General features: G+C 40.8%; 2 protein-coding genes across 3 annotated transcripts; both read left to right on the top strand.

Annotated features, from left to right (window-relative positions):
• The first annotated feature begins 285 nt into the window (after positions 1–285).
• On the top strand, positions 286–12,279 carry rpf2 (ribosome production factor 2 homolog). The gene is made up of 10 exons (XM_028605489.1): positions 286–511; positions 3,510–3,642; positions 5,038–5,075; positions 6,239–6,278; positions 6,383–6,464; positions 8,386–8,462; positions 9,787–9,886; positions 10,005–10,107; positions 11,061–11,205; positions 11,913–12,279. Exons 1-10 carry the CDS (start codon positions 489–491, stop codon positions 12,096–12,098), a joined length of 927 nt encoding a protein of 308 aa, XP_028461290.1. The 5' UTR covers positions 286–488; the 3' UTR covers positions 12,099–12,279.
• Positions 12,280–14,597: 2,318 nt separating this feature from the next.
• On the top strand, positions 14,598–65,821 carry slc16a10 (solute carrier family 16 member 10). 2 transcript variants are annotated; one of them, XM_028605199.1, is made up of 7 exons: positions 14,598–14,671; positions 17,891–18,211; positions 51,102–51,246; positions 53,890–54,319; positions 59,074–59,217; positions 59,692–59,920; positions 64,494–65,821. In XM_028605199.1, exons 1-7 carry the CDS (start codon positions 14,602–14,604, stop codon positions 64,727–64,729), a joined length of 1,575 nt encoding a protein of 524 aa, XP_028461000.1. In that variant the 5' UTR covers positions 14,598–14,601; the 3' UTR covers positions 64,730–65,821. The 2 variants fall into 2 exon arrangements, with proteins under 2 accessions (XP_028461000.1, XP_028461001.1); XM_028605200.1 differs by lacking the exon at positions 14,598–14,671 and having other exon boundaries at positions 17,690–18,211.
• Positions 65,822–72,089: the final 6,268 nt, after the last annotated feature.

The following is a 72,089-nucleotide window of genomic DNA, read 5'->3' as shown; positions in this document are numbered from 1 at the left end:
CACGGAGCTCAAACGCGACACATCTGCCGCAGCATGTCCACAGCAGAGCGCATCCATAAACCTGAAGCTGCGCATCTTTTTACAGCGAGAGTGGACACTAAGCGACGTCCACTTTCATATTTGTCAGTCAACTTTTCAAAATACATTTGGGGTTACACTCAAAACATTCGGGGCTGAAGCCCCGGCAAAATGTGTGATGCTGAAGGAGACGGAGCTGAGCTCCAGCAGGGTGTGTTGTGGACCTGAGGAGCGGGACTAACCTCTGCTAGTATCTGTACTTCTACTTGAGTAATGAATGGGAATACTTGTGATACCTCTGGAAGTGGAGTTTTGACACCAGATGGCGGTAATTCATTTGAAGCAGGAAATCAACCCCAGTTCCACCAGAGAGGAAGTCGTCCACCAATGTTGTCTTCCGCCGCCTTCATTCACGTGGAGGAAGAAGAACCGCTCGTGTAGCTGACGGGGACACGAGGAAAGACTCAAAAATGACGCACTTAGACGGAATAATGTAAGTTTGACCACGCGTTCCTGAGAACTCTCTGTGTTTAAGCGTCTGTATGTTGTTGACTGCTCGAGAAACTGACTTTATTAAGACCGCTAACGTTAGCCGAGCATGGCGTCTGTCAGCTAACATTAGCTAGCTAACAAGTTGTATTTTTCGCATTGACATATATAAATGGTTTTACGTTACGTTATCTCGGTGTTTCCCGTCAATTCAAATCGCTATCGCTATCGTTATCTAACGTTACACATGATGTAAATGAAGTGTCAGTCACAGCATGTAACTGGTGGCATAAGTACAGTGCTAAGCATAAATGAATACACCCATGCTGAAGTTGACTAAAAAGAGGAATAAAAAAAAATATTCATTTGGAAATTGATCTTAATGCCTTAATTAAAAAAATGAGGAAAAATCCAACCTTTAAGGACACCAATTTTCTTTGTGAATGAATAATGTATCGTGAAGAAATAAATACAGGGGGTAAAAGTAAGTACACCGCTATGTTAAATTCCCATAGAGGCAGGCAGATTTTTATTTTTAAAGGCCAGTTATTTCATGGATCCAGGATACTATGCATCCTGATAAAGTTCCCTTGGCCTTTGGAATTAAAATACCCCCACATCATCACTTATCCTTCACCATACCTAGAGATTGGCATGGGGTAATTTCCTTAAAATAATCTCTCAGTGTAAATCAAACCAGCTCTTAGGCTAACTGAAATAAAACCATGCCAATCTCTAGGTATGGTGAAGGGTATGTGATATGTATTTTAAGGAAGAACCTTTATCTATTTACAATACATTATTAATTCACAAAGAAAATTGGTGTCCTTAAAGGCTGGATTTTTCCTCATTTTTTTAATTAAGGCATTAAGATCAATCTCCAAAAGATGATTTTTGTATTCCTCTTTTTAGTCAACTTTAGCATGGGTTTATTCACTTATGCTTAGCACTGTAGGTTAGGACACAAACTGTTAGCAAAATGTCCCTCTGGCAGGAGGCTGCGGTCCATCACGACCAAAACCACCCACCACAAGAACAGTTTATATCCGACTGCAGTGGGTCTCATCAACAAGGCCCGGGACCCCCACTGACAGACTGGCAGACTCTTACCCCCCATCTTCAGTCACTACATGTTATATTAACACACATCCTGGACTGTTATCCCTGACCATTGCACATACTATACATACTGTGAACTTTTGCACATCCCCCTGATCAATATTTTTGCACAACCTGCACTGAACCGTTCTTGTATGCACCAAGGTTAATTCCTGCAAGTGAAAACTTGCTTTGGTAATAAATATGATTCTGATTCAGATGCACCAACAAGGAGAGAACACTGAGGTTATTTATTCAGAGTTTCGTGGGGGGAGCTAGTCTTACATTGCACCAAAACGATGGTCAGACTGGCATACCAGGGGAAAAATGGAGTACAGCAATGTTCTCACAACAAAGGCTCACAACTAAACTTTCAAAGCCCAATTCTCTGTGATAGAAAAATACAGGTCCTAGATAGATGAAGGCTCTAAATAAGTTTCAAGCAACTACAACAACTGCTACACTATGGAAGGAGCTGTCACGCTTGTAAAATTGTAATCTGATTACTGCTGAACTGCATAACCATAGGAGTAGGCCTGCACGATTCGGGGAAAAATATGAATCACAATTTTTTTAGCTTAGAATTGATATCACAATTCTCTGCCACGATTTTTTTTTTTCACGAAGTGTAATGTTTATTGCACACATGAACCATGACAAAACCAAACAAATTGGCAGTACCAACCTGCACATTTTGAACTAAGTATGGCCCTGATACAGGCTCTATCTGATCTCCTTGAACATGTCTTTACATAATTAAAACATGTCAATGTCTAATGCTTTCTATAAATTAATTGAAGGAGGGAAAAATAAAATCGAAGTCATTTAAAAATAAAATCGCAAATGGGTGAATCGAGATCGTGATTTTATAACGATTAATCGTGCCGGCCTACATAGCCATAACCAAACCATAGCCCATTTATTTCAGTGATGGGTTTCACTCTTGTATTGCAAGATTACATGTTTAGCATACAGGTGAAGACGGTTTGTGCCAATTTTATTAGCCAACAAAGGGTTGATATAGATAATATAAATTACTATGGTAGGCGAGCAAAAGAGGGAGCATCATGGGAGTCTTGTTTCCTTTTGTCAGGCTCATGTTAGTCTAGATAGGTATGAAATGAACAATTATTTAAAATATCTCTCAGTTTCAGATTTGCTGAATGAACTCATTGTTTCTTTAGTTTATATCGTAAGATATTTGTATCCCATTACTGATGCCTAAAGTAATGTTAATATGGCCCATTTAGCTTAATCAGCAGTCAGTATTATGAAATGTAAATGAATCATCTGAAACATTAACATTTTTGAAGCTAAAATATTTATCATTATGAAAGACTACTAATGATCACAATTAGGATACCTTTTTTTTTCTCAAAGTGGTTAGTCAATATATTAGCCAGTCCTTTCAACAATGTTGCACAGAATGAACTTTTATATTTAATTTGTTATATTTAGTTTACTGGGCAAAGGATAGAAATCAATTGTTGGATTAAAGGTGCAGTAGGTAAGCCTCATAAAACTAACTTTCTGACATATTTGCTGAAACTGACCCTATGTTCCAGTAGAACTACATAAAGCAGGTCATTTAAAAAAATAAATCTGGCTCCTCTGGCACCACCTACAGCCTGTAGTGTGATTGTAAAAATCCACCGGGGAGGGGAGGGGGGGCTTAGAAACCGTTTTGGGCTTTAGCAGAAAGGGGGGGACAGAGAACTCTTTTGGCCAAGTCCTGGATCTTCGCAATCCTACCTATGGCGCCTGTGTTTTTCGCCACTGTTGCTTTCATCATAGCTCAGCACGGACAGGCTGTAAAGCTGCCGAGATTGTCAATTTGTATACAATGACCCACGGTAACTTCAGCAGAATAAACAGATCAACTAATTATTTGTGTCTATCCTCAGAAAACCCAAGACAAAGCGCTCCAAGCGCTTCTTAGAGAACAGAGCGCCCAAGCTGGCCGAGGATGTGAAGACGGCCATGATTATGAAAGGGGGCAACACCAATCAAACCGTCACCCAGGCCCTCAAGGACATAGTAAGTAGCCTGATGATGCACTCTGTAAGAAAGACCTTCAAGCCATGACTTATTTTACACAGATGCATGGGCTGTTATAAAGCTTTACTAGTCATATTTATCACTCTCCAGATGTTGAGATAATTGTACACATGGCAACATCACACTGCATTCTTCTGTTACAGTTCTTTTAGTAGCTTATTATCAACTTATTATCAAAGAAAAAATTGTTATTTGAGGAAACAAAAAGGAGTGCTGCGTGCGTGACACTGTGTGCACTGCAGTCTCCAAATTGTAACTAGGGATTGACCGATATGGATTTTTTTTTGTGCCGATACCGGGTTTTTTTGGTTAGTTTTTTCCATCAGCCTTAGCCGATCACCGATACGGGCTGCCGATTTTCTCGAGCTGATATTTGGAGCAGATACTGCTTTTGCTCCCTCAATTTACTCATAAAAATGTAAACTCTGCCACACTGGATTTGTTTTCAGAATCTGCTCTGCAATTTCTTTAAAAATAATAAACAAAAACACAGATCAGTGTCACTTCTGCAATCCTTTTACAATCATATCACCCAAATTATGTGTGCAGTGTGCATCACCTTACCGGGGATTTCCACCAGATGCGGAACGGCTCCGAAACGGCGGCGGAGTCATTAGGTTTCCATTAAAGTCAGTGTGTGCATTTCCACTGGTTGCATAACGGCTGCGTTCTGACTCCGTCCCAGCTCCGGCGGTCCGCAGCAGATACGTAGAGCTTCTATTTTTGCCGGACGCCGGAGAGCTCCGCAACAATTCAGCACACGGCAGATAGCGCGGGACAGGAAGTCGAGCACAGAAACAAAATAAATATCCGGTTAATTTTCTAAATAAAATACACCGTGCTCATGGCAGATCATATTTCCCTGCACTACAGCTTGAAAACACAGCACAGAGCTGTTTCCCCTCTACTCCTCTGGATGGAAACTAACTATTCTACGTGAATTCGCGAACTTGTGGGTCCTCGTGACTACAGCTGTCAGTCATGGCCGCAGCCAAATCCGGACCTGGTGGGTATTGACGGACGGCGGAGCACGCAGCCGGCACGCAGCGGAGCCGATACGCATGCTGTGGAAATGAGGAGTTATTTCCTTCTTTGCTCTGGTCATAATCACTACGGACACTAGAAGATGCTGCCTTACAACAAACCTCAATGTGGGTTTTCCAGTAGAAAATACATGGAGAATATGATTTACATTGCATTACTTTTGAGGACCGCCTGTTTTAATGAGAGCAGGGGGTAACTTTCTGGGTTTTTACCCCAGATTATCAGAGGGCTACAGAGGATTGCAACCATATTTGGCATTGAGTTTAAATGAAAACTGCTGACTCACTAGCAGAATTATGAATTCAAACAAGAAATCTTTTCTTTCTGCAGTACTCCCTGAAGAAGCCCAATGCTGTGCTGTACAAGAAGTAAGTGGATACATATCTAACTTAGTTTTGTTTTCCATTTCAAATAATCTCCCAGTTAACCCTTGTGTTGTCTTCGGGTCAAATTTGACCTGTTTTTCAAAATGTCTAGATCACAAATATGAGTCTTCTTTTAACTACCTAATTTTAGTTACCCCAAAATAACATGGATGATTCCACACAAGTACAACAAAAGATAGGATCTCTACTTTCATTGACTTTTGGGTGTTTTATAAAAATATTTTGAAGAAAAAAAAACGTTTCAAAACCAGACTGAACGTTGACATATACACTTTTTGGGGGGAGAGTAGTTAATAGAACTGTTTAGAAGTGGACTGTTCCTAAAACTACGTTCCTGTAACTACTTGGTTGGAAAGAGGCAGTCTCACCGGTGTTGCTATGGTAATCAGCTGAAGATCGCACCTACACTGAGGGGATACCGTGTAGAGCCAGACCGATACAGGATTCTTAAGGCCAATATCGATACAAATATTTGGTGATTTAAAAATCCGATTTTTAAAAAAAATATCCACAAATGTGTAACAAAACCTAAACAGATTTCCCTAACATTAGTTATTTATGAGTCCTCACTAAAATAATATGATAATGCAGTTTAAAAATAAACTTTTTGTTTTATTGTCACAAAAGAACAGAGGAACATCAGTTGAACTGAATTGAAGTTTGGATAAATTAAATGTATAAAAAATAAGTCCATTGAACAAAAACACACAAAAAAGAAAATTAGTGTTGCCAACAGGGAGATTGTAGAGCGCCCTCTGGTGGACAAACTATGCAACACCAACATTCAGAATATGGTTGATTGTGTTTGGTCCGTTTTTATTTTAAATACCGGTATTCATTTATCGGCCATTATAAATGCTGATACCGATAGATGGGAAAATGCCTAATATCGGCCCGCTGATGTAGCGGCCGGGCTCTAATACCGTGTGCAGTGGAAAGCAAAAAGATAAAGGTGCTGGTACCAAAGGTGAGTTGAGTCAAACCCTGTAGTGGAAATGAGGCACCCGGTCCTTTTTTTGAGATAGAACCAGTAGGAATATTAACACTGTCTGATGAAAAGCCAGGGACTCTGTTAAACCATACATAATCCAGCAGAACCATTCCTGACCCTAACCCTATAAAACCCTTTTTTATTTGCTTTTCAGGAAGAACATAACACGGCCATTTGAAGACTCCACATCACTGGTAAGTGTACAAGACGCAGGGTACACCTCAAATGCTTCAATACTATTTGTATATCTGTTAACATGTTATCAGTGTCATTACTTATCCTATTATCTCTTAATCAGGAATTCTTCTCCAAGAAGACAGACTGCTCTCTGTTTCTGTTTGGCTCCCACAACAAGAAACGGCCCAACAACCTCGTATTTGGTAAATTCTCTTTTCTGTCGCTGTATCACTCAATCAGTTTAAAGGTCCCATGGCATAAAAATTTTACTTTATGAGGTTTTTTTAACATTAATATGCATTCCCCCAGCCTGCCTATGATCCCCCAGTGGCTAGAAATGGTGATAGGTGTAAACCGAGCCCTGGGTATCCTGCTCTGCCTTTGAGAAAATGAAAGCTCAGATGGACCAATCTGAAATCTTCTCTTTATGAGGTCATAAGGAGCAAGGTTACCTCCCCTTTCTCTGCTTTGCCTGCCCAGAGAATTTGGCCCACCCATGAGAGAGAGAGAGAGAGACATCATGGCTTTCAAACGAGCAAAGTGGAAGTTGGTCAAGGCCACCCCCCCTCCCCTCTCCTCCTCAATAGCTATAGCTATATAAAAGAGACTTCAGATACAGTATTAGGGGACCACTAAGGTCTATATAAAAGAGACTTCAGATACAGTATTAGGGGATCATTAAGGTCTATATAAAAGAGACTTCAGATACAGTATTAGGGGATCATTAAGGTCTATATAAAAGCATCCAAACGGCCTGTCATGGGACCTTTTAAAACACACATTGAGACCCCAGTTATGTAATTTCTATATCCTAATTAAATGTACACTAGCTCATTTCTTTTACCCACAATTCTACGCATGTGCTGTATTTTCAGCTGCCAAGTGTGTCACTTTTATATATTTATGTAGTAATGAAGAATCCTCACCAGCTGATTGTAAGGGTTCCAGTCAGCTCCCATGTTGCCCAGCGTCGGACTACTCCAGACCTGCCAACCTGTACGCATTTTGCGTAGTAGATACGCATTTTGACATCAAACACGGTGATACGATTTGTCACTTTAAACTACGCAAAAATCAGGTGACTGCTTTGAGTTCACTCGTTGACGTGCAGTAGCCGTCTCAGTCTAACATTTGATGATAGTAGGCAGCTAAAACTTATGGCTAAAACAGCGCAGCATCCACGAGCATGCTGGAAAAAAAACTAAAGAGTTCGACCAATCACACCGTCGGGTCTCTTCCTCTAATGTCAAGCGGGGATATCAGCTACTGATAGTAAAACAAAAGCATCAGATGATCGGATTTGATGTAGAAAGGTGAAATTGTGAAACAAATTAATTTACGTAGCCTACCTGTCAACTTTGGAGAAATATTATTTATTTATGTTATTATTAATAAAGTCTTGGATTTCGTTACAAAGGTCTTGCGGTTAAACTGAGCGGAGGATGTGCGCAATGTGTTGGTGTCTGTCGGACTTTGTCTGGCCGCTCGGTGTGTGTCTTATAACAAACAGAGCGAGCAGCCGGCGGACTCTAACATCTGTTGATCCGTGCAGGACTGGAAGACTTACTCACATCATGTATTGCAGTAAAAGTAGAAAAAACAGTGTTGTAGAGTTACAAATTACTTGTCAGTTACAAGTCCTGCATTCAACATCTTCCCTATGTAATAGTACAAAAGTATTATCAAAATATACTAGTGCCAAAAGTAAAAGTGCCAAAAGTAAAAGTGCTCATTATGCAGTGTAATATATTTTATTTTATTGGATTATATAATGATCCAATTAATTGTATTAAATATGACCAATAATTTAAATAAAATGTTTTATTTAATTCAAGTAGCCTACTTGAACATAATTATTTTCTAGGGTTTAAAATGTAGACAGGTTTGACATTTAATGGCCCATTTATTCCGCGTGTTCGTGAACCAGAACGTCGACAATAAATCAGTAAGTTGCTACTCAAAAAGGTTTTTCAAGGTTGGCAGGTCTGCTACTCCCACCATTATCGAAATAATAATAATAATAATCTGTTAGTGCGTAATGTATGGAAATATGTAATATTAGAGATGGAAAAACCGGCCAAGTGACCGGCCAAGTGATGTGTGTTTCCCTTTGTGTGTTTGCAGGTCGTCTGTTTGACTTTCACGTGCTGGATATGATTGAAGTTGGAATTGAGAAGTACGTCTCTCTGAGTGATATCAAGGTAACGGTTGCAGCCAACGTTGGCGTTTTTTTTCTGTAAAGGGTGAAATGGATTTTCCGTCTTGTAGTCATGAAGGGTCAGTACAAAATGTATCACATGTCATGCTATGGTTACCTGCAGTTTGATATATGGGTGATTCCTGTTTTGGATAAAATGTCCATGTCTCAATGATTTCCATACTCTTATTATTGTCTAAAGATCTAGAACCAATAGAGATGCACCGATTGACCGGCTGGTGACCGTAATTGGCCGATGTTGACGTGATCGGCCATGACCGGCGCCCGGCCGGCCAGTCTGACATGTCGATTTTATACCAGTCAAATCATGGATGTATTAAGAGAACTGGATACAGCGTTTGGCACAATGCCCCGTTCATTCCATTGAGTGCTCATGATTGTGTTGTCGTAGCAACATGCACGTTCATGAGCTTCTCTCTCGTGTCTCTTAAAAGTATAGTTTGTTCTCTTAATACATCCATGGTATACGTGGCGAGCTCATGAGCTGTTTTCATACAGAAGTTTAGTTTGCTAAATATATCAATTTTTTTTTAGTTTGATATTGGATGTGGAAAGAAGGAAATGGTTCTTCCATAACATTGCACTTTAGATGTGTGTGAATTTCCCACAACAGGAATAATTTATATAGTTCTATTTTATAGCGATCGATTATCTGTTCAAAAAATGTTCCAAACAGGAAATAGTTTCAGCACGGCTCTCCTCATCAAAGTTTTTTTTTTTTGCTTGTGCACTGTTAAAACCAAGGGGATTGGTTACGTTCTTTATGCTAAGCTAGGCTAACCATGTCTTGCCTTGAGACATAATGGTAATATTGTTTGTCTCCTCTCACTCCCAGGAAGAAGGCAAATAAGAATACTTCCCAAAACTATTCAAGCTTTTGTTTTGATGTGATATTATACAGAATGGTGTGTGTGTGTGTGTGTGTACACAAGCACATTTAATGACCATAGTAAACCAAATAAAGTTATTACAGCTTTATAAACCACACAGAATGTGGTAAACCAGGAAATCCATAACGCTGATAACACAAGATCAGACACTTAAACCAACATATCAGACTGAACTGTAGTATCACCATGACAACCAAACCGGCCTGACCAGGTGGTCAGTCTGAGCTTGAACGTGCAGCTCTGTTTGCTTCAGACAGGAGAATAAAAGGGACTTTTGTCAAAAGTTTTTGTCTACATTTTCTCCCTGTTGTCGTCGTTGCATACCACACTTTTTTTTTTTTTTTTTTCTGTCCGCTGTTACCTAGGATTGAAAGGAAACTGGTAATGGAACCTGGTTTTTGTATCTTTCTGTTGCAGAACAGCAAATGTCCCGAGGGCACCAAACCGATGCTGGTGTTTGCAGGGGAGGCTTTTGATTCGGACATTGAATACAAACGTCTCAAGAGTCTGCTCATAGGTATACACTTGTTATTACACTCTGTGAATGTGTCTCTAAGATTTCATTTAGGTGGACATGGTGTGTTTTTTGTTCCATTATTAAATGGCCTTGTCCACTTCTTTGACCCACCTTTCAGACTTCTTCAGAGGTCCCACTGTGTCAGCGGTGCGCCTGGCGGGTTTAGAACACGTTCTACACTTCACGGCCGTGGAAGGGAAAATCTACATGCGCAGCTACAGGTAAATTCAATTTCAATTCATATTTATAACTAGCATTATTACACAGGGAAACCTGGCAACCCAAAGATTGAAAGAAAAAAAAATGGCTTAAACCCTAGAGGGTTAAACAAAGTTTGCATCTAAGAAACGTTTGCATTAAAGAAACACACAGACTTATTGGGACTTTAGCTTACTCACCGAATCCCCCAGAGTAAGAGAAGTCCATACATACCCTTCTCATCTCTCAATCTGTCCTAACTCTGTCTGACACCCCCACCGCTAGCCTAGCTTAGCACAGATCCTGGAGGTAACCGGCTCCATCTAGCCTAGCTTAGCACAGATCCTGGAGGTAACTGGCTCCATCTAGCCTAGCTTAGCACAGATCCTGGAGGTAACCGGCTCCATCTAGCCTAGCTTAGCACAGATCCTGGAGGTAACCGGCTCCATCTAGCCTAGCTTAGAGAGAATCCTTCTGAGAATCTAGTTCCCAGTATGTATATGATTAGAAGATGGCTGTGTGTCATGTGACCTTGTTATTTGTACACGCTGTGACTACAAATCACAACATGGAAATAGGAACATGTTGGCGTTTTTTTGTCACTTATTGGGAGCAGTAGGCTAGATGGAGCCGGTTACCTCCAGGATCTGTGCTAAGCTAGGCTAGCGGTGGGGGCGTCAGACAGAGTTAGGACACGCACGGAGATGAGAAGGGTATGTATGGACTCATCTAACTCTGGGGGATACGGTGAGTAAGCTAAAGTCCCAATAAGTCGGCGTGTTCCTTTTTTAAATTGGTCAGAGTAATCAGAGTAACAAAGTTGTGCTCTGGGTGAAAAATAAATCACAAATAAGAAGTTACCGTCTGTCACGTTAGCCAGGAGGAGACTCCTGTTCATATATTGGTATCCACCAGCCACACGTGCTCTGCTTACATCCCGTACATCAGAGATCTGGATGTCATGTTGTCATTGCAGGTGTCTGCTGAAGAAGTCTGGGTGCCGCACGCCGCGGATAGAGCTTGAGGAGATCGGGCCGTCGTTTGACTTGGTCTTAAGAAGAACCCACATGGCTTCAGATGACTTGTACAAGTTAGCTCACAGACAGCCCAAAGCCCTCAAGGTAAAAGAACTCTTTCATTTGATGAGAAATGGGAATGAAATGTAAACAAGATGTCTACGTACTGGGAAAATGTTGGATAACTGACCTAAACAGGAGCTTTCTTCCCACTATGCTCATTCATCTATGCATATGACCAAGCTATTAAAAGTATATTATAGAAAGTATGTGATAGCCGTGCCCCATGAGGCTGTACTGCTCATTACTCACCAAAAAAAAGAACAGGCAATGACGCTGTTCTTAGATCCTGGCCATTAGTGGATTGAAACATGTAAACTTTGTCCTGAGGATGGCGCCAGAGGAAAGACCTCTGCTTAGTTACCATTTTAGAACATCTTACAACACGGACCCTCCATTGGGTCACTATAGACTCGTGCTGTGCAGCCCAACAATGTTCTGTCTTACCCACAGAACCTCTTTTGGTTCTAAAAGATATTCTAAAGTTTACAAATTGTGGAAATATTAGCTCCCAACAACTATGTAAACGCTTATTCCGATCGATTCCCTCTGAATGTGCCGACGGGCCAGTAGTTATGTCTGTAACAGCTGAGTTCAAAGATCAACAATCTTTGCGCAGCATCACTAACTGCACCTTTTTTAAAGGGTAACTTTGCCGATTTTTAAAACATCTGGCACAAAAAGTTCTCTGAATATATAAGCAAGTTCTCAAATTAACATGTCGTTGACGCTTCTCTTTATCACTGATACAGCCCAAGAAGAAGAAGAACATTTCCCATGATGCCTTTGGTACAAAGTTCGGCCGGGTGCACATGCAGAAGCAGGATCTGTCCAAGCTGCAGACCCGTAAGATGAAGGGCCTGAGGAAGAGGAGGGGACCGGTGGACACTGAAGACAAGGACACACAGGCACCCAAAGTGGCCAAAGTGGAGAGCTGAGCTGTGGATTCACATCGTCTAGTTTATAAGACTGACTACATGCTTGGGCTTGTGACCAGCCCCCACGCAAAGAGGATGCAGCTCTATTATTCCTGCACCCTCTTGTTTTTCCCCCCTTTTCCATGTGACTTTCAGATACTTCTTTGTCTTGAGCATCATTAAAGGTCCAGTGTGTAACGTGTTTAGTTGTTCATTATCAAAATCTGTGTTGCCTGTTCACAAACATGTCCTTTTTCATGAATATTTACCGCCACCATCAATTCCAAGTATTCCTTTTGGCTTGAAATTTTACATTTGCATTCACATGAACTGGGCTAGATGCTCCATATTCATGTGCCATCTTGAAATATGTTAGCCGGTAAGGGACATACAGGACATACTGCTCCACCTTTTGCGTTTTTGCATTTATTTTGGTAAGACAGCTGAAGACATAAAGGGCAAGCAGTTAAAGAGTGTGCTAAGAAATCTTTCTCTAGAGACTGAAGCTGTAGCTGCAGCATATGTTGATTGACATGTTTTAATGATGTAAAGACAAGTTCAGATAGTCTGTATCAGGGCCATATTTAGTTCAATGTGTTATATGTCACTATTTTTGGTAGCCTGCTGTACTTAAATGGCCAGTATGTACTTTATTTTCTGTATTCATTGAAGCCTCTGTGTTGACAGGCTTGAGGTGATGCGCAATGTGCTATAGTTGCCAAAACAAATATGTTTGGTACTGCCAATTTGTTTAGTTTTGTCATGGTTCATGTGTGCAATAAACATTACACTTCATGAGAAAAAAAATCGTGGCAAAGAATCGTGATATCAATTCTAAGCTAAAAAATCATGATTCATATTTTTCCCCAAATCGTGCAGGCCTACCGCTAGTGCTGCTAATGGGTATCGTAGCTTCCCGGCCCCGGCAAGTTGGAAGCATAGGAAGAAGGAAACGTGGAGGACCACACGTATTCAAAATTCAAATTTCAGGAACAGGAGTCCTCTTCGCCCAGAAAAAAAAAAATAGGATATTAAAAAGAGCAAGTGACGGGCTTTTTGAAGCGTGAAGGCTACCGTAGCTGTAATACGTACTTTGAACTGCGTGGTGCGAGAGAGTTGATTGTGATATATGATCTCAACGCTAGACGGGAGAAATTCTTACACATTGGATCTTTAAGGTGCTCAGATCTTCAGTAAAACCACATGAGCATCAGAAATAAAATAAAAATGTAATCCCTTGGCAGTTGTTGGGGAACTCAACAGAATTTTCTTCTGTAAGTTGGAATTTGTAAAAGTTGAATTTCACTGGCAGCACTCCCTTTTAAAGGAAATAAAATCCGTCTCTGAACTATGTCTGGTTTAGTTTTACTTTGTAGAAAATCTTTTCCTGTGTCCCCTTATGACTTCTGATTTTGCTTATGTTCATGCCATAACGTAATGCCCTCATTCTGTTTTTCCCATATCGTGTGAAACTTTGTCACAAAAAGTCTTTCTCTAGCTCAATTTTAATTCAACAATTATTCAAATAATACAGCGGTTCACTGTTTTGCTTTAGTAATGAGCCATTTTTGTAAGATAAGCAATCCCTACGAATTCTACCTTTGTCACTCAGGGAGTAGATCAGATTGCCGTGCTATTTTAAGTTCATTTTTAAATGTATTTATGTGGAATCTTTTAAAAGCATTTTTGGGGGATTTTGGGATCAGTAGAAAAAAGCCATACTCCTCATGTCGAGGCTTGATTAAAGCTTGCAAAACACTACCCTTGAACTTGGGAGAAGTCTTAAATAAAGCCCAGCTCTGTTATATATATATATATATATATATATATATATATATATATATATATATATATATATATATATATATATATATATATATAAAATATATATAAATAAATATAATATAAAATATATATATATAAAATATATATATATATATATATATATATATATATATATATTTTATATCACTTGACAGCGAATAACTTTACATCAGAAATGTTTGAAGACTCTATTTGTCCATTGTTTAGTTCCAAAGAAACACGACAATGTATAAAAGGCTCCATTACCTTGTACCTCACGTTATGGCTCCGTAGCAGACGTTTTTGTAAATATAAGCTAACGATTGTGTCATAACCAAGTGACTTACTGTCGCATAGTAGAAGAATTACCGTATAGTACAGGAGAAGCTCGCAGGCAGTTTCGACTTACATGAGCTGTTTAGATTTAATTACTAATGTTAACTAGCATGTTAGTTAGCAATAATTAGCCTGTGCCCATGTTATCTCCTTACATATACCTACACTCTCCGTCTCTGTAAGATTGGGAATGATTGAGATTTCTCTCGGCACAGCTACCAGAAGACTTCACACTTTCAGACAGGTTGCTCACGTCACATTTACGTTGTCTCTCTCAGTTGGAGGCTGCGCAGTAAAGCTGGCCATCACCGGAAAAGTGCTTCTAATATCCTTCACTGGTCTCCGTCCAGAGCAACGGGGTCTATTGGTCCATTATATACTGTCTATGCTCCTGTACAGCATTGTTTCTCAAATCGGGGTACGTGTCCCCCTAGGGGTACTTTGGAGGACTGCAGGTATGGTGCTAAAACAGTCTCATAAGTATTTGCAACTTGTAAAAAACACAATCCACAAATCAATACAGAGTGATTTGTATTCATAAATGTGTGTTGTGTCTTTGCCTCTACTTTGTGACTTGCGAAACACAATCCACAAATCAATACAGAGTGATTTGTATCCGCAAATGCGTATCTGTGTCCGTGTGTCTAATTTGTAACTCGTATTTCATCATTTGTAAATCAACTTAGTATTTTTCAATGTAAATATATGTGTAAATCTCCTTCTATTTGTGTGGGTACTTTTGAGACTGTTTTTCCGCACCGTTGTTGCCACTCAACAATTTGTGTGTCCAGTGACGATCCCAGCACTCTCCAGCCTGGTCTTTGTATGGAATGGGCAGTCTGGAATGTTATTAAGCGCTCCTTAAACCTGTAGGCGAGCTAGTGAATATATTTGGTATCATTTGAAACTAGACGATCTAAGGAATACATTGATACCAACCATGTTACGCTTGTCCATAACAGGGATATATAAAATAAGTTCCAAAGTTAAGCCATTTTCAAAGGAGTCTCTCTCACCTCAAGATATCAGAATAAAAATAGATTTATCATGTTTTACACTGTAGCTGTTGCCATAACTACATATTTCAGATGATGTTGCAAGTTAAATACAAATTTAACATTTGCTTGACATATTGTAACCATGTTTATTAGTAGGCTACAGTAATTGCCACACACCGGGTTAAATACACACTTCTCCTGTAAGACAAAATGTATGTGCAGTTGTACACCCTGATAAAAAAATTATAGTTTAATCACTGAATGTGCCATGTTTTACAGATCTGACTGATCAGATGCTGTCCTGAACACCTGTTTGACGAGGTTTACCTGGACCCACATCTGTTTGACAGATGACAATATCAATAAAACAAAAGTATTTTGAAAAGGGTATTAAATCTAATCTGCAGCTTGAAAAACATTTCACAGCATAGATATGACAATAACAGACGGATAAAAACTTCAAGTGAAAATCTCTAAGTTACTTTGTGAAACAAGAGTCCCTTTCACACAGCCTGATGATGTCTATGGACACAGTACAGTCATCACATAGCTGTTGATACTTTAGTTACTGAGCAGTTGAGAAGTGACACCTGTCGAGCAATAACTTCCCCCTGATGGTTTCTCAGACTGGGGGGAGTCTGGTGGGTCCACGTACACCCCCCTCAGTGGTCGGTCAGATCTGTAAAACACAGCACATTCAGTTTTAGATTAAACTGGGCTATCAGGTTTTATCACGGTGTACAACTGCACATACATTTAGTCTTGAATAAAGGAACAGCATGTATTTAACCCGGTGCGTGACAATTACTGTACTAATAAACATCGAGCAAATGTTAAATTTAAATTCTTTATAGTTTAACTTGCAACACCATCGGAAAAAACAGTCTCAAAAGTACCCACACAAATATAAGGAGATTTACACATATATTTACATTGAAAAATACTAAGTTGATTTATAAATGATGAAATACGAGTTACAAATTAGACACACGGACATAGATACACATTTGCGGATACAAATCACTCTGCATTCATTTGTGGATTGTGTTTTATATTATTTTATGTGTGTGTGTTTGTGTGTGTGTATGTTTGTGTTTGTGTGTGTGGTTGTGCGGTTGTGTGTGCTTGTGTGTGTGTGTGTATCTCTTTCTGTGTGTGTATGTGTGTGTTGTGTGTGTGTGTGTGTGTGTGTGTGTGTGTGTGTTTGTACGTGTGCCTGTACCAATTGATTGAGATTACCTAATCTGACATATTAGTTGGTTAGTCCATCATGACATTAACTGACAAATTACACCGCCTTTCTTCCTCTCCTCTTCCTCTACTCCTCTCCTCACCTCCTTTTTTCCTCTCCTCTTCCTCTCTTCTTTCTCTACTCCTCACTTCCTTTCTTCCTCTCCTTCTTTCCTCTTCTCCTCTCCTTTTCTTCTCCTCTTCCTATCTTACCCTCCTCCTGTGTGTGTGTGAGTTTGTGTAACTCCTCTCCTCATCCTTTCTTCCTCTCCTACTCGTCTCCTCCTTTTCTCTTTTCTTCCTCTCCTATACTAATGGTCAATTATTCTTTATGATTATGGTTAATGCTTCATCCTAATTGAAGCCAGCAATCCCATTTAGCATCATCTTAAAATTAACTACAAATATTAAATCATTATATTCCACATCTTTCAAACCGCCTACCAAGAGCCTGGGTCAGTCCGAGGTTTCTCCCTAAAAGGGAGTTTTCCCTCACCACTGTCACACTAAAGGCTTGCTGTTGGTGAATTACTGGAATTGTTGGGTCTTTGTAAATGATAGAGTGTGGTCTAGACCTACTCTATCTGTAAAGTGTCTTGAGATAACTCTTGTTATGAATTGATACAAAAAAAATGGAATTGAAATTGAAATGAAAGTAACACTATCTTAACAAGAAATAAAAACCAAAAGGACAGTACGAAATATAAAAAGAATACTGTTAAATATACAGAATACAATAGAATTTACAAATTTACAAAAAATATACAATAACAATTGAAGAGAGGGAAGGGGAAGGAATATAACTTAAAGGGATTGTATTGAATAAAGCGGGTTTATTTCAAGGGGGGATCATATGTTTTTTATGGTTTCTTTGTCTTATGATCTCCGACCACAGTTCACTCAAATTTTAAATTTTTCTGCTCACTCATCCTTCATCCTTCTGCATGTCTGTCCATCTGCTAGCTTTGCAGTTTGTCTATTTTTAACAGCTGGGGAAGTGAGAGCTTTCATTGCAGTGAGGGAGCTGCTGAAGGGTGACACATTAGGCTGAGTACATACATCCGCATTTATTACCGTAGTCGTGGAAAACCTAGGCTTAGTAACGCAATCGATGCAATATTTCATCCGAATTGCAATACTTGTTCGTGTCCAATCCGCTGCAGGATTCCCCGGAGCCCCGCCCCTTCGCACTTTCTATTTATAATACTGCAACGGCGGCTTTTGACAGCTACTGTAGCCTAGGACCAGATGCTGCATAAACAGCACCACCCTCTAAATACAACTTCACGTTAATTGGTGGAACTTCACGCTAACCCGACAGACGTCAGTATTCAGAGATAACCTTTATTTTGAGTTTTATTTCTTTTACTCCTGTCACGTCAACGTGCTGTTGTTGTTGTTTTTTTCTCATCATTGATACAAGTCTGATATAAAAAACAATGACAGAAGGGAACAATATGCCAGAAGGTGATACGGCGGGTAAAGATGAGGTGCCCGTCGGCGTGCCCGCGGAGGAGAAGCGGTTTGAGGAGGAGAAGAAGGAGAACTGGGAGAGCAGCGTTCCCATTCCGGAGCAACCCGCGGCTCCTGGAGCGGAGGAGGTCGAGTTTGTACACCCAGAGGGCGGCTGGGGGTGGCTGGTCATGCTTGCTGCCATGTGGTGTAACGGCTCGGTGTTTGGGATCCAGAACGCCTTTGGGATCCTCTTCCTCTCCCTCCTCCGGGAGTTCGGCTCCGAGGACGATGAAGACCTCCGCTTCAAGACAGGTGAGGGAGGGAGTGATGGCCGGCAGGCGGGCGGGGGGGACACACTGGGGGTCTGTTTTTTTCCTTAAATGGCCCTAAAGTCAGCATGTAACGGTTAATGTAGTTATTTTAAATTTACTTAAAAGTTATGAGGAAGGTCTTTAAACGTATTCAGAGAAAGCTAGGATAGCTAACTTATCTTAAAGTGAATTAAACGTTAACGTTGTGTGTTGCTCATGGAAACACCAACCGTTTGTGGCAGTTGAATTGAACCAGTGAACGTCTTTATAGCCTAGCTACTAGCCATACTTTAATTTACGTTATGTTAGCTAACGTCTGCTAGCAAGTAATACCATTTGTCGTTTCCTGGCGGCGGACGGGGGAAAATGCCACTCAAACTAACTGTGGTTACATACAGCTGTAGGGATATAGCCTAAGCGGTTTAACGTTAAATTCCCTGGTACTGACGTTGTTGGGGTTGTAACGTTGGTGGTTTCTGTCCTGGGTGAAAGTTGTTAGCAGTTTGTAGTTGCAGTTTTCTGCGACTGTCTGGAAACACAAGAGACATGTGGCGCTTAAATGACGAATGAACTAACGTTTGCTCCAGATGCTGCTATTAAAAAAAAGAAGTCCCCTTCTCATTGAGCATATCAGTGAATAAACCGACAGAGCTCTCTGTCATTTTTTTTTTTTTTTTTACAGAAAATGTGTAATAAGAGGTAATGTTTCAGTAACTACCATGATAATGCCATTGTGTTATTTCCTTTGACTTGTTTTGAGAGCAAAATGTGTTGGGATTTGATGGATCTTGAAATTCCTGTGGGTGCGAACTTGAATTTGAAGACAAAGTAACTGCTGCTGCTGCTGAAACCCCCTCAACTTCACACATACATCATAATTACTTTATAGATACTTTGTGCTATGAAGCAGTAACAATGTAAAGTTATGGCCCCTTTTTGTGAAGAACTTTGGTCACAGTCACAGTCAACATCTAACAAAAGATTTCATACTAACAAATGCAATATATAATATGGATATAGTCTCTGCACACACCACCCATGATGAGTGATGTCTTTGAGGCTGTGATGAGGCTGAGACAACTGGATGATGAGAATGTGAGGAGGTGGGGACGACAGTTGGACTCACTGGAGGCTTGCTTATGCAACTCCCACCAAGAGTTTCACTCTTTAGTATGACAGAACTCTTGAACGAGAGGATATTTATACTTTCTCATGCCTTGATAGAACTGCTTGAATCCTGTGAACCTAGAATGATCATAGTGATCATGAACAGTTAAACATGAGAGAAACAAAAAGTTAAGTAAAAAAGTTTAGTGAGTTTTTTTTTTTTTTTTTTTAAACCTTTTAATATAATAATAACTTATCGGGTATCCAACAGAATGGTTCCAAAACAAAAATAACGGCAAATGTTCTTGCTTATTTCAACTTGAATTATTCATCTTACCGGACGCTTTGCTGTCTCATCCTTAGGGTTGGGTACCGAAACCCGGTTGCACTATGGAACCGGTTCCTACGCAACTAAAATATCACCCTTTCTCTGTAGTCTACCGTTAGCTAGCTACCGTAAATGTAGGCTACTTTTAAAAATGCCATATTTTCCCTCTGGGCTCACCAAAAATGGACGTAAAAGCATATTAACCATTCGCTGCACGTGATCGCTAGTAAACAATGGAGCTCTGCATCTTGAACATCGCACATATTAAACCAAGTCATTTATCTCTTGAGTTATTTATTTATTTATTTTATTACATTTATATAGCGCTTTATCATAGACACTCGAAGCGAGTTATCTTGAGTTAATCATTAATGGGCATTTCACCAGGTTGTGTTCTGGGGCTGAGCATGACTTTTGAAATGATAGCCCACTGTCCTAGGAATTACATTCATATGGGACATTTTTAAACCCAATTTTTACACCCAATGACAATGTTCAGTTTCAATGCAAGAAGTAGTGTGCCCTATGTGTAGCAAGGCGGAACATAAGGGGTGTCGAGGTCAGGGTGCTAGACGGGCGTGTGTAGCCAGTGCAACGTTCATGTAGGAGAGTGTTTATGCCCTGCAGACCTGCAATTAACGTTCACCTTTGTATTAACCATTACTACGACTTTGTTCTAACCCTATCTCTAGCCAAGGGATTTAGTTGCTTAAAGCTTTAGTGCGTAACTTTTTGATATTAATGAACGTCACACGTTACATTCAAGCCATTGCTAAATGAGTTGCTACAAAGCTAATTAAGACTATCAGCTCCACACAACTTTCTCTGGATTTCTCAGTATGACTATGTTCAGAAGATTGTGGCGTCTGGCGACTTTTGCGCGCAGAAAATCGAGTGAAGATAATTACCCATCCATCCATCCATCCATCTTCGTCCGCTTATCCGGTGTCGGGTCGCGGGGGGAGCAGCTCCAGCAGGGGACCCCAAACTTCCCTTTCCCGAGCAACATTAACCAGCTCCGACTGGGGATCCGGCGTTCCCAGGCCAGGTTGGAGATATAATCCCTCCACCTAGTCCTGGGTCTTCCCGAGGCCTCCTCCCAGCTGGGACGTGCCTGGAACACCTCCCTAGGGAGGCGCCCAGGGGCATCCTTACCAGATGCCCGAACCACCTCAACTGGCTCCTTCGACGCAAAGGAGCAGCGGCTCTACTCCGAGCTCCTCACGGATGACTGAGCTTCTCACCCTATCTCTAAGGGAGACGCCAGCCACCCTCCTGAGGAAACCCATTTCGCCGCTTGTACCCTGGATCTCGTTCTTTCGGTCATGACCCAGCCTTCATGACCATAGGTGAGGGTAGGAATGAAAACTGACCGGTAGATCGAGAGCTTTGCCTTCTGGCTCAGCTCTCTTTTCGTCACAACGGTGCAATAGATTGAATGTAATACCGCACCCGCTGCGCCGATTCTCCGACCAATCTCCCGCTCCATTGTCCCCTCACTCGCGAACAAAACCCCAAGGTACTTGAACTCCTTCACTTGGGGTAAGGACTCATTCCCTACCTGGAGAAGGCATTCCATTGGTTTCCTGCTGAGAACCATGGCCTCCGATTTAGAGGTGCTGATCCTCATCCCAACCGCTTCACACTCGCCTGCGAACCGATCCAGTGAGTGATGAAGGTCACAGGCCGATGATGCCATCAGGACCACATCATCTGCAAAGAGCAGTACACAGCTTGGATGGTTCCCCGCTTCCCCCTCCTGAGGTGGCGAACAGTTTTCCAGAAGCACTTTGGTGCCGACCGAAAGTCCTTCTCCATGTCTTCTCCAAACTTCTCCCACACCCGCTGCTTTGCCTCTTTCACGGCAGAGGATGCAGCCCTAGGGGCCCTTCGGTACCCTGCAACCGCCTCCGGAGTCCTCTGGGATAACATATTACGGAAAGACTCCTTCTTCAGTCGGACGGCTTCCCTGACCACCGGTGTCCACCACGGTATTCGTGGGTTACCGCTCTTTGAGGCACCTAAGACCCTAAGACCACAGCTCCTCGCCGCAGCTTCAGCAATGGAAACTTTGAACATTGTCCACTCGGGTTCAATGCCCCCAGCCTCCACAGGGATGCACGAAAAGCTCCGCCGGAAAAGTCTGTCGGACAGGGGCCTCCTCCAGACGTTCCCAATTTACCCGCACTACACGTTTGGGCTTACCAGGTCTGTCCAGAGTCTTCCCCCACCCCCTGACTCAACTCACCACCAGATGGTGATCGGTTGACAGCTCTGCCCCCCTCTTCACCCGAGTGTCCAAAACATACGGCCTCAGATCAGATGAAACGATTATAAAATCGATTATTGACCTTCGGCCTAGGGTGCTCTGGTACCAGGTACACTTATGAGCATCCCTATGTTCGAACATGGTGTTTGTTATAGACAATCCATGACTAGCACAGAAGTCCAACAACAAACAACCACTCTGGTTTAGATCAGGGAGGCCGTTCCTCCCAATCACGCCTCTCCAGGTGTCTCCATCATTGCCCACGTGTGCGTTGAAGTCCCCCAGCAGAACAATGGAGTCCCCCACTGGCGCCCCATGCAGGACTCCACTCAAGATCTCCAAGAAGGCTGAATACTCCGAACTCCTGTTTGGTGCATATGCACAAACAACAGTCAGAGTTTTCCCCCCCACAACCCGCAGGCGTAGGGAGGCGACCCTCTCGTCCACCGGGGTAAACTCCTACGTAGCGGCACTCAGCCGGGGGCTTGTGAGTATCCCCACACCCGCCCGGCGCCTCACACCCTGGGCAACTCCGGAGAAGAAAAGAGTCCAACCCCTATCCAGTTATACGGTTCCAGAACCGAGACTGTGCGTAGAGGTAAGCCCCACCAGATCTAACCGGTAGCACTCCACCTCCCACACCAGTTCCGGCTCCTTCCCCCACAGAGAGGTGACGTTCCACGTCCCCAGAGCCAGCGTCTGCCGCCCGGGTCTGGTCCGTCGAGGCCCCTGACCTTCACTGCCACCCATGTAATTACCTATCCATCATGTTTTTTTAATCCTCCGTGTCCTCCTTGGCTACTAGCAACTGCGTGGAGAGGGGGTGGGGGGTGGGTGGTGCACGATCACGGAAGGCTTGTATCATGTGGACGTGCCGCCAGTTTTGTTCACATTACTCAGAATTCTTCATGGGGGCGACAGAAACTACGCACTATAGCTTTAACCATAACCATACCTTAAAAGGTGAGTCATTTTTTTTTAACAAAAACTGCAAATGTATGAATGTAAACGTAACTTTTGTTTGTTTACAAGAAAACTCCGTCGAGAGAGCTGGCCTTTTAATCAAAGTAAGTGGTTCTAGCCCCAGTGCTGTCATTATTATTAGGGCTGCACAATATATCGTTTTAAAAAAACCAAATCTTTATCACAATACAATAGCAACTGGTGCAATTTACATATCGTGAAATGCTGCAATATATCGCGGTAGACTCTCAGGGTTTTTTTGTGTTAGTTGAAAGAAAATATCAGTAGAAAATGCACTTTAAAAAGAAACTGGTATATATATTTTTTTAATGTACCTTTGTTTTAAATTCAACAAGCAATTTGGTGTATTTAAGCAGAATACTGAAAGCAGCAGAAATGCAGAACTGAGCACACTATAATATCGTTATCGCGATATTCAACAATGTTATCGCATATTTTCCTCATATCGCGCGGCCCTAATTATTATTTTACATATAAAGTGATGTTATTCTCTTGATTCCCCACACGTTTAGTTAGCTTCACCTCCCATCCTGCCACAGTGTGGGAATGTGGTTTCTCACCTCTCACAGGCAATGTGCGAAGCCACCTTGTTAGCTTTGTAATAAGGAGTCTACAGCTACGTGAATACCATGCTGTATGTTTTCCTTTTCTTTGTGCTCTTACACTGTAATCCGATGTGAGAGTTGCATCATCTCCAGCTGTCATACAGCTGTCACCCCGCCTCCACACCTCTCATGGCCCTTTCGTCAGTGCTTTGTTTAGTCAGAAATTCATCAAGGCTAAATGCCAAGGCTTTCCAGTCAATGGGGTTGTAGCAGTGCGGTTTCCCCGACAGTTGTACTTGCTGCGTCATCTGGTATGTTTCAATTACTGTATACCTTTGGAATGCCGGTAGAAGATAAAAAGCCTTCTCTTGTGTAGAACCTCAGTAACCTTGGTGTTTCTTTTGAGACACCAGGATTTGTCTGTGTGTAGTGTAAGCGCTGAAATAGATAGAGATAGGTAGATAGATACTGTATTGATCCCCAAGGGGAAATTCAAGGTCCCAAGACATCACACACAACATACACATACATCATCAACAGGATGATAAAATAACAAATCAACATGAATAGCATGGACAATAAAAGAAAAGATACTAAATGAAAAATCCACATGAATGTACTAACTAAGGGATGTTTAAGCATGCGAGGCTTGCAGTGACAGGGCAGGGACTGACCCTGTGATTCAGTCTGCATGGTAAGGTGCTCTATGAGAGGGTGTGTCATGGTGGTAGTGCAAATAAGTCCAATAGTGCAAGGATAAAGTCTAGAGACCAGCATTAAATATATATAATATATAATACCCAAAAATGACCCAGAACTACACCAAGATCCCTAGTTTAGATCTGCAGCTTCAACACTGAAGATGTAAAAACATTTCAAGGGTTAGCTTCAAACTGAGTCTGTCTTGCTTCTCTGATGACAATAACATTCATAGCATTTCCTGCCAAGACCAGTTTTTCCTGCACTAGTCCGCCTCCTGACGTAAGCACACATTCATTCCTGTGCTTTCCCCGAACCTTGTTTGTTCCCCGAGACAACATGAAGTGCTGCTTGAACCGAGATGTCCACGTGCTACAGCAGGTCTTCCTGTCGTGAGAGGAGGGGTGATGGGCGTTAATCAGCTTCTCGAGTGTTTTGAAGTTGAACACCGGTGCAGAGGAAGTGCAGAGGATAGCAGGAGGCGGTGGGAGGGACATGTCGTCTTGACAGGCAGGATGAGAGGCCAGAAAGACTTGATAAACATCATGAATCATTCAATGGGATCCCTTTCCTTATGGTATTTTTGTCTCGGTGCGATCAGGAGATAAAGGAGGAGATGTTATGTGACAGAGCTGAATAAGACGATAGTGATCTCTAGGGGTGTCGGGGAAAAAAAATCGGGTTTTTTTGCGATGATTTTTTCTAGAATCGTGATTTTTTTTTCTTCTTCTATTTTAAACCAATGATTGAACTGAATAGTTTCTGTTTATACGGTTTGTACAGTTTTTAGTCTCATCTTATCCTAATATTCTCTTTCCTGTTTACTGGTCAAGTTCCTGCTGTTATGTATGACATTTCGACTGTCTTGAAACTATTTGACCTTTCTCTAGCTTAGTGTTGAGAGGATGCATTTCACTTTGATCACTGAGTGAGACCTTTTGTTTAGAGCCCAGGTTGGCTCCGACAGAGTTTCACACCTTAACTAATGAAAGCAGATGGCTTTGGGTCTGTGCAAATCTACACAGACTTGTGAGTGAAACGTCTTCACAGCTTTTGTTTAGCCTTTTGTTTCCTGTAAAAAAAAAAAAAAAAAAAAAACTCACCAAAAAATCATTCTGGTCAGAGAGAATTCTACAGCTTCTTGGGAACTTTGGTGTCCACTGCGCACTGAATAAAACTTATCTGAACCAGCCGCAGAAATGGAACTTAAAGAACCTATTCTTCCACAATTTACAGTTGATTGACAGGTTAAACTTAGTCAACAACAATCAGGGTTTCCCACAGAAAAGTTGTTTAGCCCGGTGTCTTTTTTCGACGGGGGCCCGGCTGGGGCCAGTCCCACACTGATGGTAGCATTTAGTGCCCAATAATGTCTGTAATAGAATAATGAACGGAATTGCGAAATTGAGAATTTGAAAAAGCTATAAGACCGACTACATAGGACTACATTAAGTTGGTGCTAAAAGCTAACTGGAGATTTGAAAATATGACTACGCCTTTCTTACTGTACCTGTAGTTTAAAAAAAATCTTTAAAATAATTCCCCGTGGTCTGGTGGAAGGCAACTTAGGGCTGGTGGGCCACTAGGCTTGCAATACACTGAGGGGAACCCTGACCATTTTGAAAATTGAGTAATTGTTATTCTGTTATGTGTAAATGAAAAGTGCCAAACATTAGATTCCTAAAATAAATGTAAAGATTAGCTACTTTTTCTGTTTTTTTAATATTGTAGAGTAATTGTCTTAAGGTCATGGATGGTTGGTCTGACCAAAAAAAAGGTATTTTTAAGCCATCACCTTGAGCTTTGTCATCTTGCAATGCATATCATTTTTTTTGGCATTTATAGGCTAAATTAACTGCAAAATTAACACAGATTCATTGATCATGAAAGTATTGCTTAGCTACAGCCCTAAATATGTTACGTTATTCTATCACATGTCAATAGCAAAGTAACTTGAAACATAATTTTAATCCCACACTACACTTTTCAGACAGGCCGAACACTCACACACACTGTTTCGAAAGAGGAACTTCCCACTGTATCCTGTCTTAGACATGACCTCGCCTATCTGCATTCTGCACACTCAGTTTATCTTAAGAAACCATCCACATTTACACCGCAGCCCTCGGCCAGTCCCCTCCATCTATTACTGCACACATGTCTCTGTAGGGTCAGTATGCAGGCACTGCGGTTAATGAAGACCAACTGAAGGTTAATGGATACAGCTTTTAGTTTAGCAGACATTTTAACATGTTTCTCATCACACAGTACAGTGATCCTCAACTGGTGTGGGCCGCGGACCTGTTTGGGGTGGGTCGCGGACAGCTTGTCAATAAATAAATAAATAATATTTAATGCACATCTGATTTTGGACTTTTGGTCTTTTATTTTGAAAATAATATTTTGACGGACATGCGTCAGAACCGTGTAGCAGTGTTGATGTTTGGAGGCAAGATGGCGAAGCGCAAATATGACCCTCAGCTTCTTACTAAAGTGCTCTGAATGCAGAGACATGCATAGAAGTTAAATATCTAATTTTGTGGCCTTATTTATTTTGGGCAGTTTTCTTATTGAATTTATTTTAGTTACTTTTGTCCATGCAGTTGTCATGTTCCTCTGTGTTTGTTATTAATGCTCTCTGAAATGCACTTTGCACAAAAAAAACGTGTTTCGAAGGCTATTTTTGAAAAATAAATTTGCTTGGTTTGAACTCTATAAAAGTGGGTCGCAACTTAATGACCATGGGAAAATGTGGGTCAAAGGGTAAGACCAGTTGAGAACCTGACATAGTACATATTTAGGGCTTGACTTCAATATAAAGTAGGGGGGGAATCACCAGAGGCCCCACGAGGCAATATTACCACAATACTTTTGTCACGATACAATATTATCACAATACTTATGTCACAATACGATATTATCACAATACTTATGTCACGATTCAATATTATCACAATACTTATGTCACGATACAATATTATTGCGATTTTTAAACATATCGTGATACTCTGTGATATATTGCAATTTACCATTTATCCAACTTCAAATTATGTCTCAAAAACTTTGATAACGTCTGTTTTATCTAAAACTATAAATTTCTCCGGCTGACCACCAGAAACAAAACCTCAACTGCACCATCTAGGCAATTGATTTTATCATTCTAGTACCAAAAAGTTAAATTGTCACATGCAATTCATACATATATATCGATACTTGGCGTTGGTGTATCGATACAGTATTGCCACGGAAAATATTGCTGTACTATGCTATATCGAGTCGTGACATCAGACATGTATGGGACTGCCTGTCTGGCCTTCAGATATGATACTACTATGGCCTTAACTAGTGACAGATTAGCAAGCCAAGTGGCTGTGATGTTCATATGCCTGAAATGTTAGCAGAAAGGACATAGTAGGCTATAGCAGTGTTTTCCCTCGGTTTGTGGAAGACATAGGTGACGTTTTTCAATAAAAACAAATAAAAAATGCAATTGTATTCATACATTTTGTGTCTCTTTGTGGGATTTTACGTCTCTTTGTAGTCGTGTTATGTCATTTTTGTTTTCTTTGGGGGTGTTTTGGGTCTCTGTGGTCATTAGGCATCTCTGTCGGTTTATGTACCTTTGTGCTAGTTTTGCGTCTTTTTTCCACATTATTTTGGCCCTTTATTATTCCCATATCTGTGTCTGAAACGTTTGAGCAGATAATAAATAAATGACACCCAAAAAGCTTCAAGGCAAAACTTAAAGCTAAAGAAGTACAACTACAATCATTAGATCTGAGAAAAGTCTTGTAGTTACATTTATTCAGCTTAGGTGCTGCCCAAAACGGCTCGGGCGCTGCAACTCAACCTTATAATGGCAGGGAAAACAGACATGCAACAATGTGTACTTCAGTGGGATGTAATATCCTAATAGATAATGATAAAATTGTGTTATGTTGTCATGTTATGATGATTGAGTTTCTTTTGGGGACAATTCCATCAGGTTTATCAGGTCTGCTTTATTTGCAGTTTGAATGGATGTGATTTATTTTTATATGTTGTTCTTCATGGAGACTGTATGCTCACTGTAGAAACCAACGCTCCTTTATGTGTGTCTGTGGGACTTTAACAGCTGCACACGTAAAACCCGTCTAAGCTCCCCGCGTTGTGAGACCCAACAAAGGACATACCAAGGCACATGTTGCAACACGCTTCTTCCTCAGGCTCAAACTCACGTGCTGTTGAATCAGCATATGCTAAGAAACTACCTCCGCACAGGGTTCAAAATTAGCACCATTCACCAGCCAAATGTTGGTCAAATGTGCAAGTGGTAGATTTTTACTTCACTCACCAGCCAACAATGCTAATCTATTGAGGCTGGTGAAATTTGAACAATCTCTAGCCATTTGGCTGGTGGATAAAAAAGTTAATTTTGGAACCTGCTCACATGAAAACTCTTGTTATAAACCAGGGATTTCCCTACCATTATAAGACTTAGGTGCAGCACCCGAGCCCTTTTGGGCACCACCTAAACCGAATGAATATAAAATCAATGTGGGCATCAAAACTAATTTAATGATTTTTCTCAAATCTAATGATTGTAGTTGGTCCCTCAGAGGACTTCTTTAGCAATTTTTGTCTTTAAAGATGCAGTAGGTAAGCCTTATAAAACTACCTTTCTGTCATATTAGCTGAAACTGACCCTATGTTCCAGTAGAACTACATGAAGCAGGTCATTTAAAAAAACAACCGGCTCCTCTGGCTCCACCTACAGCCTGTAGTGAGATTTGAGAAGTTGTCGATGTTCAAATTCTTTGGCTAAGTCCTGGATCTTCACAGTCTTACCTACGGCAACTTTAAGCTTTTTTAGTTTTTCTCGTAATACTAATAGACGGAATGCGATTCTGACGGTATGATAACCTTCAGCAAAAATATCACAGTTTCACGGTATTGCGGCATAGCAATTACAGCTTTAAAATGCATTGTTTTTTTAAATGTCTGGGTAAAAAATAACATTGAACACAATGTATTTCTTTTTTTAAGATTATTTTTGGGCTTTTCTGCCTTTCATTTTTGAATGGACAGTTAGGTGAGAAAGGGGAAGACATGCAGGAAATCGTCACAGGTTGGATTTGAACCCTGGACATCTGCCTCGAGGCATAAACCTCAGTATATGTGCGCCTGCTCTGCCACTGAACCAACCCGGCCACATGAATTTCATTTTTAAACACACTGCAGAGAGTGGGATTTCTAAAGTGCACTTTTTGTCTTTACTCATAAAAAACAGCTCGTACCTTAGGAACGGTATGATGGAAAATTTTAGTGGTTTTGAAACCGTGACTTTTTCAAACCGCGGTATACCTTGAAACTGGTAACCGACCCATGCCTAAATACTAGGCTAAGGGTCCAAAATGATGTGAAATCACACTCTTTTTAACCCTTGTGATGTCTTCCTGTCAAACATGAAAGAAAAATGTATAGCTTTTTTTAATGTTTGTATCCCTTTTTTAGACATTTTGTCACTTTTGCCGGCATTTATGGCGCTTTTTCCAACGTTTTGACACTTTGTTCTGGTGTTTTTGAAGTTTTTTGCGTTGTTTTTGCCTGCTTTTTTCCAACATTTTTGAGGTTTTCCCCAAAGTTTTATGCGCTTATTTCGACGTCCCATATTTCTGATATAAAAAACTTTCAAATTTGACTTGAGGACAACATGAGGGTTAAATTGAAAAATGTAATATTTTCTTAGAAACATTGCTACACTCAGGCGTGTTGTATCTATGCTGAGTTAGAAATGATTATACATGCCTTTGTTTCCTCTCGTTTGGATTACAGTCATTCTCTTTTTACTTGCCTCACTTGTCAGGTTGCTGACGAGTTCATGGAGTTCATGTCATATAACCCCTATCCTGGCCTCTTTGCACTGGCTGCCTGTTAAATTCAGGATCCAGTTCAAGATTCTTGTAATTACTTACAGAGCCATCAATGGTCAGGCACCGGCTTACATAAGTGATCGGTTTAATCGGTACAGCTTGAATTGCGATACGAATGTGAATCAATTTTTTTGCACACACCTAATACAGACCACATCTCAATAACCTTTTTTGAACTCTTTGCATGGCCCAAACCACAGTTTGATGCGATGGATTCTTTTTACCCATCTAGGCAGATGCTCTGTCAGCATCAGACTCTTGAATGTTGTGCCGTACCACTGTATAGATTACCGCAAGGTGATGCATGTATGTAAAGAAAAAGAACCAAGTGTGGTCAAAATATCTGCAATAAAATAATTACATTGGAGCTTCATGTGAACTCCCTCCAAACAGCTGCTTAGACGGACTAGGAGTTGTTTGTGCAGTTACAAAAACAAGATCCATTTATGTTCAAGATCATCTTGAAGCTCTGGGACTGGAGGTTGAACCCAGATGGGTGTTGTTGGGCGAGCTCTTTTTTAGAAACCCTAATATGAAAGGCACCACTAAATAAAGAATGTTTCATTTTTAAAGTGGTTGTCTAATGATATTTTCTTTCAACTAACACAAGTAATCTCTGAGTGTCTTTTGCAATATTAAGCGATACAAAAAACGATATGTTGTGCAGCCCTAGAACCTGGATTACTTTCCGATCTGACAGTATTATATAGCTGAGGCATTTTATCGAGGGAAGCCGTATAATTAGATAACCCTGACAGTTTCATAGTCTCAGTTTGTACCAGCAGTTTGATGCCTTTTACTCAACCAACGTGGCACCACCTGCACTATGTCTCATTTCAGGTAACACAGGTTATTTGATAGATGCCGTGCAGACTGCTACATTTGTTGTTTTAATCATTTATCTTAATTTGTGCCTGTGGTTAGTATGGTTTAATCCTAGTTTCCAGTTCTGATAAGGCAGTAAATCGCTTCACAGCCCCACAGAGCGCCCTGTTATTCATTAACTAGCTCTTAGCTGGTTGAGGCTGCAGAAGGGTTCTTTATGATTAACCATGAGAAGATTTTAACAATAAGAACATTGCTGACCTGTGCTGTTTTTGTCTCAGTGGGATCTCTACAGTGTTAGCTGCACTTTTCCCTGAAGTGGCAGAACTTCTCTATGTGTGGTCACATTGCTCAAACCAAAGACAACATCTAAACCTGTCCTGTCACATTATTAACACTAAATGATTGTCACAATAAAAGCTTGCTTACAGTTTGAAAAGACAAAATGTCAATGGCATTTCATTTCTATGGTCTTGTGGCATGAAGACATTTGAAATGACCAGGTAGGACATATTTGGTTTTAGACGAGTTTATCATGACAGGCTGACTCACGTCCTAAGCTCTCACATGGAAGCTGTTGTCTTTTTCCAGTGCCAAAAAGAGACTCAATCAACCAATCACAGTGCGTAATGCTGGGGCGGGCAGGTCCAGCCCATAGACTGGCCTGAACTGTCAGGTCAGTGGCCTTCACATCTGTGTTCCAGGCTCTGGTTCCCTCACTGTGGGAATGCCAGATGGGGTTATTCCTGGGCCTCGTGCCATAAAAGCCACTTGCCTGTCGTCCAATGTTAGAGCAGCCAAAGTAGGGCTGCACCTAACGATTTTATTTTCATTGTCCATTAATCTGTCTATTATTTTCTCGATTAATCCATTGTTACGTCGACAATGGTTGGATCAATGTTGATCAGTATTTTCCAAGATGACCTCCTCAAATGTCTTGTTTTGTCCACAACTCAAAGATATTCAGTTTCCTGTCAGAGAGGAGTGAAGAAACTAAAAATTTTGATGCTTTTGACGCTTTTTTAAAATGTTTTTGTCACTTTTCTCAATCTGTTTTTTAATTCATGGTCAATAAACCTAATTTAAATGACATTAAACCTAATTTTCTAGTTTAAAAAAAGCAAATATGAATTATTTTGACTAATAGTTAAGATCAGAGGTTGTTGAGTGGATCACAGACTGGTTTATGTCTAAATTTAGTCAAGATGCGGTTTACCATTTAAACACTTTTTCAAATGCTTTAAAATTTAATAAAAAACACTTAAAATTCAATGGAATTAATCATTTATTTTGCCGGCAAAGAATGTTGTACGGGTTTCATAGAACATACATCTTATCTTGGAGCACTTTACTCAAATTTGACCTGAGGACAACACACTGAACTCATGCAGTTGACTGACGTTCCTGTCAAAAAAAAAATAATCTGACCATATTTTGGCTGAATATTATTCTCACTCGGTGTGAAAGGAAAACATGACACATGAAGCCGATGTTTTGACCCTGCATGTGAAACTGACACGCTGACTGTAAGGTTCAGTTGAAAATATTGTTTTAGTATCACTGTCCGTCTGTGAGGGCCTGTCGTGCTGAGTGTGAGGTAGCCCGGGTTTCACAATCACTTACACACACAGCAACAGAGTTTGACCAGCCTCTGCCAACATTAGATGAAATGTAGTTTAAGAACTATGACCCTGACCCAGGTAGGCTTGTGCAACACAGACTGGATGTTAACTCTTCTACACATTAAAGGTGCTGTAAGCGATGCTGTGCAAAGACAAATACACCCCCACCCCCCTTCAGAAGCTCCGCCATCCAGATCCACGGACATATAACTACTGGCCGGCCGGCACGTTCACATGCTGCCTCCCCATCAACTATTGCCGCCTGTTGCTGATTGGCTGGAACAGTGTTTTGTTGCTTTCTTTTTGTTTTCCATTTACACAGCCAAGGCTGTGTATTAACACCAGATTTTTTTCAGTGCACACAGAAAATAGAGAGCTAGGTGAAAAAAAGTGTATTGGATTAACATCACTAGGGCTGGGTATCAAATTCAATACTTTTTAGGCACCGATCAAATTGCCTCTAAAGGAGTATCGAAAAATATCTCGTCTTTCAATACCCAATTTCAAAAACTAAGGAGTAAATCTCATCAGTGTCAGTGAGCCAATAGGCATTCAGCATGCTTCCACCAAGATCTAATAATGTCTGTGGCTGTCTAACACTACACGTTGTAGAGGCAGGCAGGAAAAACTGTACGTTACGCAGCAGGCAGGAAAAACTGTACGTTACGCAACTGAGACTACAATTGTATGTGTAACATTGGAATTTCTTTTTGTTTTTATAAAATTGGTATGCGAAAAAAGTTTAGGAACCTGTATCAAAGTCACGGTATCAGTACCGGTATCGAACATTTTTGTTCAACGATACCCAGCCCTAAACATCACTTTTAACAAGAGAGAATATGTTTCCCATAGACTGTATAACATATCGATGTAGTCTCCGTGATGTCACCCGTAGGTTTCTGAAGAGCAAAAATGAAGCTCAAAGTGGGTGGCTCTCGTTGGCTCCGGCAGTTGCCGTCTTGGCAGTGCCTGAAGTTGCCTAACTGCCGGCTAATGCAAAAATGGGTGGAGCTGAGGTGGGTCGAATGAAGCCTACAGTCTCCTGGGACAGCAGCCACCTGTCACTTGAAGCAGCACGCCCTTAATTATCTAAAACTTTAACCCTGAATATAATATAAACGGGTGAGTTATAAATAAATTCACCCCTGTACAGTTGACGTTATAAGGGGGGAAATTATAGAGACCAAACATGTTTTTTTGTACTAGACTGTAAACATGTTTCTGCTGTAAAGTTGGGCATTTTAACATGGGGGTCTATAGGGATTGATTACTTTTTCGAGCCAGCCTCAATTGGCCACTCAATGAACTGCAGTTTTTGGAACAGGAGATGGCCGCTTAACATTCCCCCATTGTGCTGCTGGTGCTATACTCTTTTCCTGTCGCCAAGGATTATAAATCACATTTTGTGATAATGCAACAGCCCCATACAGTCTTTGTCCCCAGCCTGACTTGTAGCTGTGAGGCAGAAAACATTGAAGCTTGATCACATGATCTGTGTGGGAGGCCTTCCTTTCTATTTTTGCTGTCCAGTTTTTCTCACTTTGGATTTCTACTGCCTCGTCCAGCTCAATGCAAAGTGCCATTGTCAGCTCAGCTGATCTAAAGAACCTGTTTATATGGAGGGGTTCAGTAATCAGACCCTACCTCTGTATACCGTTGCCACTGCAATCCTTTGCTAGGTATTTGTCATGCAGCAGCACATACTACTCTTTATAAAACCTTTATAAGTTCCTCCAACAGGTCCAGGTAGTCCCTTAACCTAAAATGGGAAACCAGTTTAAATGATGTTTAAGAATTCGAGTCACTGCCAGAAGCCATAATCAGATTCTTAGCAGCCGGTTAGCTAAGCTTAGCATAATGGAAATATGGGAAAACGGCTTTGTCTGAAGGTAACGGACCTGCCTGCTAGCACCTCTGGAGCTCACCAATTGAGACTTTGCTTCTTGTTTGTTTAATCTGTACAAAAACTAAAGTGTAAAAACAACTTTTAGTTTAGTGGGGGTGTCCACCCGTTGCCTGGCACCACTCCCAGCCAAGAAATTGTGGATGTAAATGTAGCCCCATATATCATTTTTGTTCATCAATTGATTGCAAAAAGAAACATGAATAGTTAAGGCCTGCATCAAAACAACATAGCTGATTGGCCACTGTGGCAAAAGTGGCAAAGTTACAGAATAATGGTAGATGTCAACATGTAGTGTAACAATAGCACAATAGGGGACATCATAAAGTCAGTGAACAGACTCAGTAATAGGCAGTTACACAACAATATCAAATATAAAGTTTAGTATAGCAAAATAACTCTGAGTGAATTGGATTGAGCTAGAGTGTGTTTTACTGTTCTAGCTTTTTTGTAGAAGGAGGAATGTTTTATTTCTTATTTCAAAAGCTACCTATAGTCGGGCTTTGAGTTTTCATTTCAAGTTTTTGAAATTGAGATTAAACTTAAAGAAGCATCACTTTCCCAGCAGAATCCCACCCAGGGATCATCCCACCCTGTTTTCAAAGTAGATGTTCACGTATGTCTCTTATTAAAGTATGGTCATGGAATTAAATTTGTAATATGTCTGTTTGTGTATATCCTAAAGACTTTAAAAGACTGGAGTCAGGAGCTCTAACAGCTGGCCTGCGTGGGCAACTTAAGTTTAAAAAAAACATATGCAGGTTAATATATGACAGGGTCGTTTGATCCTGGGCTGGTGTAAGCTTGGGCTTTAATTTAGGTGAAGGTTGTCAAGAGATAAAGTCAATAGCAGGTAAACATGATGAATCAGAGCAGCACTTCAGTGGGGGAAAAGGACCAATTGTTTGGCCTTCTGCACGACATACATCATCAGGCCACAGCCTGAGGGGCTGGACAACACATGAGCAAATGGTTGGGAAGGCCTCGATCTCAGGAGACAACCAGGGAGGACGTAAAGGTGTGTATCTTTTGCTGAGACTGATTCAGTATGTATTGTTACCCTCTTCTGCATCCTAGGATGTAGCACTTGACAAAACAAGATATTGTCCTGGAGGCAGAGATGTGGACTTGAGTTTGAGACTCGGACTCTAGTTGCACTTAAGTCACACACACAATAGCGCTCTGGAGGAGGGTCTGGCTAGTACACACAGCATTCCGGGATAGCAGAAAAACGTGCTCAGGTTCAGTGGCATTTCTTTAAACCAATCACGGACACAATGACAGTGCCTCTGCAAAATAGCCTCGGAATGAACTTGTTTTGGTGAAATGTGTACGTGCAAAAGTAGTTTTAGTTGTGCAGAAAACTCAGATTGGACAGATAGTCTAGCTAGCTGTCTGGATTTGCTTCTTGCAGAGATCTGAGGAGCAGTTAACCATAGTCCTCACAAATCCACCGGAGGTTAGAACGCCAACACAGAGAAAGAGGAAGGGGACGGACATCCGGCCGGAAATGAGGGACATCCGGTGGAATCTCATGAAGCACCTGAACAATCCCGAAATGAAACATCGTTGACATAGACTGCACACAGAATGACTTTGGACCTGACTTGAGACTCGTCCTCAAAAGACTCGTGAACAAGCTTTTATTTTTAGGAAACGTCTGATGAGGTGAATGTTATTCCCCTCCCAGCGTAACCTATAACCTACCTGCGTCATACGTAAGGTATCTGCTGCACACGGCCTCAGGACAACAAACATGTCGACCGCACTGCTGCAGCTGCTGTGCCATTCATCATAAGCTTTGCTTTGGCTTTAAAAAAGTTCACACAAGGCCTGCCTAAATAGGAGGCAATATCTGTCATAATCATTCAGCAAAAGACAAGCGAGTCCTTTCTTCTTTAGTACCTCAATATTTGGTCTGTAATTGTTTTGGTTCTAGCTCAAAGACATGAGACTTGACTTGGACTCTAGCTCAGAGACTTGTGAGCATCTCTGCCTGGAGGTAATTAAGTTAGTAAAAGACAGCTCAGAGCTCATCGTACATCCTACCCAGCATGTGAAACCTCACTGATAAGATAACAAGATTCTGAGCTCTATGATCAGTCTGATCCTTTTTTTTTATGTCCACAGAGTTGCAGTGAACACCATCTGCTAGCTACAGTGAGCCATGATCTACAACATTACTGTTATTATTTCTCTGTATTAGGATTTTATTATATATCCATTGATAAACACACGTTTTGAATTTTTTGTACTAGTGAGTGTCTGTGTGCTGTTTACATTAGTTACAGTGTATTTAGCATAATAAAAAGTAAAAAATGGATACTTTGTAGGCATATACACAGTTTTTAAAGCTGCTTTAATCAATATTTTTTTTTATAGTAACAAAGGATTAAATTATGTATTATATGCAGGGTGGCCACGGGTCCTTAAAAAGTCTTAAATCACTTTTCCTAAAAATAAGGCCTTAAAAGGTATTAAATATCTTTGTGTCACGTCACCGCGAAAATGCAGGCAATCTGTTCTGCCAGCCAAGTCGAATATTTTTTACGCAAGGTAACTTAACCCCATTTGTACATGACCAATCGGCTATCCTAACCTTAACCAAGGTCAAATGCCTAACCCCTACCAATCGAGCTGCTTCGTGGGCGGGTCTTGGCGTGGCCATAGTCAGTGGGATTTGCAATTTTGCCGCATACAGGTAATACAGCAATGGTTGATAGCCACCTAGAAACATGGGGAAATGGAAGTTCAATTACAAATTGCTTGAAAAGAACGAGTATTATTGGTTAAGGTCGGTGCCTGGGAATGTTTATGAAGTGAACTGCGTTATGCGTCGGAAGAATTTCAAACTTGGTAAACTACGTACTACGTAAAGGCTCGCCAGCAGCCTGTAATTGCTAGTTTCTGCTACACCATTTCTACCGCTAGCAGCGATGTCAACGCTACAACAGTGGATGTTAGGATGGGAAATCCACAGCCAACAATGCCAGCTGACCTCAGAGCAATTTGTGGCTCCATGCCAACACTCCGAGCAGAGGTGATTTGGGTGCTGAGGACTGTGACATGCCACAATTCCTACAGGTCTAATGACGGGATTGAAGAAGTGTCCTACAGTCATTTACCTGTGGAAAGGACAAGACCAGATACGTTACGCTAAATTTGGACTGGCGCCATATATAAAAAAATAACTCCTCACCTAGGTCCAAAAATGCGGTGCGTTTGTAATTATGTTCGACAAGACACTGAACCAGACAACCAAAAGCAAACAACTGGACTTCATGTGCGTTATTGGTTAAATGACGAGTGGTGCTCATAAGTTTATGAACCCATGATAAGTTGACTAAAAAGAGGAATACACAAATCATCTTCTGGAAATTGATCTTAATTCCTTAATTAAAACAGTAGGAAAAGTCCAACCTTTAAGGACACCAATTTTCTTTGTGAATAAATAATGTATCATAAATAAATAAATGTCCTTCCTTAAAATACAGGGGGCACAAGTAAGTACACCCCTATATTAAATTCCCATAGAGGCAGGCAGATTTTTATTTTTAAAGGCCAGTTATTTCATGGATCCAGGATACTATGCCTCCTGATAAAGTTCCCTTGGCCTTTGGAATTAAAATAGCCCCACATCATCACATACCCTTCACCATACCTAGAGATGGGGCACTTTCAATAAAATCATCTCTCAATGTAAATCAAACCAGCTATGAGGCTAACTGAAATAAAACCATGCCAATATCTAGGTATGGTGAAGGGTATGTGATGATGTGGGGCTATTTTTATGAGCAGCACTGTATACTATTTATACATATTGGCAGGTAAACAGCAGACTCTAATACCATTCTAAAACTCAATTTGGCTGTTTTTAATTCATTCATTTTAATTTGTCTAATTAACGTGTAGTGCCCTTTTGATAGTTGTTATTCACTTGACAAATCAGTAAAGCTTAACTATATGATACACAACATACAAGAGGTTAGTTAATAAATCTATTTATAGCACACTTACTTTGAAATGCTGAAGTATATCCTGGGCAGTTGCATGGCCCATGAGCTGCTCCATATAAGCTTAACTGGACATGGTCATTTAACCAATAACGCACATGCAAGTCCAGTTGTTTGCTTTTGGTTGTCTGGTTCAGTGTCTTGTTGAACATAATTACAAACGCATCGCATTAAAGTCTTAAATTTCATTTAGAAGTGGTCTTAAAAAGTCTTAAATTTAACTTGTTTATACCTGTAGCCACCCTGATATGACAATGCCACTCATAGTGAAGAACCCACAGAAAGTTCCCCTGGAGAGTGTGTTGGGTCATCTTTTTGGCATAGCACACTAAAGCCCCTTTCACACATGCACTGCAAACCTGAAATTATCTCGACATTACCCTGCGGAGCTGTATATGAGAATGCAGATGTCCAAATCATAGAACATAGGGCAGTGGGGCCATTAGGCTATGGGAACATAGGGCTGACCAATGTTACATAAATAAGCCGGACAGAGTTGTCCCTCATCTGGCGATAGAAACCCTGCTTTCCCTGTCCTGTTGGCTCAGAGTTCTACAGCTGTAGTCCACAGGTACAAATTAGTTTTGCACAAAATGTATCGCCAAAAGTGTTGCAAAAGTAAAGGTGCGCTGATTCGCCACTTTGTGATACAAGAGAGCACAAGTGTGAAGTTGCAGTGACAGATTCGAGAGGTTATAATCATTGAGTCGTGGTTGTGATTGAAAATGAACCTGAGTAAAAAAAAGTATACAAGTAAATGTTGCATGACAAGTTTGCAGCTGACATTGTGTTCATGTAAATATCAATCTACACATTTGTGAATATTTTTTCTGTGACTTCACATTCAGAATACAGGTGTGTGAACATTTTCTGCGAGTGCAAATTTCAATTTTCAAGTTCAGATTTTTTTTACAAGCTACTGTCATGAACATATGACACTGTCATGACACATGAACCCTAACCCTAACCCTAACTTGTAACAAAAACCGAATGACAGACAGAAGCGTTGTGTCATAAACGTTTATGACTTGTTTATAATGTTTATGACACGTTCATGACAGTGTCATGTCACTCTTATGTAGATACCTTCAAGTAAAGTGTAACCGAATATTTTTTACAAGTGCGAATTTTAACATACAAGTTCAGATTTTTTGTTCTGCAAGTTCTCACATTGTATTCTACAAGCTGTCACATTTTGCACCATATTGACCGTCATAGATAAGCCCTGATAGCAGAGATAGCGAGAGGGGATGCTTTATCCCAGCAATGTATCCAGACATTAAACGATCTTTACCCTGCCAGCTCCCTACTGCAAAGGCCGTCCGATTGAGCCCAAAAAGTATGAATTCACAGCAAGCAAGTGGGCGTGTTGATGACGAAATCATCAGACAAATTAAAGGAACGGCAAGCAACGCTGTTGTTTATGACCAAATTACGAACCGCATACAAGGCCGCGGTGTAATACGTGTCATGTCTTGCACGCTCTACCCAACCTCTATTTTATTCATCTAAAGTCACCTTTTGTCTGCAGTTGAATTAATTAGTGTAACGCTTTAATGTGGCTTTATTCTCAGACTTATTGCAGATACCAGTCACCAGTAATTCTGAAGATATGGAATAAAGACTAAATGTGAGGTGCACCAGAACTGTGGCCTGGAACCATTTCTTTTTCGTGCACTTATAAAAAAGGGGGTGGATGAAAAGCTCGCCCAATCACCAACCAGCCCTGTCACACCACCCCATTTCCTTTCTTCTGACACGGACCACAACTCCCATTTAACATTTTTCATATGGACTTCTAGTATCCACTGCAGAGAGAAGTCATTCCAAACATGCATGTGATGTGTTTTCTCTGCTTTATGCACAGCAACAAATTACTTTGTGGCTGCTCTCTGAATTTCGGTCAGGCATAAGGTTTCACATCCTGTGCTTTGGGGCCAGAAAACATAAGAAGGACGTGAGTTAGAATTTGGGACGCAAACACATAAACATTAGCGTTCCTCGCTGCTTCCCCCTCTCCAGAGCCTCCAATGGAGCAACCCAATATGAATGGCTTCCAGCTGCTGTAGGCGGGAGATGGAGGCATGGTTTTGGTTCTTTATGGTCCGCTCATGTCCAGATGTGTATCTGCAGCACTGTGAGGCCCTGATTAGGGTAAAGACTGGGCTCTTTGTGAATGAACCGCTGCAACTTCATACTTTTGCAAGGTTGTTGTACAGTAGGGCCACAATAAGTCTGCAGTTTTTCAAGGGGCTGAAGTTTAAGCCGAGAATAGTAGCAAGAATGTCCTCAGGTGCTTCCATGCTGAGAAAAAGTCAGGTTTCACCTGCAGGAATTCAGTCTGCAACTGGTTTTCCTTTATCGACTCAAAGATGCCTAAATCTAATCAGACTTGACAGCCATGGACGGGACTGAAACCGTGGACCTGTGCCAGTAACAATTATACCACCCTACACTGTAAAAATGTCAGTTTGAATTTGATTCAGGCTTAAAGGGGAATTGTAAACATGAACATTAGTTTAATGGTCAAAAGAGTACTACTCAGCCAGCGTATACTGTTGTACTGTATAATGTCTTTTTTTCACTAGAAGATTTTGTCTTCTGCCAGTGCAGTGGGATAATTCCATTTATATTCAATAAAACCTTTGTTAATATCCCCAAACAAGGCAGACCATTCCACTGATATTTACAAAATAACATGATTTTAGTTGATTTGCATTGCAAAAGTAAGACATCACTTGAATTAGTTCAGACTCAAATCTGGATAAACTCAGTCCAGGTGGATTTCTTTTTTTGCAGTGTACCTCCTATTGTTGAGCTAATCCTGTCCAAATAGGGATTCATTATGAATCATAATCTGTTGGTTCCAGGAGCTGTAGTAAATGAATAACTGGGGTTTTCCTAATTAAGACATGACTGGGTCAGTGTAACTCCAAGGTACACAGGCTTTAATTAAAAAGAGGAAATCCTTTAAGATAAAACATATACCACGTACTCTCTGACACTCCAGTCACTAGTAATAAAAACAGAGTTGTTGCCCTGGCAACTCATGCATCGACTTCCCGTTCAGTTCAACATCATCTTCAGCGCTTCTTTTGCTTTTAAAAAGGTTCCTGTTCAGTCCCATTCATTTCCAAAGAACACATCTATTTTGGCAAGTTAGCAGAATTCAGAGCAGACATAAGTGAGTTGTGGAGACATTTCAGTTCACTTGTGGCTGTTCTTCTCTTTCCGCAGTTCCCCTCAGGAGGTGCACAAGTAATGAGTCCCAGCTATGTGCCAAACATGTTCAACTTATCATAGGCCACAGCTTGTAAACCCATTAACCCTGCTGCTTGTGGAGTGGGCTTTCCATTTTGTTCTAATGAGATGAGCAGTAGGAATCAAAGCTCTGTACGGATGTAATCCAGGCCACCTGGGAAACACAAGGGTCTTCAAATTCTACACCTTTACTTTGCTTTTCTTAACTTCCCTGTTCTTTCATTCTTCTTCCCTCTCTCTGTCTTCACCAGATAAGAAAAAACTCTGATACTGTGATACTCATTTTCATACAATCATGTATGAAAAACTGAGGAGGACACGCTGTTGGATGCTGTCCTCCTCTCCTACTCTTTCTTCAATGCCTAACGAATCTATCTCTTTCTCTCCCAGTGACCCTGTCTTTCTGCTTGAGCAGCACTGGTTGAAGCCTGAAAATATTGCAAACAAATTAATAACATAACTAATACCACTGGTCGGACTGTTGAGCTCTGTTTCAGACTGATACCTCCGGTTCAGGCTGGTCCTCACACTCAACACGTGCCTTTTTCAGTGTAAGAGTAAAAATATGACATAACATTATTTATAATAACCTCGGCAACCCAACTGCATTTTACCGCAAACTTGCGATTTCAAAAGCAGGCGCAATCGCTTATTTGCTAAGGGTCGGGTCGGTACTCCAACATTAACACACTGACAACATTGTATTCAGAATATTAAATATTTTTATAGGACTTTTTAATGTGGGATTGTGTAAAGGTGAGATACCAACATTTTGTGAACTTGTGAATTTCGCCAGCCGTCTCTTCTCGTTTTCATGGAGACAGACGCTGACGATGACTGTAATGGCACTGTAGCGTCACTTTCTACCTATATAGCATAGTTGTGACATCACAACTGTATGGAAGTCCTGACGGCTCGTTTAAAGGCACAGTTTCTGAATTTCTGTGCATTTCTCTGTGGTCTGATAATTTTGACTAAACAGTATATTTATATAGCACCTCGACCTTATTTATAATAAAGGAAAGATATCGAGCTGCTCCCCCCGCGACCCGACACCGGATAAGCGGACGAAGATGGATGGAAAGATATCGAAATCTCACTTTTTAGTATTTGGGACCTTAAAGGGATTTATTCTGTTGTAGTATTTATTGTTGTTAGGGCTACTTGGAAAATCAACAGGACACAGAGAGAAACTGTCCTGTCCAATGCAGGAAGTGTTGTGTTATATATATTTGCAGCAGCAGAGGTTTGCATGAGATAAACAGAGGAACTGGATTCGCAGTGATAGACACAATCGCTGAATAGACAAAGAAAAGAGCACCACATACAGAAACTTACATTTTGACAGAAAACCCCAGACACAAGACACTATTGGCCTCGGCTACACCACTCAAATGTATAAAAACTAAAACAAATGGTCATTGCAGTATTTTAAAAAGGATTCTAAATATCAGAACAAATTATAAGAAAACCATATTACCACCAAGCCTTTATAAAATCACTTTTATAAGAACATTTTTGTTACATGTGCTTAGGTTTAGCCCCAATGCCCTTAGAGGTGTAGTTATATTTAGTTTGTTTTACAGTGCGATGAAGTTAAAAAAATAAGAACACTGTGAGGCAGTTTCTTTGTTAGAGACATTTCTAAAAGAAGAAATACAAAATGCCTTAGCTTAAGGTTCATGTATTCAATTTCACATTATTAGAAAAAAGTGGGTCAATTTAGAGAAGAAAGAAGAGAAATCAATACAGACATAAAATGCCTATTCATACATCATGTTGGGTAGTCTCTTTTTTAAGGTTGAACACTGTTCTCTTATGTAACTGATCAGCAGTTACATCAGATAGTGAAGTATGGCAAATAGTTAAGTGGCGACATTCTTGTTACAAAAACTAAATTAAGATGTCATATAAACAAAACCTAGTGTTTTATAGGATAATTGATTGGCTGCCAACTCTTTTAGAATGTCTGATTATATATGAAGTGCCTATGACCCAACCTAAACATTTATTAGTTTGGTCAACTAAAACACCTTTAATTTCGTTAGGAAAAGATCATCATCCTGGTTAAATACTTTAGAAAGTGCTAATTGATTCTTGGGACAACACAGCATTACTTTGTTGTGTGTGCTTGATTCATTCATTTTGTGGCACTTTTTTGAAAAAAAAAATAATAATAATAAAATAAAAATGGAAGCATTTTTTTCTCAGTGTGTTCAGTATTTACATTTTTTAAGATGGTGCAATGTGCAAACTGATGCATATGCAGTGTAAGGCTAAGAATGGACATGGACTATAATAAGCTAAAGACATCTTTTACCAGTTTTTACAGAGCAAAGGGTTCATTTGAGAAAGCCATTTTCATTAATATTACTGCTACACCAAGGCAAAACCCCAAGAGAGAAATGATACGCCCTACTGCATGGTTCCATGTAATGTGATGATCCAGAGGGACATCTGGTCTGTTTCTGGTGTGTTGGCAATGAGAGCAGTTGATTTATTAACACGTTTCTCTCCTCAGTTGGTGTTTATTCTAGTGCATCAGCCGGAGACAGCCAGCGTTTAAGTGGTCTCTGGTGTTAAATGAAGCCTGTCTTCATTCTCCATGTTGGACCTGGATGTTAACCTGAGCATCTTTAGTCAACAGATTAGTACGTGCTACAGGGACAAGCTGTTTATTTGACCAAGCCAGGAAAATGTTATGTCACACCACTGCAATAGCCAAGTATGCCTGTCCATTAGTTCCTTTTCCATTAACTTTGGCTAATAGATAACTCGTCAACCAGCTGCTTTAATGCCGGCTTTCTTTTATTGACAAATTGAAGTGAAGTCCATTGGATCCATAAGGGCCATTCTGTGCATTACACGATGTTCTCGGCCAGTGACTACAGCATTGAATAGTTGATGGTGCTTATGGGATAAGTCAGACAAAACAGTGTTGGGAACTGTTCTAGGCAGCAGGTCAAACAGCATGATTAGACTTGTGTATGCAAACCTTGACAGCAATAAAACAAACAAAGATTTGAGTTCTCCAGTTCAAGAATGCTCAGAGGTGTCAGCATTGGCTTTTCAATCCATTCTGTCTGATTTACAAGTGGCAGATGTATGTAAATTTTTTATGACTGCAGGTTCAGTCCTTGTGGGGTTACCGGGTTCAGAGCAGAGGGGTTTCCAGCAAGGAGTCTTTAACAAAGCAGACAGACGACTGCCTCGTCTGTCAGTGTCCAAGCGGGGCCCGCGGCTGATGTGGATGTCACTGGGACAGAGAGAATCCTGATATTACATTTTTCAATCTGGAATTCCTCTTTGTCTGAAGCGTAAATGCTTTTAAACCGAGAGAGCTAGCAGATGAAACCACAACAGCAATTTCCTGTTGTCCTTGAGGGATTCTTTGCCCTTCTTGTTCACTGCCATTTATTACATTATGTAGCTTAAAGCGGGCTGATATCCCCACAAATATGAGACCAGGCAAAGTGGACCTCATTGAATTTGGGGCATTTTTCTGACTGCAGTGTCTGGAATAGATCCTCAGAAGCTTTGACTGTGCGCTGGCTCACACTGGGAAACCAGAGCAGGGCACAGAGCGAAAAGATGATAACTAAATATAGGTGACACACCAGTATTTTTTATCTGTGGAAATATAAATGTGTACAGCTTTTGGCTAAGGGCTATTGCTGCTCTGTGTCCAGTAAACATCTGTTGATCTTGGCAGGTTTAGTTTAACTCACTCACTGAGAAGAAGCAAGTTGTTTTTGACAAATGAGTATCTTACCACTCAAACTTCAGCATCTGCACATTGTAGACAACTCATATCAGTGAATTGGAACACATTTATAAATACATAAAGCTTTTACTTGCTTTGGATTTACATCTGCAAAACTACAAACACATTCTGTCTAAAATGTTACCTGAGACAAACTGGGACCAGGAATGCTAATGTCCATCCCCCAATTTGGTTCAGGCTGAAATGTTGTAACAACTATTAAAGGTGCCATAGGAAGGATTGCGAAGATCCAGGACTTAGCCCAAAAAAAATTCTATCCTAAGCTCCTCCCCCCACAATGGAGAATGAATGCGTGTGCATGAGCAGTGGTTGACACGCAGTTAGACACCCCCGGCCCTGATTGGTGCATCTGAACAGGGAGAGGTGGATATTTGCAAATTGCACTACAGGCTGTAGGTGGTGCCAGAGGAGCCAGATTTTTTGCTTAATGACCTGCTTCATGTAGTTCTACTGGAACATAGCAAATATGTCAGAAAGTTAGTTTTATAAGGCTTACCTACTGCACCTTTAACTATTAAGATTGCCATGGTAGTTGAACGTTCATGTACCCACAGGATGTATTGTAATATCTTTGGTGATCCTCTGACTTTTGATTTATTGCCATCATCAGGTAAAAATTTATTTTTCCATGCTATTTTCCCATGCATTGTTGTCTAGGTGACTAATGTAAACATATATCTTTAAAAGTGGTCCAGTATTGATCAACAACGCTGTAACCGGCAGCCGTGAACTGGACTGCAATGTAATCGTATAGGGGCGTTGCACATCATGAATTTCTGTCCACTAAAAGTCAGATTATTATTCTAAGTGTCTGACAACATTATGGAAAGGATCCCTACAGAGATAGACCTTTTTGTGAAAGAGTAAAATCCTTTGATTTTAAATGAAGTGTGTTTTACGATGATAATATTACTGTTTATTTAAATAGAGTCTGGTGGATTTGGCGATTTCGGGGCTGTTTCATGTTCACACAAAGGATCTTAGTCGTTAATAAAAATGTCTATCTCTGTAGGGATCCTTTCCATAATGTTGTCAGACACTTAATATTCTGAGCCTGTCAGTGGCAAAACAAACACTTTTAGTGGACATAAATTGAAGGTTTTTGCACATTAACGTTACATTGTAGCTTGTTTTATAGTGACAGTGGCAAGGAAGCTATTTCCTGTTGCTAGGTAACGACATGCTGTTATCTCATTGGTTGCGCTTTCAAAAGGTCAGCAGCAACTAGGTCAAAGTTGAAATAATTTGAACTTGGAGCGCAGCGCAAAGCGGCAAATCCAAGCGGAGCGCGACGCCGGCACAAAGCGGTTTGGCCTCCTTTAATGTGTAGCATTTAGCATTTAGCATTATGGCCTGAGTGTAAAACATAGGTGTTCTCTCTAGTCTTACTGTAATCAGTTGTGATTAATCCTGTTTTTAATCTGTGCGTCTGTACTGCTTTATAACCTCTATTTTATGGGGCAACGTGACAATGTGCGATTCTCTGACAGGCTGTGACAGCATGGGGTGAGATGAGAATTCAGGGCAAATAAAGGCATAGCAGTAAAACCAGTCCTAACCCTGAAACCGGACACAGTGTACTCCTGTTACTCATGTTAAATACAGACAACAAAAATGCTAGAGCTCTATGTTTTCCCACTAGTTTCCTCTGACCTTGCTTCAGAACTGAGAAAAACAAGTTTTATGTCACATTTCAACCCTACCTATGCTGCTACAGTATCTATCTCACTCCTGGATTCCCCATTCTCTTCATGGTCAAAGTCAAGGGCTTGTGCAATTTGTTACTTTGTTTGTTACTTGTGTGTTTTGTCAGCGTTGTTACTTGTTTCCCCACTCTCCATCTCCATGTTTGCCTTTTTCCTTGATAAGATTAAAAGCAAGAAACAATCAATCTAAAAAATTCACATTTATGAAGCATTTCTAGAGCAACATCAGTTGTTCCCAGCATATGTCAGCACATACAGTAGATAGCTGCCCACTTGTCTTAAAGTAAATGCAAACAACTTGTTCTCCAGCCTACAGCTACTTTTCTTAAAGGGATACTTGGGGATTGTTGAAATAGGGCTTATCACGGTCTCCCCTAGCTGTAGATAGGTGGGCCAACGCATTTTTTGCGCATGCATTGTTTTAGTCCGGTGCAACACCAGCAGTGCCGCCGCTAGTTAGCTTAGCGTAGTGAATGGAATCCTATGTTGCCGGTTAGCATGTTGTGAGTAAAAGTGAGCCAACGAAAGACTTGCACTGAGACAAAAAAATACGTTGGCCCACCTATCTACAGCCAGGGTAGACCATGATAAGCCCTATTTCAACAAACGGTGGCATATTCCTTTAAATAAATCACACAATGATCAAGCACCCCCCCCCGCTGTTACTATCCCTGAATGGCCTGTCTGCATTGCTGTAAATTTATTTTAACGTATCACAGAGTCTGCTACAGCATGTGACCGTGGTATTTAACCTTAGAGTCTGCAACAGAAGACTGCTGACTAAGCATTGAGCAAACACTGCACCTGTTTCCTGTGAGAGCCCTGATGGTCAGAGTTTTAACTCTACTGACATTTCAAGGCAGATCTGGCTTGCAATCAAAACAAATCACTTTGGCTTAATATGGAAAATACAATACCTTTCCATTGGGAGAGATTGGTCAGTAAGCACAGGTCAAGCTGTACCAAGACAGGGTTTTCCCTACCCTAATTTTATTTTAAGATCTGTAGATGGTCCCCAATGGACTTCTTTAGCAAGTGTTACAGTATTATCTGCTCTAGCTTGTCCAACTTTTTAAACACATATGGTAGTAATAATAACGGTCCAAAATAATATAAAATAGCATATTTCTTTTACTGAAAAATGTAACATTGTCTTTGGATTGGACCCCGAAAACCCCCTCCAAATAAAACCTAGTAAACCTGAACCTAGGGTTTGACAATATTAAAGGGTAGAGATTTAGCCTTACAGTAATACATTCACAGAAATGGGAAACTCGCAAGAAACACATTTAAAAAATGAATGGTCACAATTGAAGCAGCAGAGATATCCTGAATGTTAGTCCTTAGTATAGCTCAACTTCCAACATTTCCCTAATGCACCAGTTCTCAAACTGTGGTAATAGTACTAGTACCACTGGTGGTACGCAAGCTCCCTCTAGTGGTATGTGATGGAATCTCTGATATAAAATAAAAAAAAAAATATATATACATAATAGTCTACTATAGAAATACTACAACAATTCCAGTAATGATACTAAGGGCCCTATCTTGCACCCGGCGCAGCGCAAAGCCCAGCGCAAGTGTCTTTGCTAGTTTAAGACCGACGCAGTTGTCAGTTTCCCGTCCAGCGCCCGCGTCGTTTAAATAGCAAATGCTCCTGTGCCCATCTTTGCGCTGGTCTTACAGGGAGGTGTGTTCAGGGGAATTCTGGGTGTATTGCTATCTTGAGGCAGCGGGAAGTGATTGCGGCATTGACCAACAAAAACCTGGTCTAAAGTCATTAACGCAGCATTTCATTGTTATTTTAACAGCCTATTAGTAAAATGTGCCTAGGCTTATGCACAGCGCAGCACACTATGCTTGTTACACACACAGGAACGCACAGCAGCACACACACATGCAAAAGATTACAAATAAAAATATTACGGTGCAAATCCTCCATCATAACAGCAATGTGCCAAAGTCCAAACGCGCCTGGCTTTTAAAGAGAATGGGAGATGACTCTCTGATTGGTTTATTGCATGTTACGCCCAAAATACACCTCTGATTAATGAAGACACTAAGTACAACCCTTTTGAACCATGCGCCTGGCGCACAGACCCTTTTTTCCACTGTCAAACTAGCAAAATTGGATTTGGACACGCCCTAAACACACCTGCGCCAGGCGCTTCACGCCATGCGCGTGGATCGTTAAAATAGGGCTCTTAAACTATGATCAGTTAAAAGTAATTTAAAATAAGTGTTGAAGTGTTATATTCTTTTTCTTCGATATCAGCTTGCTACATAGTTACGTTCATGAACGGAGTGCGCATGCATCCATAATTAGTTACGAGATGTGATGGCAAGATAGTAAGCAGAGGTCAAATGAATGGTTAAAAAAAACTGCAATCGTGGCTCCAAAGTTTAACTGATATGACGATAAGTGTGGACGAGGAGGAGAATATTTCTAGCAGTCCTGTTGAAACTACAGTTGACAAGCGTAGTGCTAGTTGCTGCTTAAGTAGGGGCGGTGAAGTCTCCCCAGCACCTGCTAGCAGCAAATGATGCAAAACAATATGGAGATATGACCCGAGTCGCCTCAAATTTTGATTCATTTGGAGTGGGATGGAGGAAGACCTTCGTGTCTGTGGCTGTTGACAATAAATATTGTTTTTAGGAATAACCCTGTCTCCTGCGTGAACTGGGTAGGCCTTTGCTTCTCTATTTTAACGTGGGCCATAATGGTGGTCCTTAGAAGGGCTTATATTTTCTGAAGTGGTACGTGGTGTAAAACGTTTGAGAACCACTGTCCTAATGCAACCATTAGTATACCTGCACGGTAAACTCCACAGCCCAGTTTGTAAAACATAGTTTTAATCTCTAAATACAGGGCGAGATAACCACAATGGCTTTATAAGGGTTACTTTATTACAACCGGAGAAAGATATTATACAACTGTTTTCATAGTACTCCTCTTGACTAGTAGACTGACGTGTATATGTATAACATCGGGGGAGTCCCTTTAACCATCAGACAACAGAGATTTGTCAACCAGTAGAGCTTATACTGTACAGATTATACTGAGCTAGCTGTCCCTTTTAGTATCTCATAAGCCTCTTTCCGACTGGAGGGATTTTTGCAGTTCCTAGAACATAATGTTCCTAGAACCCTTGTGTTCAGACTGGACCAATTTGGGGATTATTAAGTTCCTCTGACCGCAGTTCCTGTAACTCTTTCAGCTCCTACTCCAGGGCAGGGTCTTTTCCCTTTTCTGCATCTTTTTAATATTGTATTAACTTCACTGTTTAGCATGCCTTCTACTTTTGTAAACAGGTCTTTTACAAAAATTTAAATTATTTATTTTAAATTATGAAATTATTATATTTAATAGAAAAGTGGCTTACTACAGTTATTTGTACATGCACACATGAAGGTAGGTCTACCTGCTTGATTACTGTAAAAGGAGCAGCAGCAGGTTAAATGGCTGTGGAATCATAACAAAATGTTGTGGTGTTAACAAAAGGTCTTTTGTGTTTACACAGCCATCTAATCACACGTCTAAGTAAGTGTACGCTCGGTCTAGGAAAGGAAAGTGATGTCAAATGTTTTCTCCAAGGTTACAAAGAAAAATGGATGCAAATACAAACAATGTACAATGTGATTAATGAACAGGATCTATAAAAAAAAAAGGAAACTCTTGACCTGTAAGACATCTGTGCAAATTAACTGTGTGTGTGTGTGCGTGCATGGATACAAGAGTAACAGCATTGTATTATTTTGCATTGTATTTGTTTTTTAGTCAGCATCTGGAATATTCATTTTAACCAACACCTTCTCCCTGAAAACTCCCAGTTTTGTTTGTGCCCTTAACCGTTTCCTGTTTTGGATGTGAAATGATAATTACCGTGAGAGATTTTTCTCATGCATCACTCTCTCTGTGTACTTTGTGTGCAGCATTGGTGGGCTCCCTCTCCATGGGGATGATCTTCTTCTGCTCTCCCATCGTCAGCGTCTTCACCGACATCCTCGGCTGCAGAGTTACCGCCGTGGGCGGCGCTGCTGTCGGCCTGGTCGGCCTGCTGGCCAGCTCCTTTGTCACGTAAGGAACAAAATAAGCATTCAAATGAACTTGTGTCATTACTCCATACAGCAATACATAGCACCTACTCCTACAAGGTTATTGGGTACTGAGCTCCACAAATGGATTCATGTTAAGACATTTGAATTTTGCAAAGGAACTCCCGTCATTCATTTTGCCAGATGATGGTCTAGTACCGAAAACGTTGCCTACTAATAAAATTATTTTTTTGCAAGTTAGACAGTGTGCGGGAGTTTCTCTGCAACTTTTGACTTACTTATCCCCCTCTGACGCACCTGTCTCACATTATAGATGTGCAAAATATTTTTGTGTACTGAAAAAATTAAAAAAATTCATTATTTAATTATTTGGTGGCCCCCCCGTGCATTAACTCAGAGGACTATAATGGTTAACTGCTCCTCAGATCTCTGCAGGGTATATCCAGACAGCTAGCTAGACCAGTGTTGCTCAAACTTTGGAGAATTGTACCTCTTTATATAGACTTTCTTTTCTTAAGATAATTTTTTCAGGGCTTTTCACTTTATTTGAAAGTGTACAGATATGAAAGGGGGAGAGAGATGGGGGATGACACACAGCAAAGGGCAGCAGGTCCGATTCAAACCCTGCGCCGCTGGGGAACTTGGCTTAAAAAAAAAGTTTGAGAACCACTGAGCTAGACTATCTGTCCAAGTTTTCTGTTGCTCGACTAAAACTACTTTTGAACGTACACGTTCCACCAAAACAAGTTCCTTCCCGAGGCTATTTATAGAGGCACTGTGGCTCAGTCTGGCGTTTAGCGTTGCCCAGGACGATTGTGATTGGTTTAAAGATATGACAATAAACCAGAGTACGTTTTTCTTCCATCCCGGGATGTTGTGTGGACTAGCCAAAACCTCTTTCACAGCGCTGTGGAGGAAAGTCTGGCAATGCGAGACTAGTGTCCAACTGATGAATGGAAGTCTAATAGTCTCCACCAACTCCTCAGGGAAATATCTGTCTCTTTTTTCTTTCTTTTTTTGCAATGTTTTTATTGATTTTTTTTTATTGCAATTACAATTGCAACCTTTAACTCCCACCCTCCATCCCAGTCAACAACAAACATGATCTTCTAACCTCTGTTGTACTATAAAAAAACAAAAAGAGAATTATATCACAGTATCACATGATATACAGAATAAAACAACGGCACCTCCAGCAAAGCCATGATACACAAATACAAAAACAAACACAAATTACACCTCTGCTGTCACCCTCCAAGACATGGCTCGGTCCTTTCCCCTTCTGGGGTTCACCTCTTATTGAATTTTATATATCCTGTCCCACATTTACCCTCTGTAGAAGCTCCCCTATGTCTCTTTAGCTGTTGAATGCATCACTGTGTTCACTAGCTGGTCTCTAACTGTGTCTGTTTGCGGTTTGCTGCTGAGCACGTAATGTTCATACTCCTTTCTAGCTTTGATCGAGACTCTGTGGGTTAGAGGCTCTGCATGTAGCACTCAGATGTAAATAATTTCCTGGAATTCTATACGTCTACACTACACTTGAGGAAACACTCAGAAATGTGTGATCCAAACGGTATTCAACTCCTCACTTTATCGCTCTCAAGTGCGATAAATAATTGCCACTTATCAAGTGGCTGTGAAACAGCATTTCACAGGGGGGGCTGACAGCCAAGTTCTGCTGCGGACTGTGCAAGGTGCAACATTTTCTTACTCGTGATTTGACTTTACCCCAAACGGGACTTTGAAACCACTTGGAAGCACCATCCTATTGTATCTATCTGGACTGGAGAGAGTCATGCGGCAATGACAGTTAAGTTTAGGCACCAAAACAACTAGTTAAGTTTAGGAAAAAGATAGTGGTTTGGATAAAACACTCCAGAGGAACGAACAAGCGGTTCCTGGGTGAAAGTATTTTGTTTTCGGCGAGAAGTGAACTCCGCTCTCCGCCTTGAAAGCGCTGTGTTTTATGTTGACACCACATTGTGCTTTTTCATTTCGAGATTATTTTTAGTGCATGAATGCAAATGTGTTTTGGCATGGCTGGCCTAGTGGCACTATATCCATGGTATTGAAAGGGGGATTTACATCCCCCCCTTTGCTTTCTTCACAAATCACACTCTGCATACAAATACTATTAAAATATCAGCAGAATCTAATTAGAATTTTTATTTTGTTCAACATGAGTTTTGTAGGACAGTGTGCTTATAATGCTGTACTGTATTGATTAGATTTGCATTAAGAGCATGAATCCGATTATTAAAGCAGCCCGTAACCATAAAAGATGGTGTCATCAGCATAAAATTGAACATTGTAGTGCTCAGTTGGAAAATACATTTTAATTATGTATAGAGTAAATAGTAGGGCGTCTGGACTCTTTGCTGGGAGACGTCCTGTGGATGAATTGTTGGCCTTTTGTCCTGGAACTCTTTAATGTTTTGTAGGACAATGTGCTTATAATGCTGTACTGTATTGATTAGATTTGCATTAAGAGCATGAATCCGATTATTAAAGCAGCCTGTAACCATAAAAGATGGTGTCATCAGCATAAAATTGTAGTGCTCAGTTGGAAAATACATTTTAATTATGTATAGAGTAAATTTGTCCTGGAAATCTTTAATGTAAGCAGTACAGTGATGTATCTTGTTGTTTGATCCCCTCTCAGGTCCCTGGCCCCCATGTACTTCACCTATGGCATTGTGTTTGCCTGCGGCTGCTCTTTCGCCTACCAGCCCAGCCTGGTCATCCTGGGCCACTACTTCAAAAAGCGCCTGGGTCTGGTGAACGGCATTGTGACGGCTGGCAGCAGCATCTTCACCATCACGTTGCCCTTCGTCCTGTCGGGCCTGCTGGATAAAGTGGGCCTCCAGAACACCATGCGCGTCCTCTGCATCCTCATGTTTATTCTGATGCTGGCCGGCTTAACCTACAGGCCCCTGCTGCCAGTCAAATCCAGCAACACCCGCGCAGGCAGCCGGTGCCCACCCATGAGCCAGATTTTCAACGTCAATATCTGGAAGTCTTTGGGATATCGCATTTGGGCCTTCGGTATTCCCGCAGCCCTCTATGGCTACTTTGTGCCTTATGTTCACCTGGTAAGTTTGTGTTTTCTACATACTTTTTCATTCATCTGCTCTATAAATCAAATTTGATTTCACTGACTTTCACGCATACCGTGTATTCATACTTTGCACGTGACGTCACAACTACTGGCTGGCGGGCAAGAACTTCATTCTATAACGTATATTTGTTGTGTGAATTGAGTGAATTTGCTCAAGAATCAATTTGTTGGCTGAAAGCCCACTGTGAAATTTAACAAATATACATCGTAACGCTGGCGGCACAGATTATGCAGACCGCTACGATTTACACACACACACACACACACACACACACACACACATTGTTAAAATCATACGCTGGACGCTTTATTAGTCTTTCTACATGGTTTAGTTAATGATCGAGCTATAATATGACCACGTCGGTTATGTAATCGCTGACAAGCGGGACAATTTCATAGTGGTTGGTGTAAACCGGGATTTTTTAGCGTCCCGACACAACTTTTGTCGGGACTCGGGACTGTCCCGATCAAACCGGGACGTCTGGTCACCCTACATGATACATAGCCTAGTGTTGGCAGAAGGTTTAATCAAGCTGTCATTCGTCGGCAGGGAGGGTCTACGTATTCAGATGAAGACTTCATCACACGACGGAACAGATCAGCAAATGTTAGCGAGCAGCTAGCTAGCTAACTAACTAACTAGTAACACTCACCTTTGCTTTGATTATGAAGATATTCCTGTTTTTCACCTCCCATATGACAGCGTTGTTAACCCATCCACTCTTGAAAAAAAGATAGCTATCTGTACTTTTGTAGGCTTTCATTTTTTGTGCAGTGTAAAGTGACGGATTCCCTATAAGATAGATGTAAATATCTCCAAACTCCAAGTCTGGTAGAGACTTTGCCAGCTTCAAAGCAATGAAAATATCAGCGGGTGCTGTGTATGGATCACAAGTTCCGAGTGACATATGGTCTAAATAGTTGATTGATTGTAGTATTGGAAATCTGCAAGGCTGCAATTCCCGTGACTGGCCACTGTTCAGCACCATTCTATCGGCGTTTCTTGCCCGCCAGGTTCCCATGGTAATGACGTCACTGCAAAGTATGAATAGGGTTGGGCATTGTTTTGATTTTAACAATTCTGATTCCAATTCCAATTCTTCCTTTCAAGGAAAAAAGAAACGAATCGATTGGAACTGAATTTATGAAACGATTCCAAGACGGAACTGGTTCTGGGTGCCCAATCCTAACCGTTTACTTACAGTATGTGTTGTTTGTGTTGTTGGGTGCCATCACCCACTCTCTGGGCCAAAGGTCCAGAGAGGGGTAAGAAGTCTGATGACAAATTACCACACGTCAACGCCAACAGATCTGGTGAACCCACCCTTTAAAAGTTTTCATTTTGAAGATGTTGACCTAATAGCCGAATAGCCTGTGCGGAGACGCCCATGCTTAGTCTCACTGTTTAGATACTAAAGCCCGCAGCCATAATGTGAGTGCACGTCACAGCAGCATGTGTCCACATAAGATACTTCAGCTGTGTGGTCCTGATGAAAGTAACCGAATATGACAGGAAGGATCAATTTGCAGCTCTCCCTTCAGTCAGGAGACAGTTCTGTAAACAGGTGTCACTTTCCCTTACTCTCCATTTATTTCGGCTATAAGATGGGAAAATATGATATTGGAGAAAACGTCTTCTCGGGAGGGCTGGAGAGCAGAGCCTGGATGTGTTGGACGGACTCAGGGGGGGGTCTGTTTATTTGGACACAATGACTCTGTTATTGGAGGAAGATCAGTCTATCAGTGTGTAACGTGTTTTCCCAACACTTCTCCTGTGTCTGCTACTCAGACTGGGGCCTGGCTGCAGCCTCCGCGGTAGCCTTGGCCTCAGAGCCCCAGAAACCGTCCTTCCCTAAACACAGAGCCCCCCCCTCCCTCCCTGCACTTAAGGCCAAGCCCCGGAATGGTGACACTGCATGGGAAGAATAAGAAGGAAATGAGTCAAACTGCATATTGTTCAGGTTTTCAGGAAGGGGCACTCACAACCTCTCCACACTTTTCTTTCTCTGGTGTTATGGCATGCGTAGGTGTTTCTTTGCATGAATGCAAATACTTTTTACAACAGTTCCATGTGTGTTTTTCCTCTTTCCAAATCAGGCTGTACTTATCTGAAGACTGTACAAGTGTAAAGTCCAATGTAGGTAGTTTAACACGCACACACACACACACACACACACACACACACACACACACACACACACACACACACACACACACACACACATAGATTTGAGATAAGATGTCGGCCTTCAGGTACGGCTGTTTGTTCTGTGCGTGGACTGGTAGAAGGTGTGGTTGTGCTTCCTTGGCAAAAATAACATTGAAGAACAGCACGTGAGAAAGTTTAAACATATCAGTAAGACAGATAATGCATGTCCTCTTTTTTTAATCAGTATGGCTGATCATTACAGATTCACATTAGTGGCATACAGAATGGTATTTTTCTTTAAAAAAATCTGCCTTTACTTGAAAAATAAGCTTGTTTCATTGTGTTTAATGAGGAGCACCTGCAGGGCTGCGGCGTGTGGGCTGCAGGGCTGGCTGTTTAATAACCATTAAACAGCCAAATAGAGTGGGGCTCTGAAGGGGGGAATTCACCCCAAAACACACTATAAAAGCAGCTTCAAAAAGCATATCGGTGATGTGCCATTTTCTAATTTAGTTTTTCTTTTTTCTGAATGTAGAATGTCATGTCATTTCCAGCAACCATTGAATGAATCACTGTGACGTCGCACTAACACAAAAATTTAAACTGATTTGAACTGCAGAGATATTTAAAAATTAAAGCAAAATTTCTGTTGTCATTTTTTGAGTCGTAACTGCACATTTTAAAGATATACTGTAGGGATCTGACTCATCTGATGTTTGTGCGGTGCTTATTTTCTGAGAGTATATATCCAGTTGTCTCTCGTCTCCATTTGCTTAGTGCTGTAAACTTGCATGTACGGGACAAGTTCTTGTAAACAAACATTGTGATTGGGTCTATAGATTAATTTCACAGCAGGAGGAGCACAGGTTTTACTAATAACATGTATTATTGCTCTTATGTTATTAATTACACCTGCGTTTGCTGTGAGAAAGCCCTACTGTGGAGTTTGAAAAAGCCTGGTGATATTCTATTTGTCTTATTGTCAACAAATCCTGTTAAAATACCAAAACCAACATGGAATACATCCTACCAACACGTACCGTGTTCAGGCATGTTCTGTAGGCATTATCAGGAGCTTGAGTGGAGCAAAAGTGCCCGGGCAGGATCTGTGTGTGTGTTGTGTGTGTGTGTGTGTGTGTGTGTGTGTGTTGTAGGGCTAAATGTTTTTGAAAAATATCTAATTACGGTTCTGTTGAATTATTTTGCAACTGCAATATCATTTTCATAAAAAAAAAAAAACATTAGCATTATTATGCTGTGACTTTTGCGAGGATCTGTACCAATAACATTTCGATTCATTGTTCAGCTGTAACACACACACACACACACACACACACACACACACACACACACACACACACACACACATACACGCTGAGCCTCCAGTTGTTGCCTGCAGCGTTGCTTCTTGGTTGTGGGAATCCCCACTGAGTAGGACACTCTCAAACACAAAGCAGGCTGTTGTGGCGTATTGACAAAGACGATAAGTCATCCAGAGGTCTTTGCATACGGATGTGTGACCTGCAGGCAGCAGACACACAGGCCCTTTGAGCAGGACTGCTGCTGCCTGCCTGGAGGTAAAAGTAGCTGCCAGGGCTCCCAACAGGAGGCCCCTCTTTTCTCACAGGCTCTCCAATTCTGGGAATTACAGCTCTGTGCACATAAAGCAAGTAATGTGGAAAAAAAACATCTGGGCTGCTTTTCTAACAGTCTGAAGTGGATTCTAACATTAACCGGCAGCCAAAACAGAATATAAAAGAGGAATGTTGAAATATGGAGCAGTTACATAATGGGTAAGATAGAAGCAACAACGAACTGTGGAAAATGGCTGATACAGTACAGAGCAGTGGAAACACTGCCAAACCTCATATACAGTCCAACCTGTTTTCTGCTTAAAGAATGCAAAACACTGAGCAAGTGAAGCATCACGTCCTAAGCATGAAAACATTGTGATGTAAAACGTCTCACAACTATGTGCTCCTCGAGGAAATACTGTAAACTGCTTTATGTTTAATATGTTTGTTTATGTATGCACCATTCACCACGGCAAATTCCACGCAGGTGTTACACAATAAACACTTTTTCTGAGTCTGATTTTCATAGTTGATTAATTTGTTGATTATTTTCTCGATTAATCAATTAGTTGTTTGGTATATAAAATGCCAGAAAATCGGGGGAAATTTCATCAGTTTTCCAAAGCCCAAGATGACATCCTTAAATGTCTTGTTTTGTCCACAACTCAAAAATATTCAGTTTACTGTCACATACAAAATATTCACATTTAAGAAGCTGAAATCAGAGAAATTTTACGTTTTTTATAACAAATGACTAAAACCAATATAATAGTGTGTTTTTATTTCTGATGCCTTACTTGCTGAGATATGTCAGTTTAAACTGAACAGACACAAGGTCTCTCTCAGTCTCAACGAGACTTGTTGAATCTATAAAGCTGAACTACCACCACTGCAGTTGGACTTGCTGTTCCCTCTTCTGCATTTTTAACATTCTTTTTTCCCGGGTGTTAACTGGGTAAGAGCCATGAGACATCTGTGTTCATTTCTTTCCTTCATTGTCCCCAGATGAAGCACGTGGAGGAGCGTTTTGGAAAAGAGGCCAATAAAGAAGTTCTGCTCATGTGCATTGGCATCACGTCCTGTGTGGGCCGTCTCATCTTCGGCAGGGTGGCAGACTACGTTAATGGAGTCAACAAAGTCTACCTGCAGGTGAGTTTGAGGAAACAGACTGAGAAGATTAGTTGTCACCTCTGTACCTTCCAGCGTATACTTCACTGGTACCACCAGTATGCTATCAACATATTTTTGTAAACTTAGACGTAGTCATAGTTTTAAATCTCCCGTTAGCATTTAGCACTGACTTAATGTAGGGTCCTATGAAATCTGTTTTATAGCTTTTTTTAATTCTCAATTTAGCGATTCCTTCCATGATTCTGTTATCACAGAAATGATTGGGCTCTACATCAGTGCTCTGTGACTGGCCCCAGCCGGGCCCTCGTTGAAAAAAGACACTTGCCACCGGGCTAAACAACTATTCCGGGGGAAACCCCTGTATATCATTGTCGATATAATATTGATCTATTGCCCAGCCCTACCCTGATAAGGAAACCTAACAATTATGAAACCATCATATGAAGGAGTGAGAGAAGAATTGTAATCCACGCCTCTCTCCTGTCTCTCTAGGTGACCTCCTTCTTCGTCATCGGCCTCATGTCCATGATGATCCCTCTGTGCAACATCTTCGGCGCACTGATTGCCGTGTGCCTGCTGATGGGGCTGTTCGACGGCTGCTTCATCTGCATCATGGGCCCCATCGCCTTTGAGCTGGTCGGGGACAAAGATGTGTCCCAGGCCATCGGCTTCCTGCTGGGCCTGATGTCCGTGCCCATGACTGTGGGGCCCCCCATCGCAGGTAATACAGGAACAGTCTAAATACTAATTTATGCTCTCAAGAAGCCAATGGGTACATGATACATGCTCACGTCTAGGGGTGTAACGATACATCGATCTGGATCCATGATACAATATATTTGACGCAAAGGGAAAAATCGATACATATGGTCTGTAAGATTCCTCTTTATTTCAGATTCCCACTTTATTACCACTACTACTTATTACTAAAGAGCATAGTTTGTTTTTAATTTAAATGTCTCGAAGAGCTCAGTAATAGTATTGTCAAATCATATTTTAGTTGCTTTTTTGAGTTGCTATGAATGTAACTGTGTTAAAAGGGCGTATATCGTCTTGCAGCCCCCTGAATTAAATCAGCAAATATTGTATTGTTGTTCAAAGAATCAATATATTTTATAGTGATAAAACTTGTGATTTACACCCCTACTCACGTCATACTGAATATCAACCATGTTCATATTCTTGTAAGGCATTGTGATTTAGTAGTCTATATCAACAACTATTCATTCACCAGAAGTTCCGCCGGATGTCTCTAATTATCGGCCGGATGTCCGTCCCCTTTCTCTTTCTTTGTGTTGGCGTACTAAACTCCGGTGGGACTATGGTTAACTGCTCCTCAGATCTCTGGAGGGTAAATCCAGACAGCTAGCTAGATTATCTGTCCAATCTGAGTTTTCTGTTGCACAACAAAAACTACTTTTGAATTTACACCTTCCACCAAAACATGTTCCTTTCCAAGGCTATTTTGCAGAGCTACCGTGACTCCGTCCTGCGCTTAGCACCGCCCATGATGATTGTGATTGGTTTAAAGAAATGCCAATAAACCAGAACACGTTTTTCTCCCATCCCGGAATGCTGTGTGGACTAGCCAGACCCTCCTCCTGATTTAGTATATTTGCAGACTTATTATGAGCTCTTCAGTGTTTCCGCGGGGTCTTAAAAAGTCTTAAAGTGCTCATATTATGCTTTTTGACTTTTTCCCTTTCTTTTATTGTGTTATATACCTGTTTTGATCATGTTATAGGTTTACAAAGTGAAAAAGCCCAAAGTCCCCCCCAAAGGGACTTACCATCTCCAACAGAAAACACTGTTCACCAACTGCTCCAAACAGCTCTATTGTAGTCCAGCCTTTACTTCAGAGACCAACGTGATCACTTTGGAACACACGTTATAATGCTCGCCTAGCTGCTAGCGTGGTACGCGCTCATGCTCCTTTCATTCCCTGATTCCAGCTTGTTAAATGTGAATATTGTTCTAGTTCCTTCTCTCCTCTGGGACAGTAAACTGAAGATCTTTGAGTTGTGGACAAAACAAAACATTTCCGGACGTCATCTTGGGCTTTGGAAAACAATGATCCACATTTTTTACCATTTTCTGACCTTTTATATACCAAACAACTAGTCAATTAGTCAAGAAAATAATCTAGTAATAATTGAATACATTTAGTAACAATATTTAACTGTTTTAAAGTTGATTATTGTTCTGCAGAAACCAAATTTAATTTAATGAGATTATCTATATGAAAATATCTTCAGTTAATAGTAGAGGTCTTTCATTCTCTGCTATAAAAAAATAAAGGCCTAAAATGCCCCACAAATAATCTAAAAAAAAAAAGAATATCATACTGATATTCATATAGTAGGGCTTTTGCGCCACCTAGTGTCTATTTTGGCACCATGTAGTTACTGAAGAAGCCAGCACATACTGTATTCTAACAGCTGTGTCGTGCCAATATTCCATGGGAAATGCATGAGCTCTTTAACACTGGAGTGCAAGTGACCTGCATTGTGTGGGTTTCGAAGGGTTCCATGATATAAATCAGTTTTAATAAATGTATATAAGCTTATGTGAGCTTCATGTGCAAAGTGCTGAAAGACAAGGAATTCATTTTACAGTCTGTGTGACTTTCCCCCTCAGAAAGGTTCAGAGGTCAGAGTCAGCTACGAGAAACTTTAGTGAAGTGAATGCTTGCAGACACAGGGCTTGAACTTCCCTCAAGCTGAACAAGTGGCTCTATTAACGCACATAAGAGAAACCACGTTACTGGGAGAAATTGAGTGACGACATGTTAAAGCTATAGTGCGCCACTATTTTATATCAATGAACGTCCGTTACATTCAAATCATTGCCAAATGAGTTGATACAAAGCTAGTCTTGCCATTGCCAGGCCTTCCTCCACAGCGCTGCGGAGGAGGGTCTGGCTAGTCCACACAGCATTTCGGGATGGGAGAAAAACGTGCTCTGGTTTATTGGCATTTCTTTAAACCAATCATAATCATCTTGGGCGGTGCTAAGCTCCGGACGCAGCCACAGTGCTTCTGCTAAATAGTCTCAGGAAGGAACTTGTTTTAGTGGAACATGTGTACGTTCAAAAGTAGTTTTAGTCGTGCAACAGAAAACTCCTATTGGACAGATAGTCTAGCTAGCTGTCTGGATTTACCCTGCAGAGATCTGAGGAGCAGTTAACCATAGTCTTCACAAATCCACCGGATTGAGAAAATGAGGGACATCCGGCCGAATTTCCGGCATCACCTGAATTTCCGTGCGCGATCACGGAAGGCTTGTATCATGTCGATGCACCGACAGTTTTGTTGCTATTACTTAGAATTCCTCATGTGGGCGACAGAAACTACCCACTATAGCTTTAACATGCACTGTAGTAACTTGGCAGTCTTGTATAAAGTACTTGAAAGCAATGCTTGAGTAAAAGTACAAGTATCTTACCAGACAATGACTTTGGTAGAAGTTTTAAGTCACCTTTTAGAATATGACTTGATTAAAAGTCTTAAAGTATCTGATATTTACTGTACTTAAGTATCAAAAGTAATTTTTCTGATATTAAATGTTCTTAATTATTAGAAGCAAAAAAAAAACAAAAAAAAAACAACCCTTGTCGTCTGTTACCATGGCGGCAGAGCCTGCAGCCGGTGCTTCCATGATGCTATCAGATATTATGCTTCCTCCTCTTCTTCTTTAGTTTTGGCCTGTGGTTTTGGTGCTCAGCAACAAAGCGAGCGTGTGTTAACTTGTGTAACGGGTGTTCACTTCTCTTAATTTGTGTACAGTAAATATTGCCCGCGGCTGACAGTTGGAGCCCAACGGAAGTAGCACAGGCAGCTCCGATGTCGTTGATCATTTATTTGCTAACAAGCCTTCGGGATCTGAGAGATACAAGCCCGGTCTCAGTAAAAAATATTCAATAAAAAAAGGAAGTAAAAATCAAAGGAAACTTTCTGTGGCCACGCTGTAAAAAATAACTGTGAAACTAACTACTATTGATAAACGGTACAGGATCAAATAATTTAAATGTTACAGATACATTCACAATTCACACAAATATACTATTTACACAGATGGCTATATAAACATAGATATTTACTCTGGATGTACTGTTTCTAATTAAAACTATACATTCATATTTTCAGGTTTCATCAATTTACGTGACAGTACACACCTGAGGGATACAAACTCGGTCTGACTTGTTCCCCCCAGTGATGGAAGCTTTATAGCTTACCTTGGAAACTGTGACCTAGAAACTTATTAAATATGAAAGATAATATAACAGTATAAAAATATGACACATATGTATGTACACATAACAACTACCAACAAAATCCATTAGAACTCAAATTGTGCATTTTAATGTAACATGCAAAAGACATTTTACACTTACAATCTAGGAGTGATGATTAACAAAACTGCTTCTTTGCAGTCTTACAAATTTCTTCTCCTTTTGTTTTGTAGTAACAATTAATGAAGATTCTTAGGGGAAATGTAGTGGAGTAAAAGTAAAAGTACAAAAGTAAAGTACAGATACGTGAAATTCTACTTAAAGGAGAAATCTGGCGCAAAATGAACCTAGGGGTTAATATCACATGGGTACCGAGTCAACCGTTCTCTGGGATATGTTTTCATGCTAATCGAATGTGACCAGTTTTAGCTCAAACCGCTAACTATCTTATAACGCTAGTTGTCAGGGCCGAGGGTAAAGTAAAAGGAAATCTCTATTTCTATACCACTAACAAGGCTCAAAATAGCCCCACACTTCAACGGTAGCATAATAAGGGTCCCTACATGCAAACCGAAGCATTGAGAACTTTGTAAGTGTACAGACAGTTTAGCTTCGGTTTGCATGCGATTTCTTTACGACTAGCGTTATAAGCTAGTTAGCAGTTTGAGCTAAAACTGGTCACATTCGATTACCATGAAAACATATCCCAGACAACGGTCGACTCGGTACACATGTGTAATTAACCCCTAGATTCATTTTGCGCCGGAATTCTCCTTTAAGTACAGTAACTAGTATTTGTACAGAGTATACTTCGTTACTCCGTATCTATATATTCTGTGGAGACTTTGTTACTCTGTAACAACACATTCATGTAGATCTGTACTGATATCTACTCTGTACTTTGTTATCTTACAACACTGGTTTTGTTGCACACAGTGTTTGAGTCTGGAATAGAGGATTTGATGTCCTTTGCCAGAAAGCTTCAATACATTTCAAACTTCAATAACCTGTTGGAATGATAATAACATCCCTATTTCTTTCTGTCCCTGTTCTCCGTGTACAGGCTTCCTGAGGGACAGACTGGGTAGCTACGACGTGGCCTTCTACTTGGCAGGTATCCCCCCAATCTTCGGAGGCGCCGTGCTGTGTCTGATACCCTGGGTGGAGGCCCGGCGCAAGAGGAAGGAGAAGGAGGACGCCCTGAACAAAGAGCAGGGTGAACTGCTGGCCGGCCAGAAGCGCGATCATGAGAAGGCTCTGGAGGACGCTCTGAGCAAAACTGGAGAGTCTGTCCTCTAAGTGTCCCCCTGAACCGACTGAAAGAGACACGCACACACAACGGGGTTCAGACTGACACTGCTGAGTTCTGACATAACAGTAGGAGTAAGATTGTAACAACTGCCTTCAGTAGAAGAAAATGCCAAAGTGATAAAACATATCAGATAAGAGTCAAAGTACAGTTCTACATGAATGTGATCCTGAAGAACTATGCATTAGATTGTTCTGACTGAACTAATCTCAAAAACAACTTGAGGTTTTAAGCGAAAATTGAGAAAACGGAACATTTCATTTCATTTGTCACAAGGGAAAAGAAGAGGTGCTGTGCTGTACTATAAATGCGGTGTATTCACAGCTTGAGCCAGTGTCTCAACCAAAAAAACACTTTCAGATGGACTTTCTTTACAATCAGTTTTCACCACTACCATATGTTTCTTTTTAGATGTAGAAATACAGCATAAAAAAAAGAGTCATTGAATTGTACACGACAGGAACCCAGTCATGTGTGTGAACATAACTTGATTCAGCCTCAGTCGACATCTTTTGTTTTTGCGTCCGCAAAGCAAACTGGTCTGCTAAACCTTTCTCCTTTAAACCTCCTCTTCATTGTGTTCAGTGTCCCTCAGACAGGACGCTTCTTAAAGCCAAAAATTGTAAATACTGGGGGTAATGTGTTGATAGTGTTTCAAAGGGACATCCGGAGGTCCTCATTAGTGTTAGTCCTGAAGCTCTGGGATCGTCTGAGCTTTAAGGGTGCTCAGACACTTGAAGCGAAGCAGCTTTTAAGCACAATGGTTCTGCGCTGTCCTCCAGGCTGGATCCAGGAAATCACATATTTTATACAAAGAGCTGTACTCAAGGCTGGATTACCAAAAAAAAGGCCCTCAGGGGCCAAAAGGCTCCAACCTTCGCTGTGTCGCTATTAGTTTGTGCTAATAAATTGCATATTAGTTTGGTAATTCTGTATGGACATAGTGTAGACTGAAATGATCAAGACCTTAAAGTGATGGTTCGGAGTAATTTCAACCTAGGGTCCTTTGGACCACAACCTCGAGCCAAACAACCCCCCATAAACTTTTTTCACCTGGGTCGAACATTGGGAGAGTTAGCGTTATCAGCTGAATAGCTTAGTGCTTAGCTTAGGGGCTAATGGATCCACGTTTGTATCTCGTAAATAACCCCACTAATAATGCCCGAAATGATACCAAACTTCTACACTAGTACAAATAGGTTATGTACTCATAAAACGATGGATTGGAAAGTTTGTAAGTACACCAGAAGTTTATTTAAATAACACTTGCCTGCTGGCTTCTGCTCTCTTTTGCTGCTGCTACCGGCAGTAAGAAGAGGGCTTAGGGACCGTCTACAAATTACAACACCGAAAAGAGATACGACAAACATATTTGTCATGGTGCAAAGGACCCTAGGGTGAAATTACTCCGAACCATCACTTTAAGGCAGTGTTGTAGTACTCGAGAATGGTCTTGGTCTCGAGATCGGTCTTGGTCTCAAGACCAATTTTTGAAGGTCTCGGAATTGATCGCATTTTAACTCTGTCTCGGATAAAGATGACTCCGAATTTTATTTCAAGACCGGCCAAGACCACAACTGCAGGGATTTCGCTAAACTGCCTGTGCATTGTCTGATTTAGGCCTATGTTTTAAAATTTACAAATGCAACCAATGACTTGACTTACATCTAATTTAAAATTTGTTACCGTAAACCTCCCTCTTCCTGCCCCCTTTACACACACTCCCCAGAAAGTGAATGTGGGAGACTGAAGAAGAAGCTCTGGCTGTCTAACACAAATCTGGTCTTGGTCTTGACTCAGTCTCACCTTGCCTTGGTCTTGGTCTTGCCTTGGTCTCCATACACTCTGGTCTTGGTGATCACTTGGTCTTGGTTTAGGTGATCTCGACTACAACACTGCCTTAAGGAGACCTCTGCATTATTACATCATCTTGAAGGTCCCACTGTGGGCAGAGGGCCCCAGGTAACATCTACATTTCAATTATTTAAGTTTATACTAAGCTTACATGGTGTATATTCTAGGGCTGTGCAATATATGGAAAATATGCAATAATGCTGTTGAATATCGCAATAACGATATTACCTGCGATTAATGAACAGTTGTCGGTTCTGCCTTTCTTTTGCTTTCAGTTTTCTGGTAAAATACAACACATTCCTTTTTGAATTTCAAACGAAGGAAAAATCATTTCCAACATGCTTTTATTGAACAAATTGAACACTGAACTGAATATAAAAGGCAGCACTGAAAAAAAGAATGTGCAGATTTCTGCTGATATTTTCTATCAACGAACACAAAAAATCTCTGCGTGTCTTTCGCAGTGTGTCGCAGCCTTTCGAGATGTGTTTATTGATATTGCGATGAGGATTAGAAGAGCGATATATTGTGCAGCCCTTACATGTTCCTACATGCAATTGTGGTTTATCAAAGTACCACACACTTATTATGAATGATTAACTAATACAGAAACAATCCACAGAGAGTGGGAGGAATGGGCCACTGACTGTGCTGTGATTGATTCGTACAAAGAGGCTTGCTTATAATCGAACCATGTGCCTGAGAAGTAGTTAGTGTTTGTGATTAATATTTTTAAAAGGAACAGTTTGACATTATGGGAAATATGCTTATTCGCTTTCTTGCCTAAGATGAGAAAATGTATACCGACAATTGATACCACTTTTGTATCTGTCTATTATATATATATATATATATATATATATATATACAGCCCAGCAGCTGTCGCGGTCCAGGTGATAACCGTCGCCGTGACAACAACACATCCCTTGCTCGGATGAATGACCTCTTAAAAAGGACCAAAAAAAAAAAATATTGCAAATGTAACTCCTCACCGCTTTATTTTCCTTTGAGAGTGATTTGAAATGGAAGTGAGGACATGAGTTTTACTAATCATTGACTATGTGACCATCAGACGGTGAAATCCGGTGAATCATTGACTCTGCGCCCAGTTCATTAACCTTTGATGAAATGAAAGGTGTTTGTTTTATGTTTTCATATTGTATTTATTTTGCCGTTTTTTTTTTTTTTTTTTTTTTTGTGGAGAATGTCATGCTGTAATTGATGGGCGTTTGCCTGAAGCCTCGATTTCATTTGCTGAAGACCAAAAAATGTACTGGAAAAATGAAAATGGCTGAAAGTGTGTTAATCCTGTTTTTACTTGCTGTCATCCGTCTCCCTGAAGCCTCCACGTAGTGTCGGTGAACCATCTGAACATGTTAGGAAGTCACTCAGCTAGAGCCCGACCCAGAAAGGATTCTTAAGGCCGATATCAAAACAAATATTTGGTGATTTAAAAATCCGATATTCAGATATATCGGCCAATATATATATATATATATATATATATATATATATTTTTTTTTTTTTTTAAATCCAGAAACGCGTAACAAAACCTCAACAGATTTCCCTAACATTAGTTATTTGTAGTTATTTATGAGTCCTCACTAAAATAATATGATAATGCAGTTTAAAAATAAAGTTGTTTGTTTTATTGTCGCAACAGAACAGAGGAACATCAAACTATATTAAAGTTCGGATAAATAAAATGTATTAAAATACAAACTTAAGATATGAAACTTAAAGTCCTTTGAACAAAAACATAATAACAAAAAAAAGTCAGTGTTGCCAACAGGGAGGTTGTAGAGCGCCCTCTGGTTGTCAAACTATGCAACGCCAACACTCAGAACATGGTTGAAGGGGGTTTCGTCCGTTTTTATTTAATTTTTTTAAATTAATTTAATTTAAATGATTCTGATAAATAAATATATAAAAAATAAAAAAATAATTTATTGGCCATTATAAATGGCGATACCAATAGTTTGGAAAATGCCTAATATCGGCCGATATATATCAGTCGGGCTCTACACTCAGTGTTTGACAGTGATCGATTGCTTTTGGAAAAACTCAGAGACCTTTTGTTGAAAAACTAGTGCGCTGACGCTGGCTTGTTTTTCCTGCGGGTCGATGGTTTTTCCTCTGCAGGCCTGTGACGCTCTCTACCTCAGATGTTGTAAATGTGTCCCTGTTCCTCCTCGAGAAACGCCAATAAACTGCAAAGTGTTAGGAAGCCTCCTAACTGTCCAAAGCTTTGCTCTGTAATGAAGCGCTCGCTGCTCACAACCAGAAATGCCTTCTTTTTTTCGTTCTTTTTTTAAACATGAGAAACTTCAACAGAGTTTACATCTTTTATCCCCCTTAAATGTATATTTTTATTACGATTAAATCACATCTGTTGCCTTATAATTCAAACCTTTTTTTAATGGCATGCATGACTTTAGTTTATTTTTATTTTCTGTCATAGTACTTCCTCAATGCTTATAGCATTTTATTGTGAATTTGCAGTTATTGTTTTGCGTCTAATCAAATAACTGGCTTCATTCAGAATGTCTATATGTGTATGCTTTTTTGCTGCAAGAAATGCATCTCTGCTTCTTTTATCCTACTTAAGTATCAACTCTGTCTTGATTTCTGTCTTAGTTTCATGTATTGCTTAGTTTGGAGTCATGAATTACCCAAATGTTTTAAAATATGACTTTTTCTATCTTTCCTATCTGCTGCCGGATTGGTGGTGAACTACAGGATATGCAATGTAATATGATGTAAACACAATCAGATTTCAGAATGTACAAGACAGTAAAAAAAAAAAGAAAAAAGGCTGTGACTTTCTCCTAATTTATCTTTCCAGTATGTCATCTCTTAATTTATTCCGTATTACGTCTCGTCTCTTCGGTGTTTTCCGAGGCACTTTTTGGACCAACTCGAGGAGACTGATCAGCCCGACTGCCTTTTCTGCCGAGGGTCAGCCGTCTGGTTGGTGTGTCTGCAGCATAAAGAACAGCCAGTGGCCCCCTGTAATGTTAAACATGGCCCCCCCTATGGTCCCCCTAACTGTGGCCATGTTACAGAACGTTATACTTCTTACATGGGAAACTACTTGTACATATTAGCTTTCATTTAACATTGCTAGTGAAGTTAAAAAGGTGCAGTTACCAGCCATACTAAATACAGGCTCAGTGACCTCCAACTGGGTCAGACAGAGATGCACTTCCTCCTCCACTGGGAAAAACTATCTTCACTATCTTCACCTTGGAAAAATAGCCCAAAAAATAAAACTTCCCAAAGTTAACACCAGAAGAGAAGCTGGTAGTTCTCCTAGGAGAGGGGACATCTGCCTGCCACAGCCTGAGGGACTCACAACCACTTAGGATCCAAAATTACAGATTGGTTTAGTATTGTATAGTAATTATATTAGAATAGTATATATGTGACCCCTACATATTTAATATATGACATGTATTGTAGGCTATGAATTTCTGTAAACTGCTGAGAGAGAGAGAGAGAGAGAGAGAGAAAGTGAGAGAGAGAGAGAAAGTGAGAGAGAGAGAGTCTGATTACCTCCGCTGTCTGAAAACTCCTGTTTTCTGAACGACAGTTGACACATCAACGTACTATGTGAAGGTATTTCATCATCTGCTGTCTCAGTGTGTAATCCCCTGGGTCTTCTTACTAATAACAACTGTTTTCGTCTTCTCTGAGGGGATTTTCGACCATTTTCGACGCACTTCTTTTGACATTCTGAACTACCGCAGAAATGTCAGAGCACGTCACGTGACCATTCTAAGCGAATCACGTTGTCAGAAATTGGCATCAGCCAATGAGATTACGCTTTTAGAATCAAATCCCCCTTTTACTTTCACGATTGGTTGCTGATGAACAGGAAATTGCCATATTTGGATCCGACAGCATTGTAGAGGAGAGAGCTTTCCAACGGTATAAGCACTGGGTATATGAGATGACAGGGTGCAGACAGCGATCGCGGAGCAGCGGGATGATTAAGACCGCTGCGAAGTACCAGAGACTATTTAGAAGAGACATGCCACTTCCTCAATCCTCAATACAACTATACAAGGAAAACCATAGACAGTATATAATGGACCAATAGACCCCGTGTCTCTGGACGGAGACCAGTGAAGGATATTAGAAGCACTTTTCCGGTGATGGCCAGCTTTACTGCGCAGCCTCCAACTGAGAGAGACAACGTAAATGTGACATGAGCAACGTGTCTGAAAGTTGTAAGTCTTCTGGTAGCTGTGCCAAGAGAAATCTCAATCATTCCCAATCTTACAGATACGGAGACTGTAGGTATATGTAAGGAGATAACATGGGCACAGGCTAATTATTGATCACTAACTAGCTAGTTAACATTAGTAATTAAACCTAAACATCTCATGTAAGTAGAAACTGCCTGCGAGCTTCTCCTGTACTATACGGTAATTCCTCTACTGTGTGACAGTAAGTCTCGTGGTTATGACACAATCGTTAGCCTATTTTTACAAAAACGTCTGCTACGGAGCCATAACGTGAGGTACAAGGTAATGGAGCCTTTTATACATTGTCGTGTTTCTTTGGAACTAAACAACGGACAAATAGAGTCTTTAAACGCTTCAGATGTAAAGTTATTCGCAGTCAAGTGACGTAAAAAAAAATGGCGGTCAGCGGAATGCTAACAAGAGGTGATGGCCAGTTAGCAACAAAATGGCGCCATGATGGCTCGAGTTCTGAAGCGAAGCTTACCCCCTTGAGGAAAACCTGTAACGGCAAAGATGGCGGTTGTATGCACATGTCCCGCCCCTCCCGCTGGAAAGCCAATCATCTGCTTTTTAACAGTCAAGCCGGGAAACATTTAAGCCTATCGTCTGGTTCCACTGACGCATGCGCACAGTTGAGGTTTTGCGACAGCGGAGACCATTTGGCCACAGCGAGTTGTGGCGTGTCACGCCGCCTTCACACTGGCAATTGAAATCAGCTCCGATACGGCCGGAAGTCATTCATTTCCTATGGAGATTCGCAGAGCGCATGCAAATGGGTCCAAACCGGGTCCGAATGAGTGCAGTGCGAAAAAAAATCGTGTCAGTTGGTCATCCGGATGCGTTCAAAAAATGTAACTCTTGCGAAAAGCTACGGATGGTTCCTATCCGACGGAAGGTAGCGTTGCTATGGTACTGATAAACCAGCGGTTCTCAAAGTGTGGGGCGCGCCCCACTGGTGGGGAATAGAGACGTGACAGGTGGGGCGCGCCAAACTAGAGTAAATTTCCTTTTTATGCCTTTATATCTTTATCCAGAAATCCCAACTGTCCCGGAAGTTCCGGGAGTCTCCCGCATATTGATAGCGGTTCCTTGACGCCCGCAAATGAGATCAAATCTCCCGGAATCAGGAGCACTCGCACTCGACTAGAGAGTGTGTGTGTGTGTGTTGTACATTTGATCGTCTCAAATTAAGGCCTTAAAAGCCTTGAATTTGGTATACAAAGTCTTGGATTTTGTTACAAAGGTC

This window comes from Perca flavescens, chromosome 18, assembly GCF_004354835.1.
Source record: "Perca flavescens isolate YP-PL-M2 chromosome 18, PFLA_1.0, whole genome shotgun sequence".
Classification (NCBI taxonomy): domain Eukaryota; kingdom Metazoa; phylum Chordata; class Actinopteri; order Perciformes; family Percidae; genus Perca; species Perca flavescens.
Note: the sequence above shows the minus strand (reverse complement) of the source record. Positions and strands in the feature narration are given on the sequence as shown.

Bases quoted from the DNA above. Each gene is read 5' to 3' on its own strand.
- slc16a10 (XM_028605199.1), top strand. From the start codon at position 14,602: ATGCTCCTGTACAGCATTGTTTCTCAAATCGGGGTACGTGTCCCCCTA. The intron at 18,212-51,101 runs GTGAGGGAGGGA...CTTTGTGTGCAG, and splicing joins AGACCTCCGCTTCAAGACAG to CATTGGTGGGCTCCCTCTCC. The intron at 59,218-59,691 runs GTGAGTTTGAGG...CTGTCTCTCTAG, and splicing joins TCAACAAAGTCTACCTGCAG to GTGACCTCCTTCTTCGTCAT.
- rpf2 (XM_028605489.1), top strand. From the start codon at position 489: ATGACGCACTTAGACGGAATAAT. The intron at 5,076-6,238 runs GTAAGTGGATAC...TTTGCTTTTCAG, and splicing joins AATGCTGTGCTGTACAAGAA to GAAGAACATAACACGGCCAT. The intron at 8,463-9,786 runs GTAACGGTTGCA...TTTCTGTTGCAG, and splicing joins TCTCTCTGAGTGATATCAAG to AACAGCAAATGTCCCGAGGG.